This window comes from Natator depressus, chromosome 3, assembly GCF_965152275.1.
Source record: "Natator depressus isolate rNatDep1 chromosome 3, rNatDep2.hap1, whole genome shotgun sequence".
In the NCBI taxonomy this organism is placed as follows: domain Eukaryota; kingdom Metazoa; phylum Chordata; order Testudines; family Cheloniidae; genus Natator; species Natator depressus.
In genome coordinates, this window is record NC_134236.1 from 131361768 (window position 1) to 131433856 (window position 72089).

The following is a 72089-nucleotide window of genomic DNA, read 5'->3' on the forward strand; positions in this document are numbered from 1 at the left end:
GCCCCTCCCTAAGCAAGAGACTCCAGAACTCTCAGCCCAGCGATTGGGGACTAAAAGATGGCTCTAAGCAGAGCAGCTGGGAGAGGTTAGTTACCAGCCATCAGAGGTAGAGCTGAAGCCCAGCTAGACCTACGGGCACCTGCTGCAGCTCTGAAGACACACTCCTGAGAGATAATAGGGTGGGGGGGAGGAAGGACTGATACATTTACTGGGTGAAGAGAGAGAAGAATCAAATCAGAAGATAGTTGCCTAATTTGGGGAAAAGAGTTGATGAATTTGGGGGCATCAGAGAACTCATGTCAGGGCGAAGAGTAAGTGAATGGAGGGATGGCTGAGTTGGGGTGTGAAAAATGTGTAGGGACAAATGGGGTTGAGTACTGAATCTGAGTCGAGGGTTGGTGCACAAGACAGGTGTGAGAAAGACTGGCATGAAATGTGTGTGAATGAGTTTAGTATGAACTGTGAGTAAAAACAGGTCTCTCCACGAGAGGTGAGAACACACAGGGAGAAGGGCATGCACGTATGAGAGTCCAGATGTACACTTGTGTGAGTCCATCTGTCTGCACTGCGCATGTGTGCAAGAGAAAGTGTGAATGTGTTACAGAGACAACCAACCAGTCTATTTGTCCATGAATGTGTGTTTGAATGGGGAAAAGGAGATTGCTCTTTATGGTAAGGGTGCGCAAGTAGATTTTTGATTTTTTTTTTTTTTTTAGGATAGGTGGAAAGCAGCTATAAGTCCCTTTAACTTGGCTTTCTTGTACACATGAAATTATTTGGATCAGATACTTGCTTTTACTCCTACTTCAGGATTTTTGAAGATTGATTTATAGTGACTGCAAGTGTACAGGGATATTGATAAGTGCTTTGTAACCCTTCCAACGCAACATTGCTATTAACCATGATAATACTGCATACCAGATGACACTAATCTTAATGGTAGTCACAATACTCACTTTCCCATTGCATGGGCCTAGGGAAGCCAAGGTCACAGAAGGTTCAGCAGAACCCACTGCAGAGTGAGCAGAGCTCCCTTTACAGTGACTGACTATGCTGGTGCAGTAGCAGTTCACATTTAAAGTTTTCTTCACAACCACAAGGACTAGGAAAAAAAAATTTTGTAATCAAAGCTGAGATTCTGCAGTAGTTGATGGCACTGGTAAGTCTCTTGAAAATCTCCTACTGAGCTGGGAGACTGGAGTTTTGCAAGGCTGATCTATAAAGAAATGAAGACTTTACTATAAGATACACTTTAGTACAGTGGTAGGCAACCTGCAGCCCGTCAGGGTAATCCGCTGGCGGGCCGCAAGACAATTTGTTTACATTGACTGTCTGCAGGCACGGCCGCCTACAGCTCCCAGTGGCCGCGGTTTGCCGTTCCTGGCCAATAGGAGCTGTGGGAAGCGGCGGCCAGCACACTCCTATGGCCCACGCTGCTTCCCGCAGCTCCCACTGGCTAGGAACAGCGAACCACGGCCACGCCTACGGAGGTCAATGTAAACAAACTGTCTCATGGCCCGCCAGTGGATCACCCTGATGGGACACGTGGCCCACGGGCCACAGGTTGCCCGCCACTGCTTTAGAAGGTAAGCCAAGTCAATGTAAGCAAGACACACTGTTAGGTTATCTGGGCTCTTCACCCTCGGAGGTTCATGACCAACACACAGGACCAAGTGCAGATGGTAGGTGAAAGTCCCAATAATGTCTTAATTAACTTAATCAGATAAATGGCTACCTCATTTCTAACAGCTGTTTTTCTAACTGTTACTACTTTATAGCACTGAACTGCTTTTCCCTCACATGGATTCTTTGTATAGAAGTTGTTTTCATTATATGTCTTTTGGGTTAAGCAAGAGTGGTAGGAAGTAACCTATATTACCATGATATAAAAATAGGAATTTTAATACCAGCAAAAACTATGCAAATTTATAGAACTAAAGCCAGACCACAGATCCCAATCAGCACTACAATTCACTGGAAATACTAACACCATCAGAAAATTAGTTCAGACAAAAAATATTAGTGAATGCCTACCTACAAAACAAATTAACCACTCCCCCTGCCCAACTGACTAGTTTGTTTCATCGTGCAAACATAAGACAATTTTTTGTTTTGGTTCTGAGACTCCATTTTTGTATAATGTTACATGTTTATTTTCTATACAAATACAAAAAAGAATAATGTTTCATTGTTTGGTACATCAGAACAAGACCCCATGTGTCTTTTGAAGTTTTGGTCCTGAATTACTAACATTGTAGCTCACAATTCTAATATTGCAAAATACTAGTTAAGAGTCCTATGGGAACCTTCGGAAAATGGAAACTATGATTAATCCCCTAGGAAAGAGTGGTATAAAATACAGGGCAGTGTTAAGGTTGTCTGGTTGCCTCAGTGCCTGATTTGCTAGGGGAACTGACAATGCGTTTGTGAGTATCTGCAGCTGCGTATGTGTGAGAAGGCTATGTACACGGATATTGCTTTAAACCATACTGGCTGGGTTTTGTGGTTTTGAGGTTAGTATTATAGTCCATTAGCAATCTTTGCTGGTTTTTTGCAATTGTTTGTTTGAATAGATTGTTAAAATGCAATTTTTTTTTTAGCCTGGTTTCAAAACTCTAATGTGACTCTCAAGAGAGGTGTGTGCATGCAAACATGGTCATTTCACTTCCCAGTCCCTGGACTAAATTATGGTAACCTGAAGTCTTGACTGCCTCAGGCTTCTGTTTCTAGTATTTCTGCTTGAAAGCACTCTGCGCCAGCCTGCTACCAGGCTTACAGGTGTCTTCCTTCCAAGCATCCAGAGACACTTCTCACCATTCTTTACTCCACTGTGTGACACTGATGGCAAATCTGATAACCACTGCACATCACGGTCTACTGTACAATACATATATCAGTCCACCACAGACATGATCTGAAGCTGCCAAGAGGCCTTTTTCCTAATTAGACATATCTGATAGAAAGATCATACGAAGAGCGAGTTACCTGGCACTGAACTACTGAGCAGACCTCAAAGCACTGAGGTGGTCTGCTCAAAAAGTGCTTTAACGTAGCCATCAGCAAACTGATAAAAGAAAATGGAACCGGGCAAGATTGAGTCCAAGTGCCAGAAATGCCATGGATGTGCCAAAGTACCAAAAACCCCAGGCACTGAAGCAGTACAAACTGAACAGAGGCTGATAGTTCCCTAATTTTCTAGGCCTGTTACTGAACCAACTGCAAGGAAGACTAGTACATTTAAGAGACTTTATAAGAGATGGAGTGATGCAGAAGCACAGCAAAACAGAAACCTGTTCACCAAACAGTGGCCAGGAAAGGACCGACTAGAAGGCTTGGAGAACAGCATTTATAATCTGCATGGGTTCGTGAACGACATGCAGCGGGAAGCCTGGCTCACACTGTACCATGCTACTGCTGTCCTCAAGGGTCAAAATTCATGAAGACGCTGCAAAACCAACGGAACTCCCATTAAGGTGCTAACATCCTGTCTGTAAAGGGTTGGGCTTTTTGCACCAGTGTAGCTACACTAATACAAACCACCCACCCTATGTAGACTCATTGCACTGGTGTAAAACACGATTTGCATCAATACAGCTCATCCACGAAGTCTAAAAACTGACACCAATTTTTTCTTAACCTCCTCTCAATTAAAAAACAAACAACCACCACACATCCGGATAATTAAAAACAGAGTTTATCAAGGAAACAAATGGCAGACCCTTGACTGTAGCTGTAGTATCACTGAATGCTAAAAACAGACACACACACCCCTATTTTATCAGATTATAAATTAGCTGCTGCGGAGTAGGCTTTAAAAAGTTACATAATTACAAATAACCACCACGTTGTTTCCAAGAACCTTTATACATCTTTTTAATTAGATTAGCTTTACAAGCAACTTGAGAGCTCTTTATAACGAACACTGCTTTTCAAATTACATGACTTTATAAGCAATCTGTAAATGAATCCTGAATTTCTTTGCCTGTTATAGAAAAAGGTCTCGTGTGTTACAGCTGGCTAATGTCATGAATAAAAATAGTATTATGAAGCTTTATCTTTATTTAACCAGGACTAAACACATACAGGTCATAAGACAGTTTAAAAAATAGTTTTAAACAGGGACCTGCTTTGTGACGCTAAGATTGAAGATTTCAACTGACATGAAATGAACAGATTCTAAAAGGATACTGTTAAAGAAATGCCTGCTCTGATTTGTTGACCCTTTTGTAATGATTGACAAGAAATGATGAAGCAAAAAATTAAGCACTCTTTTTTTTTTTTTTTAACCTCTCTGGCAAGCAGAAACCTATACAGTGATTAGAATTTGATACTTTGCATACCTGCAGCAATAGACGTTTGAATTACAGAGGGACTGGAACAGAATTGAAAGGTTTATGCTGTACATTTCTGAAACAAAACCAATCAAATCTCCATCAAAATAATACAAAAGCAGATAAAATGAAAAGTGGTGGCTTTTGTGTGTGTGTTTGTTTGTTTTGTTAAAGCTGGCCTAATGCAATGCACTGCACTGTAGACCAGACAGTAATGAAGATTTGCACTCCTTGGTCAGGCTGGCAGAGGCACTTACAGTAGAGAGGTGTCTTGTCTGATTTTCTGGGAATGGAGGAAAGAGAAACTAAACTGTAAAGGGTGAGGACTAATTAAGGTCTGAACAAAATGAGAATTTTTCCTTAAGGTCTCCTCCAGTGTATCACAATACTGAATTTCGCCCACGCCCCATCCCACCCTCCACACACACACCAGTCAGTTTGTCACTAAATAAAATTAGGGTTGTTGGGTCTTTTTTTTCATGTTTTACATGAATAGTAATCTTTTTAATAAAAATTACTGAGCTTTCCATAGAAAAGGTCTCTGATTGAATACAAACTATACAGATGCTAAAATTGTCGTAAGCTGTAATATTATATACAGAAATATTTCTGTACACTCACATTGTTTTGGCTATGTAAGGAAATCAAGGACAGATAGAAAAATTGAAGGAGGTGAGCTCAAATACCAAAGACATTTGGATGCTGCCTTTTAGGATTTTCTTTGTTCTCTCAAACTTTAAAGCTCAAGACTAGAGCATCCATCTCTTAAGTAACAGAATTTCAAAGCTTTTGGATGTCTCATCTTTATTCTGTAAAGTCCATTTTTCCTTTACAAAAAATGAAAAATGTAAAAATAAAGTAATTTTTTCCCGCTAAATACTCAGGACTGATCAAAGGCCAGTGCCTTTTTGGGGAAATCCTTCAGCAGAGTGACAATCTGAAAATGTATTACACATGAAGCTTGTAGTGATGCACTTCAGCCTCAAGGTACTGAATGTTCCCTTGATACTATATAACAGACCAAGGTGCCAGCCTGCAGACCAGATGGGACACCAATATTCAGAAAGAACACAAAGTTTGCGAATTTCAACGTTCTATTAACTTATATACAGTAAAAGAACAACTTTCAGGAAGGAAGAAAAAGGTGGAATTCTCCTGTCAAATACATAGGGAGGAGGTTCTGGGTACCTCTAAAAGCCTAGGAAAGCCCTTATGTATCCTAGGAACTTGACGGTATTTACCAGGTCCCCAAAGCCACCTACAGCATGGATAGTGTCAAGTTCACTTAGTGCCAGTCACTTTAAAAAAAAAAAAAATACAGATTCCTTCCCCTCTGTGGATTCAACATACAACACCATGAATTAGAAGTTGCTGATAGTAAGATAGTGATTTGTTTCTGTTAACAAGTTTCATAAAGGACAGTCAAAAACAATACAGCAGCAATCTTTAAAAGTTCAAATTAGTGTGAGATATGAACGTAAAACAATCAGGTTTTTAGCTGGTAATTAAAGTGCTCCTTTTCTGACTTTAGATGTAAAGAAAATTAAAGTGATCATCAGTTACTGGCAATTCTTATATTAAATTAGGTATTTCATGGCAGAGAACAGTATGAACAGTTTTACAAAAATAGATCAATGATATTTTGGAGAATACTGTATTTTTACTCAATTTTGATAAATTGTACCTGGTCATACAAAAATTACCCCAAATCCAAACTTTACCGTATAAAAAAAGGGAGAGATGAATTGGATGACAGGTCTGGCAAAATATAAGAATGGAAAAATTCTATGTAGGGCACTTATTTCATGTCCATATGTGTACGCTATTTCTTACTGATTGCTTATCTTCTTTACATAAGCAGTCACAGGTCTGGAGTCACAATCACATAGCACAATGCTTCAGCAGTCAAAATCTTCTGTTTGATGCAACATTGAAACGCTGTGTTTGTTTCCTTATTAAAACGTTGATTTCTTGTCAATTTTTCTTTATCCCATTATTCACATTCAAAAGTTAATAGTTTACTGGGGGAAAGTAGCAAGGAGAGTTGGCTAGATGAAATGCTTTATAAAACGTCTTTCCCAATTGAGTCAGAAGGTTTATTGAGTTCAACCCTCACACCTTTTTCACCTGCAGAAAAATAAAAAAAATTCATCAGCATAATGTTTAAGCATGTGCTAAAGAGTGTGCTATAATAAAACTACTGTGCCACTTCTATGCCTTCCTGTTGAAAGTTTGGTACTATACAAAATACGTATTTTCAAAAGGTGTTTAACACGCTTCAGAAAATAAAATACAAATTCATATACTTATTAGCTCCTGATGAGCCAAATTCTGAGCAACTACTTTTATATTCAGGAGAAATTTTTTCAAACCTTGGTGCTTAAAGTTTGGATCGTAGGTGTCAATTGACTGAATTATGGCTGAAAACGGAGTCATTTACTTAACTGTTCAAATATGGAGTTAAGAGCCTAACTTCAGACAGTCCATTTCAAAAGTGTAGGGCTCAGTCCTTACACAGGTAAACTCGCAAAGAAGTCAAGTGAACCTCAGCATTTGGTCCATCATCATTTTACTTTTGTGAAGAGAATTACTGAAGAGAAGTTTGTTACATCTTTATCCTTTTTAATATACAACATCCTATTTGAGGTATACCCTAAATTGCCACCTCTCCTGCCCTTTACATTAGAAGTGAACAGAAATACTTTAAAGTAAAATTGAACTGTTTTTTAAGTCTCCAAATCATTAACAGAAATCAAGTATTTAGTTTTATCATTTTTAAATCTATACATATTAATGGTAAACCAAAAGAAGGACCTATCATCTACCAAGGCCAGAGCTGAAGTGCTCAGATTTCTGCATTCCCTGGAAAACTGACACCAAAAGCAGAGAAGGCGCTACATTCCTCACACTGCTTTAGGAGTCTGTGATGTCATCAACTGTACCAGGATAAATAGGAATCGTAAGCAGTGTGTGCATCTGCTCCCACATTTGGCTCCCATTTAAATCAGAGTCAAAATTTTCATTGACTCAGAGGAAGTCAGATTAGAACTAGATTCTCAAGGTGGTGAAAGTCACCATAGAGCCACTGACTTCAGTAGTGGTATTCTAATTCCCAGCAGCTGGGAATCTGGCCCTATAACTATATATGCAAAAATATTTAAATTGACCTTTACTGCCAATGCCATCAACTACTTCACATCAATTTCATGCATGGCAGCAGAGCTAAGCCGCTCATTCTGATAAAGCTTGCTTATTTGCACAGGAAAATTAAATCAACTTCCTCTTGAAGGGCAAACCACAAGAGGAAGGCAGATTTTAGCTAAGTGGGCTTAGGGCAGCCTTGCAGAAGCAGCAACTATCACAAAAATCAACAATTGTAAATGAATACATTCTCAATTCTTTTATTCCAGATATTCAGTTTTAGCTTTCTTTGCCTTTCAATACACACACTCCATTCAAGCGGATTTATCAAGTCCTGTCCAACTGTTAAAATTAACTTATATTTTAGGTACTTGGAAGGCCCCCATTACTCTCTAATGTATTTATCCTAGGTATTAGGGATGGGGAGAAGTAATATCCCAGTTTTACAGACCAGGAACAGACACACAGAGGCTAAGTGACTTGCCCAAAGTCATGCAGAAAGCATTTGGCAGAGCAGGGAACTGAATCTGGGTCTCCCAAGTTACAGGCTAGAGCAGAGGTTCTCAAACTGGGGCTCAGGACCCCTCAGAGGGTTGCGAGGTTATTACATGGGGGCGGTCGCGAGCTGGCAACCTCCACCCCAAACCCTGCTTTGCCTCCAACTTTTATAATGGTGTTAAAATAAAATAAATAAATTTTATTTATATATATTATATATATATATATATATAAAAAATAAAATGTGTTTTTAATTTATTGGGGGGGGGGGAAAATCGCACTCAGAGGCTTGCTATGTGAAAGGAGTCACGAGTAAAAAAGTTTGAGAACCACTGGGCTAGAGCCCTAACCACTGGACCACCGTTCTTCTAAAACATGACTACACAAGTCATGTTAACCCTCTCTTGGTGACTGGTGTTAAGAATATTTAGACGTTTTTTCCAGAAAACCAAGAATATATATAATATACAAAAGTGATTCATTACCAGTTAGATATTTTACTTTAGCTCGTGCTCTTTCATCTGCATCAAAATACCACACTGTTATTGCGTACCTATAAAATGGATGAAAATACAACAAATGAATTCCTAAACTCTGGAAAACAAACAGTGATGTTTATTTACATAATACAACCCGTTTAATTGTTAGTTTTTTTTCAGTACATTTGATAGAGTAGGATTATGGGGAATAGGGGGAGAAGATTTTCTGTTAATTTCTACTGTTTTAATATTATTTATATGAAGGAAATTGTCATTTGAAAAGACAAAGTGGGTTTGCTATTGATGTTATGAATCTGCATTTTTCCAGTAAATGCTATATAATTATTAACCAAATCACATTCAGAAATTGTATTGTATAGTCTGCAGCCAGACCATCTTAGGTTGTGGTCTCATATTTCATAAATTAAGCAGGTTCAAGGTAGTGTCATGCTGATCATTCACTGGGAGGGAGAAGTAATTATCCCTTCCAGACAGATCAACCAGCATTCTATAGCCCATGTATAGTGCATGATAGGCACTTCAGAAATAATTTTAGTAGTTCCAGTAAGTGGCACCCTTCCATCTGAATCAGTACTGAACCAATGCCCCAACATAGCTTCCAAGGGTATTGTGCCTTTGGAAATACAATCTTTCAAACAAGATAGAATAAAGAGGAGGTCCCGCACACATGTATTTAAAAATCCTATGGTACTTTTTGCAAAGGAGGTGGGGTGTTGAACTAAATAGGCTAGAGCATAAAGGTTATTACATTCTGCCTAATCAAAACCCCACAAATTTTCAACAAGCTGCCTGTCCTTCACGGTCATGTAGTGTTGCTGTACACTGTTAAACAATAACATGCTTCAACCCAGGAGCAGCTGATTTCTGTAAATTGAAATATGTAGATTGCTTTATGACTCAGATTAAAAGTGTTCCATAAATGGAAGCTATTTATGCTTCTAGTTTACATTCTTAACATGAAGGAGAAACATGAATTCTCTAATTCCTGTTGCTTGCATTAGTTAGTAAGGTTTTCTTTTAGACAAACAAAATACTGCCAGAATTTCTGCTTTGACTTGAAAATTTAATGTTTAAATATACATTGATTTATTTAAAGCATTAGAAGTAGCAAATCGCTTGAAGTCCAAAGTCTCAAAATGATGTAAAGCAGAATTCCCCTTTACTATGCACCACAGTTTAGTATAGTGGAAAATCAAAGTTAAAATCCAGTCCAGATAAATTATGAGCTAATTTTTTTTGTTAGAATTTTTTTCTACTCCACTCTTCACATAAAAATAGACATATCTGATTACATAACTTAAATTTTCCATATGATCCAGATACTTGGTTCTGGATGTGAAATTCTCCACAAAACAGACTTTTAGGGAGTAGCAGTAACATCATTAGACTTTCATCGTTCTTGTTCTAGTGTTGAAATACAGTAACCTCTGCTGCCACAAATAATTATGGGCAACATCGACCTTGATATTTCTTAACTTTTGAGTACTTAAACTTTCAGTCAGAATATTCACTCTCTTAAAAGGTTTAGACTTTTTTTTTTTTAATGGAATTTCCCCGTCCCCGTCCCTGTCCCCATCCCCCACCCCCCAAATAAAAGGAAAATTTCAGACTATGAAATTTCTATTTGGCTAGTTACCACCAGAATGCCCTGTTCTGTGCAAGGTGCTCAGTAAATCTGCCAAGGGCTCCTCTTCCTCCTCACGCACTTCACCTAATGTGCATCTTGCGCGAGTGCACACCTTAGAAGGTGCATACTGAGTGAGACGTTGGTCTTACGATGCAATTCATCCAATGTACTCACTTCCTACAAGATCAAACACATACACTGTGCACCCAAGTTAGTCTGACACACACATACCTATATTCCTTTGTGGTGTTGCTTTAAAAAGTGCTTTTGTTCTGATTAGGATTATCCCACTTTGGACGTGCAGTAAACGCTGCTAAACAGTGCATAATCATCATCATCTAGCTTTTATAAGGGGCTTTTCATCAGTAGAATCTCAAAGCACTTTACAAAGGCCAATATCATTACCCTATTTTGCAGATGAGGAAACTGATGCACAGAGCAAGGAAGTGATCTGTCCAAGGTCACCTAGCAGGCCAGTGGCAGAGCCAGGAATAGAACTGACATCTCCTGATTCCCAGCCCACTATCGTATCCCTTAGGCCACACTGCCTCACCAAATCAATGTAACCAAAACAGTCAACAGGCTCAATGAGGGCTATTTCATCTTTCCCCCCCCCTACCTAATTTCAACTTTCCATTCCCAGCAGTTTTGACTATAGCCACTCCTAAAAAGATAGCAAGAATTTAAAAACAGGAAAACACATTTTCTACCTATGATCTTTGTCCTCAAAAAAGCCTGAAACATACATTTTTGCTCAAATTAATTATCCTTTATGCAAAGAGCAAGGACTTAAAATTAAAATTCTGGGCAACATTAACTATGGGTTTCACTACTAGCATCCCAGCTTTTACATCTTGACCTATCAAAATGTTATGTGCAACACGGAATGTGGATTCTACAGAATTAATAATTACAATGATTTAGTAGTTAAAGTCCCCCCAGTGGATTGGCAGATAGCATCTGGTAATGCTACATTGGAGACACAGGTTTGGCAGTGACCGCAGATATGTTCACCACCATTACCACTCTGCTGTAGAATTAGTAGCACATTGGTGACAGTTAAGTTCTGTTTGCGATTCAGACAAGGAGCAACATAGTACTCCATGTAATAGAGAGAGCTGAGTACAGAGGAGCATCCCATCCTTTCCCCAGCCATGGCCACTTTTGTGGTGTAAAGCTGGCAGGAGAGAACGAAGGAAATTTTAAAATAAAAAAAGACAGTAACCGCCCCAAATTAAAAGAATGGCAAAGAAAATTGCTGTGACTAGCCAATCTCAGACACATGGTGTCTAACTAGGAGCAAGAAGGAAAATTAATACAATACAGGCCTAATAAAAAGTCAATTGTAATCAGTGAGAAGACATCACTTACTATGAGTAGGACCCTACCAAATTAACGGCCGTGAAAAACATATCACGGACTGTGAAATCTGGTTGTAGGGGAGGGGCGGGGCAGGGCTGGGGGCACCCCAGCTAGGGACTCCTATTGTGCACCAGCCTCCAGCTGCTAGTCCTGGCCTGGGCTAGAGAAGGAGGGGACTTCCTCTTCCCCTGCAGGGGCTGCTCCTGGAGCTGAGTCAGACCCACCTCCAGGAACCTCTTCCAGCTGCAGGAAGCTCTGTGGCTGCTGGCTGGGTGCCCAGCTCTGAAAGCAGCGCAGAAGTGAGGTTGGCTGTCAGCCCCTGACCCAAGCAGGAGGCTGCAGCTCCAGCTGCCTGCCCTGGGCACGAGATTGCCAGGAAAACCCAGACATATGGTAACCCACCCCCCCTACTCCGTGACCCTCACTTCTGCTGGCTTTTGAGCTGGGTGCCCAGCCAGCAGCTGCTGCTCTCCAGTTGCCCAGCTCTCAAGGCAGCACTCCTGCTAGCAGCAGCACAGAAGTAAGGGTGGCAATCCCATGACTCCCTACAATAGCCTTACAACACCCCCCCACGACACCCCATTTTGGGTCGGACCCACACAGTTACAACACATGAAAGTTCAGATGTAAACACCTGAAACCATGAAATTGACTATTTTTTAAATCTCATGACCATGAAACTGACTAAAATGGACAGTGAATTTAGCAGGGCCCTAACAATGTGCTCTGTATCAGCCCATTTATGAGACTGATATAGCTTTGTGAAATCAAAATTACCGGTGGTGTCCTGTTTTGAGTATTTATGTACAAAAAAGGATTTTCTGAATACTCAAAATTGTACCCAGAACTAGATTTTCTAGAAAGAGGAGAAAATGCATAGAAAGACAACAGCACGATGGCACTCTGTATGTTTGCAAAGGAGCCTCAAATTGTACAAGAAATGGGCTCTGTTTCAGGCCATACTATATTAAAATTTCCTCCTTGCTCTTAGTTTGTCATTATATGTTGTTCTTCCTCTAACAGAAGCTTTGTGAAGTAGATTCTTACATCTCATTCATCTTACCTTGTAGCAAATGCTGGTTGCACTTCATGAGGGTTGCGGCGGTCAGACCAGAAAAACAGCAGTCTATCAAATTTGGGTTCAATATCAGCAAATTGAGCTTTGCCTTCTGGGAATATTCGAAGAATACCTCCACTTACCTAAGTGATTTAAAAAAAACAGACAAACAAACCAACAAAAAAGTCGTAAATAAATATTTACTCTTCATCCAGTGATTTCAAGGTGCTTTACAAATAGCAACTCAACACCTGTTTTACACTAAAAAGGTTTTTTGTTTTTTAACCATTACCCATTTGAGGAAGCGAGACAGATGTTAAAGTGGTGACCGAAACCACAAAGCAAAATCAACACAGCCCAGAATAGCAGAGTTCTAATTCTGAGTCCCACTAGGTTTCGCTCTCTCCAAGGGCAATTATTGATTTGCTAATGATACATTTAAAAACTCACGAAGCTGTAATTTAAAATAAGAAAAAAGTTGACAACTCTTTTTTTAAGCTTTTGGGAATCATTGTTCTTTGGGTGCCATGTCACTGTCACTTATTTCACTTATGTCACTTATTTCAAGCTCTTCCAAACTTGGAGCTCTTAAATAGGTGGGTGAGTATGCATAGCTACAGAATACCAACATCAAAAAAAGGAGAGAGTTACTCACAATGAATATTTTTCTAAAGATCCTGGTTGTCTTTGGTCACATCATGCCTCCCTCCAGCCAGTTGCTCTGAGGGTATCATATCCCTAGTTTTTTAGCAATACATAACCATTCTAGTACTTTAGTATATACGCTATTGTGGCATCTCTAGAGCAACTCTGACATTGTTTTCAATGGGCCTTCATTTTCTCCAGAGGAAGACAGTAGTTTGGTGATTATGCGGAGGCTATGGTTCTTTTTCCCCCCCTCATTCTGTCCCTTCTCCACCCAATGATCCCTCCCTTCTACCTCACCAGAGCCTGCCTTTTCTTCATCCCTGTAATTCCTTCACCCCTCTCCTAGGAAGGCTGCTGCTACTGTCGAGGATATGGAGTGGACTGGCTCTATTCTGCTCCTCCACCAATTTGTGCTTCTCCTTGGGGCCAGAAATCATACTGGTAGTTCAGGCGAGGCAGGTCAGCTACAGATAGTTTAATCAGTGAACAGGAAAGAACTCACTACACCTAGTGAAAGCCTCCTCAAAGCCACGAACTGATCTTTGCACCTTCTCTGTTGCATAAAACTCCCCCAATAAAATCGAAGTAATTAGTGCTCCAAATGCCAGTCTGGGCGGCTGTTGCTAAGACCTTGAGTAATTTTTAAAGGAAAATCACCAAAATGTTTAACCCTACCAATCTCTTTACAGTCTGAAACCATGCCAAAATGGGCTAGTAACTTACTTTTTAAATGAAAGAGGTTTACCATTTTGCATAGGGTGGTCAGAGGTGCAGGCTTTGTGGGCTCCCCCTGACCTGGCTACTTACACTCACTCCAACTCAGATTTAAAATCTTCAAATTGTACACAAATATACCATCTCCCCACAGGGCTGCAGAGTGAAGTAGTGTGTGTCATGAAAACCGTTGAACATGAAAATTATCATCATTGAACTCAGCTGTGGCCAGTTAAGCACAGGGATTTGCATATCAGATCGGTTAATATTCCTCCTCCTATCAGTTCTCTCACTTTTAAGGCTAAGCAACAGAAATGTATTGATAAATCACATGACTTTTCAGACAATCATGAGTGAGCTTTTCTTCTGTACTTAACAATAGGGAATAATCTCTACATAATTTATTGCTCCTTAGTCCCTTGGCAATGCAATCTTTGTCAGGGTCTGAATTCATGTTATAGTTCTGCATCTCTTGTTCGGCTGTACTGAACCAGGATTAGCTACCAACATTTCCAAAGTGTTAACTGCATTTAGACATGTTGGTCAAGCCCCAAATCCTAGAGAGTAACTAGAAAACTACTGGCTAAAAGCCAAATGGAGATTTCTATTAGATCCTGCACACAGAATGATCAGAACAGTGATAGCTACAGCCATGGTACCCATCTAGTAGTCTATGGGCTAGTTTATATCACAAAGGCTTTGCCAGTATATCAACAATATAGTGAAGACATTATCTTATACCATCAACAAGATTCCAGGCAAGGGAGATATCCTTCAGAACCTGAATTTATTAATTCTGCCATAAAGTACATTAGACTTTTTGGGAGCTCATAAAAGATCTTTTCTAAGTCTTAGACCTGGTCTATAAGCGGTTTTTGTACTGGTATGACTATTTTGATTGACGGAGATTTAAAACAACCCAACACAATAGTTACACCGGTACAACCCCTAGGATGGTTGCAGTTATGCCGCTATAAAGGTGCTTTATACCAGTATAGCTTATTCCTCTTCCTGTATGAGTACAAGCTATATATATGGCATCTGAATGCTGGTATAATTGTGTCCACACTAGAGGGGGTTGTATTGCTTTGAACTATACTGATATAGTTAAAATGGTACAACTGGTGTTTTTAAAACAACTCCTTAACCTCCAGCTTCTCCCTTCAGACAGAATAGGTGTTGGCTACTGTTTAATGCCAGCTTGACTAAAAAAAATTTAAAAAATAAAAATTTAAAAACCCACATGCACTACAAAGTTGAAGCACATACAGTATCCTTCATTTATACTTTCATACTGAATCTCATTAATACATTCCCTCTTCAGTTACTTTTTGTTTAATATCAATTGGGAAAGAGAGGTTTGTTCTGTTTATATTACATTAATGTGTATTTATACATAAGCTTATCATAATTTTTAGGTATCTGGGGTGCTCAGATACTAGTGTAATTGGCTTATTTTTTAATCAAATAAGACGTACAAAAAGTATACCATATTAAGCTTATTAGTCCCTTCCAGCCTCCCACTCCAGGAGGTTCTATCAATATCCTTCAAAACCCTGAAGCAATAATGCTTAATATTTGGTACACCTCACCAAGGTTTACAAGGAATTCTCCTATTTTATTTAAATTAAAATATAAAGTAAGTGACATGGAGCTCAATGAAAAGCTTCAGGACCAGGAGCAAGAATCCTAAACACACACACACACACACAGTGCAAAAAATTTGTTAATAACTTCTCTTATATAGAAGAGAAACTACATACCTTGGCATCCCAGTCTTTATTAAGATAATATATACATGTGACACATCTTCCATCTCCATTTGGATTATCAACATGACGCACATATCCTGTTCCATTGCCTGGATAACAAGCCACCATTGCCTGCAATCAAAGAATCATCATATGAACCAAAGGGACATTTCTCCTACCTGTTAAAATGGATTTCTTCACTTCATCTATGTCAGTTCACACTTAAAGCTTTTACTCCAACTCACACCTGTTAATAGGCATCAGCATCCATTGAAAGCTCCCTGAACTGGTGTAGCTATGGAAACAATTTACAAAAATGAAAAACATTCTCTTTACTTTCAGCTCCACAAGACCTGACTCACTGAAAGACACTGAACAAAAATCCTAGCGACAGGAAATATCAAGTAGAACTTCTTACTCCCTACCTGTTTGAATGACTCCACAATGAAAGGCAGATCTGCAAATGAAAACTTAAAGCCTACATTATAAAAATCGTTCCTTCAAAATATTTTTATATATAAAACAAACCCGCCACAGAAGAACCCCTATGCTTTCTAATTGATAGTTCGTTAAGATGGGTATGGACAAGTGGCAGATTCCATTTTTTTTTGGTGAATTAAATCTATCTGAATTATTTCCCATGCTAAGCAATTTCACATGAAAAATTTAAGGATTTTATACTGCCACCCATCATCATAATACTTTGGTACCTATAATCATACACCATATTTTTTGTTTTTCTTTTAAACTACAATTATGACTTTTGAATTTTTGCAAAGGGTATGATGGCTTCCTCCCCACCCCGACAAACTAGACTTAATGAAGGTCCATTGTCTAGAGATCCTTTCTAAGCCAAGGCATCACTAACTGAGTTAAAGTTAGTCTAACAAATTTAGCTCAGAATTTCAAACCCTAACCCTAAATTTTCAAATGGCTGAGCAAAGTTTCAGTCATACTAATCTTACTATAAATCAACAAGAATTGTATAGCTTATGCCTTGCTTAACACATTAAAAACATGCCCCTCACAATTTGAAGCCTTTCAGTGCATGCTTTGCTGGCACTATGTTTTGATACTGTGGTTGGGAGAGATTACTGGTTCTGTGGATGAAGGGAAAGCAGTGGATGTATTGTTTCTTGACTTTAGCAAAGCTTTTGACACGGTCTCCCACAGTATTCTTGTCAGCAAGTTAAAGTAGTATGGGCTGGATGAATGCACTATAAGGTGGGTAGAAAGTTGGCTAGATTGTCGGGCTCAACGGGTCGTGATCAATGGCTCCATGTCTAGTTGGCAGCCGGTGTCAAGTGGAGTGCCCCAGGGGTCGGTCCTGGGGCCGGTTTTGTTCAATATCTTCATAAATGATCTGGAAGATGGTGTGGATTGCACTCTCAGCAAATTTGCGGACGATACTAAACTGGGAGGAGTGGTAGATACGCTGGAGGGCAGGGATAGGATACAGAGGCACCTAGACAAATTGGAGGATTGGGCCAAAAGAAATCTGATGAGGTTCAATAAGGATAAGTGCAGAGGTCTGCACTTAGGACGGAAGAACCCAATGCACAGCTACAGACTAGGGACCGAATGGCTAGGCAGCAGTTCTGTGGAAAAGGACCTAGGGGTGATAGTGGACAAGAAGCTGGATATGAGTCAGCAGTGTGCCCTTGTTGCCAAGAAGGCCAATGGCATTTTGGGATGTATAAGTAGGGGCATAGCAAGCACATCGAGGGACGTGATCGTTCCCCTCTATTCGACATTGGTGAGGCCTCATCTGGAGTACTGTGTCCAGTTTTGGGCCCCACACTACAAGAAGGATGTGGATAAACTGGAGAGAGTCCAGCGAAGGGCAACAAAAATGATTAGGGGTCTGGAACACATGACTTATGAGGAGAGGCTGAGGGAACTGGGATTGTTTAGTCTGCAGAAGAGAAGAATGAGGGGGGATTTGATAGCTGCTTTCAACTACCTGAGAGGTGGTTCCAGAGAGGATGGTTCTAGACTATTCTCAGTGGTAGAAGAGGACAGGACAAGGAGTAATGGTCTCAAGTTGCAGTGGGGGAGGTTTAGGTTGGATATTAGGAAAAAATTTTTCACTAGGAGGGTGGTGAAACACTGGAATGCGTTACCTAGGGAGGTGGTAGAATCTCCTTCCTTAGAGGTTTTTAAGGTCAGGCTTCACAAAGCCCTGGCTGGGATGATTTAATTGGGGATTGGTCCTGCTTTGAGCAGGGGGTTGGACTAGATGACCTCCTGAGGTCCCTTCCAACCCTGATATTCTATGATTCTATGATTTCTCGAGGCAAAGCTTTTTTAAAAATGTTTCTTTCTATAATATAGACCAACATAGGGTATTATAGAGTTTATTCCAAATGCAAGAAATTGCTGTTTGGCACACAGATCGGAGGGTATTTTAATAGCAGATTTTAAAAGCACTTAAGGTTCATTCAGTAAAGACTTATTACAGTCTGAAGTTTCCATGTGTTAATTATAAATGGAAAAGAAGATCTTGCTACAAGAGTAAAATCCAACCTACATATTTTAACATTTAAACACAAATATAGTCCTATGTAGAGAAATTAGAATATACTCTTTGTTAAAGATGGTGTCAGTAAATACAAGTTTAAAATTTGGTGAACCTTAACATAAAGTATGGACATATAGTCACGTTAATGCAAAAAGCTAAGTTAATATGACATTACAGCAGAAGTCTCAAAGCCACAAAACCCACAGAATTCAGAGTTTGCTTAATCCCTTAAATGCATTCACTGTTACAGGGCCTCACATTATGTAAACATATTACACAGAGTAATGTGACCTAATATTTGGCAAGGTCAACATTTATCACTGTTGCCACAGGAAGATTAATTCAGTATTGTTTAGATTTTGTGGGTTTATGGTACCAAACAATGTCATATTAGTGTTCTGTAACTTCCTGTTTTTTATAAACAGGAATTAACGAATGAAAAATGAAGCTAGTTTTGAAAAGGAAGACATTTGGCTTCCGTAGAAAGCCAACCTCTCTTTTGAAAAATGTCAGTCTACCACAGAACCAGTATCTGGTCCTCTAGAACTTGCACAGCTTTAAAAGCTGAGTAAAGTTTCTGCTGGATCCAGCCTCACCCACACCTATCCCCAGCTGTTATAATTTCATCTGCACCTCCATCCAAATGTTAAGGAATATTAAAATATATAAAATGGTAAGTTATTTGAGATATTTGGATGAGAAGTGCCACATAATTCCATTACAGATATTAAGCCTCAACACCCAGATGAAACAGTACTACTAAACGCATGTAACAGAACCTCTCTGTCTCAGTTTTCTCCTAATGTCTTGAAGATCATTCATTGAGTCAGTGAGAATCAAGAGTAAAACCTACAAATCCTGCTTCCCATACCAGTCCCTTCTAACCACCAGAAAATACTCCTTTTAAGACCCTTAAGTGCATCCAGGGAAGACAAGTTACTCAGAATAACATAGCTTCCACAAATTTGTAACTCTGGAAGGAAACCAAATGAGTAAGTTACAGGAAGATTCTCTTCATTTACTGTTTCTTGACGTGATCCAGGAGACTGGATTGTACAGTTTTAATTCTGCCTATTGAATTTAAAGGAGAGCCTTCAAAGCCATCTGAAGACGCAGACCTACGAGCCCTTTTTAAGATAGTATAATGAAGACCTAATTATCACCATTCAATCCTTTAATGTAGGATTTCCAATAAATATGTTTAAAGTCAGTTGTCAGTAATGCTTGAGTGTTTTCTATGATTCATGTGAATCTAAAATACTCTCAATGCTTAGAAACCAACTTTATTTTTACTTTACAGTCTATTAGTAGCAGAAGCAAATACTAAAAGAAAATAGTTTTGCTGTGACACTTTATCTAGCTAATATATATTGGTCATATCAGTAACACAGCATTTAGGAGCAAAATGGAAAGCAAACTGCAATAAACTGATATCACATACTATATTTACATATATTGCCTCATTATTCATTCTCCTGCTCTTCCCCCCAACTGAATTACTCTAAAGGAAAACTAGAAAGCTTACAGTTTCCATAGTGTCTGTGAAATGTATTTTTTTCTTTGCCCAAACAATATAAATATGTTCTCACGTACTTCAAAGTTATTCATATTTAAGAGAGTTTTCATTTTGCTACTTAAGGATACAGCAGTTATATATATGTACAATGAAATCACACTGTGTTCATATGATATAGGTGTGTGTGTATGTATACATATATAAAATTAAGGTGTAATACCTTTATTTTTATTTCTAGCTAACCCTTTGGAAGGCAATACTGAAAATAATGCAGAAGTAAACTTGTAGCCGAAAGACGTACCATTTAACAGAATATTTTCCATTTGGTTAGAAGTTGTGTCCAAAGACTTAGCCTGAATTGATGCCCCTTTTACTGGATGTTTTTGGCAACAGGAGACAGAAGTCTCCAATAAGAAACATCAGAAACTGGGAAAAAACTCCTACTAATCCTGCCCTAAGACTGAAAAAAGCTGCAAGAGAAAAGATAGTAATGATCCTCTGGGTCGCTGGCCAGATCAAACATTTCAATGAGATTACTTCAAGATTCAGAATGTTTTAGGTGGGTAGAAAGACAGTCACTTCTACAGATATTCTCTACTGACCGAGTACATGATTACCTTGAAGGGACAGAGAAGTGTCCGTCGCCAAGGTAGAGACTGAAGTTGTAGGTGTCTAGAAAGGCTGGACAGGAGCACTGATATCTGGGAAGCTTCTCTTATTCTAAAATGCAATGTGCAGACTGGTGCTGATTCAGTGGCTTTACAATTACACTGCATTTGTGGCCCTTTTCTCCTCGAAGAGCAATCTCTCTTTATAGGATTACAGCCATTTGATCTGTCCAGAGGCAAGACAGAATGAGCTACTAAACCACTATCCACTGCACTGCTCTGCAGACAACTGCTGGCAGGCCGAACAAGATGGAGGTGTTGGTTGGCAGGTCTGGAGTGAACACGGATGGAGGAATGAGGAAGGACAGAAGCCTAGGCTTATCTTTCCCTGAAGATTCCAGCTATTTGGATTATCTGCTAGTTGAAGTAGGTATGGGTTAGATTGCTCTGCTGATGAAAGCCACCAGGAAGTGGGGGCTAGGTTGAACTTGGCCACCGTCTCTCTCTCTCTCTCTCACACACTCTCACACACACACACACACGTGTGCATATACATATACACAGAAATATTGTGGGAATTGATCTCCTGGATCAGGCAGGTTGGTGTAATGGGACAGACTGCTCCACTGTGTTTCTGAAGATGGCCACTGAAAAAGAGTGTGGTGAGATAGTGGGCTAGGCTAGGCTGCACTGAAACACACAGTGAGGGAGCAAGAAGGAATGAGGATTCAGCACAGAGGATCTCCACTGCAGCTTGCCCTTAAATGAAGGTCAACAAATTTCAATTACTGAAAACAGAATTCTATTTGATGTTCTCTGCAATCTGCAAGATGGAGAACAGTGATCCTAAAGCCGCCCTCTCAGGTGGAAGCAAAATAAACTGGTGTCAAATGGTATGATGTGGTAGTCTGACCTCTGAGGAAGGAAGGGAAAAAACCAAAAGTGGAAACAGCCTCTACAGTGGTGGAATGACCAATGGATGCCTATATATGAGCAGTAGTTTATATTCTCTTAGGGAGCTTTCATGCAGTCCATGAATGAATGACTGTCCCACATTGTGTCAGTCAAAACAAGATTTCTTCTGAGAGCTATTTTCTAATACTAGTCTACCATAGGATACCTAGCAAAATAAGTGAAGTAACATATGTACCCTAGAAAGTTTGACAGCTCAGGATCTGCTTTTCCACTCTCCTTTCCCCCTAAATGATGCATGGGATTTTGGTTCTAATTAATTTAATCCAAGAGATTAACATGTTTTAATCTATCCAAAAGCAGGTAAAGCATAGACAGTGCAAGATTTGACATATTGCACACAAGCTTAATTAGCAGTGTGAGGATTGCTGAATTTCTTTCACTTCCCTTCTGGGCCACCAATTAATTCCAATCGGAATGGCAGTTTAAAGAAAATAGACATGTCCATTAAAATAAATTAAAAATCAATGCATTTCATAATTGCTCGGTCAGAAAGTGGAAAATTTAAGGTTACTAAAATAGTCTAAATATGACCCAGCAACCAAGAGCTGAGATTCCATATCACATTACCAAGCCTTAAACTATCCGGGCACACACTATACATAACTGGTGTATCATTTAGCAGAGAAGAGTTCAGACACTGTCATTGTGTCTCCACAAAGCTCTCCTAACTGCCTCTTTAAAATGGAATTCTCTTGTATTCAACAATACACGGTTATGCAATAGGGAGCTCCAGATGGTGCATATGATAATGATAGGTGATCTACACAGTAATCTCTTCCATATTATATGCATATACACATACACAGAAATCTTGATGGGCTTTTAAATGAGATCCGGGAAATCTAGTCCTAATACATTATATACATACATATTATATTACACACAAACAAAACCTGGTTCCCTCAAGGGCTGAAAACAAGAATGTCAAAGTATCATGAAAAGGAACAGGCCTTTTCACAGTATTTTTACATTCTTGTTTTCAGACCTTGATGGAACCAGGAAGCGTAGATGCACACATTTAAAGTCTAATTATGTTAGCCAGATATTTTTTAACTTGAATTCAAAAAACAGAGGCTTGGGTTTAGTTTAAATATTGGTCAAGTATGTTCTCTTTATCGAAACTGGTTCATCCATCTCTGATTTCCTAAAGTAATCCAACTTTTACTTTGGTTAGAAGTTAGTAAGAGGAGTTTGATCTCATTGTTTTTGGTCTATAGCTCTGGACCCAGTCTCAAATTACTTACTAGTATACCATGTTTTATTGCTTCTCTCTTTACCTACTGCTTGGAGTGAGCGAGCACCCAAACACTGATATATCTATCTATCTATCTATGTTTGGGTGCTCACTCACTCCAAGCAAATCTCCAAGCCTTCTGCGGGTACACCTTCTTTGTCAAAATTGGCGGATGTTAAAAGCTTTTTAAAGAGAATGACTACCAGTGTGTCCCTATGTTTTTATTATTTATTTATATCGTTGATGTAGGAAGTTTATGTCTATTTCTTATTTTGGACTTTCCCTCTCCTTCCCCTTACAGCTAGGACACAGACACAAATTTCTATTTATTTATTTACAGTACCTCAAAAATTTGTAATTACCAGAAATAAGGTACCATAACAGTCACAAACGTAGTTTGTATGAACAGCAACACCAGTAATCTTTAAAAAAAAACCACAATAAATAACATGAGCATAGGGCATTTGTTAAATGTTCGCCTATAATCTGTAACTAACATTTTAGTGTTTCACTTTGTACTAGAAAAACTGGAAACATTTTCCACAAAAAAATAGACCCCGCTCCTAAACCTATTCCTGCATTAATTAATTTACAGCTTTTCCCCACCCAAGATTTTGAAACAGAATTTACAGTATAGATTTCTGGAGACTAAGTTAAGTACTTTGTATAAATACAAAGTGTATAAAAGTGTTCCACTTCCCTCAAAACCCACATCTGGTACCAATGTCCCCTTTATGTCCAAATAAGCATGTTTCCTTCCCTGTAATTTAGAATTGCAAGGCCTTTTCCTGACAAACAATCTTTGATAATACAGAGTAGATGTTTAAAATTTAATCAAATTTAGTCTCTCTGCAATAATTAACAGTGTGTGGCTGACATACTAGCACTGTCAAGTCATGCATTTCAAATCTATACTAGACCCCGTATGAGTACCATCCTTGAATAAGATATTACAAGTTTAATATAGGGAGTTGTGTGTAAAATTAATGATTTCCCCCTCCCCACTCAATGTTATAAAAGATTAGCAGGCTAATTCACTATTTCCTAGTACCGGGAGACACTTCACGAATAAAAGGAATCACTAACACTTGCTTTAGCCATGGGATTGCCAATTTTTGTTGAATGTATTCCTGGAGATTTCATCACATGACAATCCTGGAAACTCCAGGCCAATCCTGGAGGGTTGGCAACCCTGTTTAGCCAGCTGCTTCATGTTTTGTTTAAAACTTATCTTATTTCTAATTAAAGGCACAACAGGAACTCTAATACTGGAATTTAGCTTACAAGTAAGCTTTCTTGACCAAAATAAAAGTTCTGTGCAAGGAGGGTTAGTAGAATTGGACCCACTTTAATAAGAAGGTTAACATATTAGTATATGTTTGTTTTAACACTGTTGAGGTACACAGTATATGTCTGAAAACAGACTAAGATTACACAATCTATGTTTAGTGTCCAAGTCAAAGCCTCAGAGACTAACTAAAAGTCTTAATGAACAGAAAGGCTTGCTGCTATAATCACACCTCTTTAAAACAGATATTCAGCACAAAAGTGTAAAAAGCACATTTAAAAGTGGACAATTTGTATATATTGTATATCATTTAATGCTACCAATTGTGCTCCAGTCTAGGCATGACATACTACCCAATATTTATTCTGATTATATGGGTAGCATCTTGGTACTTACACAATTTTTGAATGAAAACTTGATAAAAATGTAAACAGTAGCCGATTACGTGGAAAGGTCAATGTAAAAACCAATGTTTGTTAAAAATCTCAAAAAATCATTTAAAAAAATATTTAAATGAAACACAAGTTATTTTTTTTAAATGAGCCTATTTGAAATTATGACCACCTATGTTAAGCCCTAAACTTACTATAATTAAAATAATTTAGATTAAATAATGTAATATTAAGCAGTACAAGTTGCTGCCAAGTTTTAAAGAAAGTCAGCCACTGAATTGGTGGAACTCACCGACTAAGCACCTGGAATCAGTATTTGCTGAAGGGCTAAACCAGCTTATGATAGCAGTAGCCTCTTCTGCAGAAGCAGAGAATATCTTCTTCATTTCAGTATTTTCATCTAATTTAGTTTGGTTTTCCCTCTTCCGATCGATTAATAAAAGCTACGTGAGAGAGGTGGTCTACTCATAGGCATCAACACTGTGGCACGGGGAAAAAAAATGGTGGGTACTGAGCACTCACCTGTAGCTCCCCTATTAGCTCCCCCCCACTCCCCTAGTGCCTCTCACCTGCCAGCAGACCCAGCAGATCAGCGCCTCCCCATCCCTCCCCACGCTTCCCTCCCGCTGCAATCAGCTGTTTTGTGGTATGCAGGAGGCTGGGAGGGACAGCGAAGATGCAGTGCACTGGGAGGATGGGGTGGAACAGGGCAAGAAGAGGTGGGGCGGGGGTGGGGCCTTGGGGGAAGGGGTGGAGTGGGGGCAGGGCCTGGGGCAGAGCCAGGAGTTAAGTGCCCCTCGTCACTTTGGAAAGTCAGCGCCTGTGGGTCTACTGGTTCTAAAATTTTGAAGGATATGACGACTAGAAACAATTAGCTCAATTCACAAACTACTGATAACATTGCCTTTAATAATTCAATTAGTTCAATGCAACACATTTTTATAAACTTTCTTATGCATCCTGCTTATTTAAGGTAATTTTATTTAACCAATAAACATTTTAAAATGCTGTTTTTATGTATTTCAAATTGAATTTGAACTTCCATCCAAACTGAGCTTCGTCACAAATCACAAGTAAAAAAAACCCCAAACATCCGGTAAATAAAAAAATGTATCATTCTCCATTTATAACAATCAAAAATGCAAAAATTAAGGAACTGAATAGATGTAGATAATCTTTATAATTGCTTAAATAAATGTGCAAGACAGTGTATCAAATTTAGTGTAAAGGCTATATTATACACACCCATTTAAATCGTTACCAGCCAATGAGAATCAGCTGCTCTTTAGAAAAATTAAAAGTACAAATGCAAGACAAGATTAATAGAAATTATTTAAATCAAAGTTTCCTGCTTGCTGATTTATATCATGATTAAAATCAGTAATTTACATTAATCCACCCTGAGGACGGTAATACCAAAAAAGAGAAACTACTGCATTAAAATAATTTTCAACTGTATTTAAATCTGATAAAATAATGTTTGTGACCAAAGACAAACATATAGCCTAATGGTGATGACATTCGGCTTTATAAGTTTTAACCTACAAAATGTGTCTACACAACTTTTCTTTACTTTCTTATCATTACATGTGCAACCCCACTAATGGTAGAGACAATGGGAGTTTCGAGAATAGATAAGTGGTTTTTCTACTATATTATCTCAACCTACTCGGAGCAAAGACAAGCCAAAATGTTGGTCACTGCACATGCTGTTACCATAAGTCTTGATATTACCATTCAAAAGTAGCTTCCCTCTGAAATTATTTTTTGCTTCTTAAAACCAGAGTTTCGAAGGTAAACATTTTAACCAGTTCAGACATTCACCATTGAACACTTAACAACAATTCAAATCCTGGTTTAAAAGGAACAAAGAACAGCATGTATCATTGCCTGGAAACCATCAATCCAAGCAATAGCATAAGCCCAGTGGGCAAGAGACCGCATAAGGGGCACCTTACACCTTTGTTCCCCACAACTTCAGCACCCACATCTGACCCATGTGCCACAGCCACACATGCAGAAGAGTGAGGCTTTTCTTTTGTAGTTCTGTTTTACTGACAGATCAACATTAACAAGAGTGAGTGTCTGAGGGAAAAAATAATAAATAACCATAGAATGGCTTTGTGCCAAGGCCAGCTCAGAATGTTTACCATTTTAAGAACATTGTGCGTTTTACAAAGCACATGTTCATGTGGCTGTGGTGGGGAAATCAGATTTAGAATCCCTTGTTCCTCTCTCAGGCAATGGAAAATGGGAGTACTTCAATGACAGCACCTTCAGGCCTGGTCTATACTAGATTAAAAAAAAAATGAAAAATGAAAAACGATCAGTTCTACCACAGATTCAACTGAATCAGTTTGTAAGAATTTTTATTTGTTAGGATTCCCTAGTGTAGACACCACTTCAGAGTGCAGAAGCTCAAGTAATGCACTCTGGCCAACAGATAAGTACTGACTAGTTAAGAGGGAGCAGCATCCATTTCTCCTTGGGAGGGTCACTTGCAATCAGGGATGTCAACGGGAAGAGAACAAAGGAATTCTGGAAGAAACACCTACTTCCCCCTGCCACATACACGCACCACAAAAAGTCAATCAGTTGTACCACCAGATGTCAGCAATCTAATAAGGGACTTGGCTAGATCTGTTCCAAATTTGTTTATACCAAACTTTGAAAAACCATCATGAAAGGTTACCAAAACCAGACACAAAGTCTACTAGGCTGACCTTTACCATTATAGTGACTAATGAAAAGAGAAAGGATATACCCCTCAAAAAGATTTGTTCTTCCTATACCAATGGGGGATAGGATTCCACAAGACTGACTTAATCTTTCACAGCAAGTAATCATTAATTTTGTTGACTAGAGTTATGTCACAAGAGTCAATCATAATTGCTGTGGACGACACTGGGTAAGTGCTACCATAGGAGGGACAAAAGTGAGAAAACAAGTCAAGGAAAGGGAGACAAATAGACACCATTCAAGAACAGAATGAACCAAGGAGAAAGACTAGTTAGCAGGAACTGAAAGTTAAAAGATTCCGCTGAAATAAAATGTGACTAAAAACAGTTTTTCTCCTCTTCCACCCGTTTGAAAGAATAGAAAGGGGAATCCCGCACCAGACAAAGAACAAGGAGGCCGAGTACTTGGCAGCCTTACAAAACAGTAAATGCTCATTCTTAAGCCGTCTTACATTTGGAAGAAAGAGCAACACAATGATCTGGACCCAAGAATGATTTCAAGACAGCAAATATGCACCTCCATCCTCTCAGACGTATTCCTTCAAGATGAGAGTTCTTACATACATGACACCACAAGTCCAATTAGCAGCAACCTTCTCAGCAAACTGGAGGATAGACAGGCTTTTCAATATACCATACTTCCTAGAGAAAGACTACAAAGGACTAGATATAATACTTCAGATCAAAGGTGTCATACTCACACCCCATGGATAGGATCTGGCCCATACAATATATTTGTAAACAACATGGGAGATTCAGAATTTGCAGAATCTAAGTCTTCATTTAAAAAAGCGTTTCCAGTGGCTGTAAAACAAGTATTCCAAATGTCAGACTATAAACCAATGCAGTGTCAGCCCAAGTCTGCAGAAACCTTGAAACAATGGCTCAAAAGGTGTGAACTCCCCACTCCACTAATTTCACTAGGGTATTCATTCTAAAACCTAATGATATTTCAAAGTGTAAACTATCTATCTATCTCACTACTTAGTTTAAAAAGTGAATGAGGAAGAGTTGGGAGTTGCTGCAAGGAAGGAAATGCAAAAAGGACAAGACACAGGGAAGCAAAAAAGAAGGGGAAAGGAGGATGGGGAAAGGAAGAGAAACAAAGGCCAGAAATAGAAGTGTTTCTAAAGGTTAGCAAATTTTCCCCATTCAGTAATAATAATGAATGCAACGATAAAGCATTGAACAAATTAAATAATAGATCAGTTTAGTTACTACATACCATGCTTGATCTCTGGGCAAACCTCCCATTGAAATTAATAGAAGATATGCTATGGATTGAGGAGAGTAGTCCCAAATTTTTACTGCAACTCAAGGACTATAATTTAAAAATGGAAATTAGCCCTCTACAGAGAATGGCCACACACAGTCTTTCACATGCCTTGAAGAAGTACATGTCACTGATGTGTCATCCCCCACACTGTGAATGCTAGTCTCTTAATGGCAGATGACACTTCAGAAACACTACCCCTGTTGGTCAGCAAATTGAGACACTGAAGTAGTATTTTTTAATTGATGGGTCTTTTAGACTAGTACAATTAAGAACATACTGATCCCAAAACTTAAACTCTAGTACCATTCATAAGCCTTCACTGACTTTAGATATCCAACAAACAAGACAAAAAATGTTGAAACAAGAATCTGACTGAAGGGAGATGGGGGGAAAAAAATAGAAGACTTACAGCATGATCCAAAGCTTGCCAAACACAGGCTTTGATGATTGAGGGAACAAGTTCCAAAAGCATGTTTTTTAATTGTGAATGCCCTGCTACTGACCCCATGAAACCAAGTGCCAAGCATTAAACAACTGAAGCACTCCACTGTGCCTTCACTATAACTGCATGACATAGGAAAGAAGGCAATCTTTTAAACAAATGAATTGCAAAACATCTCAGATTTGGGAATGTATCAGTAGCACCTAGAAATGCTCCTGAAACTAAACAGGAAACCAGTAGAGAGCATACAGCTGAAGTATTGAGTGCTCATGCCTATCCATAACACTCAGAAGGCAGGCCATGGAGTTCTGCACCAGCTAATGTCTACAGAGATTTCTCAAAGGCCACACCACATAGAGCACAGGACAATAATCCAGTCTGGAAGTGACAAAGGCATGGATAACTCTGGTCAGATCCAGATCAAAGAATAATCAAGAAGTTGCAGTCTGTTACAGATGGAAAAAGTACTATGAGCTACTGCTGGTAACTCCACATTAAGATACAGCCAAGGATCCAAAAGCACCCTTAGTTTGCAAACCACACTAGAAAAGGGCAACCCTATACCTTCAATTGAAGCTGATGACAGTTTCCCTCTAAATGAATCCTGTAACCCACCAGCATTATTTCCATCTTGTACAGCATTTGTCACAGCTAGTTGGTTCCTATCCAGGTTCAACTTCAATAACCAAAGGCACAAATTCCAAGTTCTATTAAGAGAAGCAGCATCTACTTCCTAGTGAAGCTTTAGTCTTATCTCAGTATCCCACTATTTGCTTTAAAATTTTGAAAATTTAAATTTAATAATCTAAAAAATGCAGAATCCCTTGTTAAATAATAGCTTCTCTTTAAAGCTGTGTTACCGGCTTATTTTCAATATTTACTTAAATTTTTCATATTTTATTTTTCAAGTCCGTTAGGTGAGATTAGACTGCTAAACACAGATAAAATAATGGGACATCAATTTCTTCACCTGTAGGTCACCAGTTCAAATCTGGCCCAGGTGAGCAGCACTTAAGAGCAGGTACTATCTGATCATCATTCAATGGCCTAGATGAATGGGGTATCCACAGATCAGCTCCAAGTGGAAAGCTCACCATAATTAGCACCTTTGTTAGCAGTCTCCGGATAATGTAACAATGACAGAATGGGCATGGACAATGCTCCTCCAAAACACGCTCCCCCTAAACACAGCTGAAACACAATGTCAGAAGAGCAGGGGAAGCGCACATTGGTACTGCTTGAAAAGGCTCTATTCTATGGCTAAAAGGATTGCTTCAGTTTCTGTGCTGTAAGTCTGGCACAGAGGTGGGCAAACTGTGGCCTGCGTGCCACATCCAGCCTGCGGGACCGTCCTGCCTGGCCCTTGAGCTCCCCGCCAGGGAGGCTAGCCCCTGGTGCTTCCCCTGCTGTCCCTCCTCCCCTGCAGCCATGCCGCCGCGTGGGCAGCGCTCTAGGCGGCAGGGCTGCGCGCTCCTGCAGGGCAGCGCAGCAGCGTGTCTGGCTCCAGCCAGGCGGCACGGCTGCCAGACATGCTGCTCTGAGTGGCATGGTAAGGGGGCCAGGGAGTCCCAGGGGACAGTTAGGGGACAGGGGGCGGTTGGATAGGTGTGGGACTCCTGGGGGTCCTGTCAGGGGATGGTTGGATGGGGCAGAGGTTGTGGGGGGGGGGGAAATCAGGGGATGGGGAATGGGGGGGGGGGGGGCTGGAAAGGCGTGAAAGTCCCAGGGGGTCTGTCAGGGGACAGGGAGGGTTGGATAGGGACGGGGGGTTCTGAGGGGAGCAGTCAGGGGGTGGGAAGTGGGAGGGGTTGGATGGGGGTGGGGCCAAGCTATTTGGGGAGGCACAACCTTCCCTACAGTTTTGCAACCCCAATGTGGCCCTCGGGCCAAAAAGTTTACCCCTCCCTGGTCTGGAACCTCTTAAAAGCACAAATTTAAATTTACCACACACACCTCTTTAATTTACACTGACCTTTTTCTAATTTAACAGCAACAGCAAAGAACAGAAAGCTATCTCCAGAACTATTTTAAGTTAGGACCTCACTTACATTACTTACCTAGACTGTAAGCTTTTCAGACCAGAGACTGTTTTTGTTATGTTTGTACTTGCCTAGCAAAACGGGCTTGGACCTCTAGACAGTACCACAATGTAAATAACAATGGTCTCAAAAAAATAATGCTTTCCAGTTACATTCACAGATTTGAAACAAAGCAAACCATTTGCCTTAAAGAGTCATTGACAAGCTTTTGAAAGGGTATTTAAAAAAATGAAATGTTAAAGAGAAGTGAGAACAGAGTACTTGACCCTGTTCCTTCCACTACAGAATCGAAGAGGAGTTACACATTGTTTCATGCAGTGCAGGGGGAAAAAAAATTGAAGTTGCCTAAATTTAAGTGAAATAAAAACATTTTTGGAGAAGAAACAGTCCCTTTTGTATCCTATTTAAAGAAGCCCTGATTCAACTTTTCCTTTGGAGCTAATCTCCAGACTCTAGAGTGTACCTACACTGCAAAAATTTGTGGTTTTCTGCAACAGTACAGAAAAAGCTTATTAGTGGGGACAAGACCCAGTAATGTTTTGGCTGGTCATTTTCAAAGGGATACCATCAACTTGAAACATGGTCAATTTATAAAGCAAGTTAAATGCATCTTCAAGTACTACCCCTACTCCCAAGTTCCCTCTGCCAATTTTGTAGTTTTACTTCACTTTTTCCTATATTAAGTATTAACTATATCTCTTCCTTGCTGATGTGTGAAAGATTCAAAACAGGAGATTGAATGATTAGATAACACAATTGAGGAAACCGTTGATACACAGAGAGCTGTCAAATGCACAAAGAAAACTGAAAAGAAAAGTATGTATTTTCTCTTATCTTAAGCATAACTAATCTTATGCATTACAACAGTAGGTCAAACTTAGTCAGAAAAATGTGTTTTAACTTTGTGTCCTTTTAACACAAGACCTTTGAATTGCCGAATCATCCCACATTTAGATACTAATACTTACGTTAAAATAAAAAAGTATTATGAATAAAACTAAGCATATCCTATGCAGCTAATTCTAAATCAAAAACTACTGTAACTAATTGGTAAAATTACTCAGTTATGATAGGTTCTTCTATTTTTCCCCAGGTACACTAAATGGAATGGAAAGCTAACATGTTGTTCTACCTCCAGAAACAGTTACCATTTGTGCTTGTATAAGTTGTTATAGCAGACTGTTACAATACTGGCTCACTTTGACAGAATTGCAATATTATGACCAAATGGTGATCTGCTGCTCAAAGATAAGTGCAGAAACAATTTGAGTGTGCATTTGCTAAAAATAGGCATAAAATTAAATTTATATTTTTCAAGTACCAGGCTAACAATATTTCATTCCCATAAGTTCATTACTATTATAGGAAATAAAGTAATTAACACCAAGCCCACCAAGTGGACTGAGGCCTGTTATCAGGCTCCAACATTCTAAAAAGAGTAATTTTCTAGCCTTTGATTACTAAGAAAGCCTTCTGAATGCAACATAGCCTTCATCAGTCTGTAGACATACGAACTGAAACAACAGCTCTAATGGCCAGATTATCCATTCCAGTGGTAAAAGCCACAAGAGGAGACTTGTTGAGAAGGAATTTCTGAGAGAATCTCTTCAGATTCCCATGCATCATCCCATCAGAGGCAGGGTCTGCTCTCCAACCAGACAGTTCCTCTGGGAAATTCCACTTCCTTCCTGCTGTACGCAGACAACTTAGATCAGTTGGGATACTCACCCCCGCCTTCCTAAACCACCAGTTTCGTACAGAGTCCTCCACTGTAGAGTTTGCTCATCCCATTGGTATCATGGAGCACATAAGAGACCTATCCACTTTCATTGTATTTTCTCCATTTAAGCCTATTTGAACATATCAGTTTTTACTTAAGTTCCTTCTCATCCCTATCCTTTTGCTTTGGATTTCAATAAATAGGAGTGATTAGAAACCGGCATGCTTTGGGAAAGTAATGTGAAAACTTCCCCACATTATTCAATCCTAACCTGAAACATTCCTCTGGTTCCATTCCTGGCTTCTCTCAAAGTAAGGCTGCCAAATGATAGCTATGTAATGAGGACAAATGTCTACTGAAGTTTAAAGTGATTCAATGATGCTCACTCGCATGGAATGTAAACCAAGGATCCAAAAGTGACAGTGAATTAATGTACAGAGTGCCACCTTTCCTTATATAGGGGTACACTATCAAGTTACTAACTGTATTTCCCTATGTTGCCTATACCCAAAATTTAAAAATATTTTAAATAAATTCTTTTTCCACTACTAATACTAGTCTATTTTTTAAATTTCTCTCAGCTCAAGCAAGATAAATGAAGTCAGTTTTAGTCTTGTTTATAATCAGTTTCAAGCTCTCAATGCTGCAGTGTTTGAGGTGCAAATAATGCAGATAAATGTTTAACAAGAACCATTTTTTACTTAAATATTAATTGAAACACTTCAGTTTATTGTGGGCTTTGAAAGAGCTTGATTTTGTAAATTATAAGGTATAAGTCTTTGAGGGGGGGAGGGAGAGAGACTGGGGGGGAAAACACTCCTATGTGAAGATATTTTACCTACTCTTATAAGTAATACCTAAGTTTACTGTAAAAAAAATAAACTAGAGATTTGGGGAGATTGGGCCATCCTCCCCCCACATTTTGTTTTGTGTATTTGAAAGTTTGGGAGGTTTTGTATCATTTGACTGTAGTCACCTTTCCCTGTTCAGTGTGTCTTTCACACACCAATAGAAAAGGAATAATTTTTTTAAAAAAATCGGAAAAAAAAAATACAGCTTTACAACCACAAAAACTGGCAAAAGTACTCATGGCAGGTTTAATACTGGAGACTAACTCTTTTTAAATTAATCAGATTTCAAGTTGACAGCACACCTTTAAAAGGCAAGTAGTAATCAGACTTCCGGCCAACTTACTCTGGCAGCATTGTAGTACAGCAACAAATACTCACTGTACCTTTACTGAAAAGATGCATACTGACTTGGCATAAGATTTGCTTCTTCTGTTTCCATCAATCAAAACAACAGTACTTAAAAAAAAAAAAAAAAAAAGGATGGATTTACTTTTATGAATAAGAGGGTTTCAAAACTGGCTCAGGCTCCACCCCCCCTTCAGACCATAAATAAGGTTAAGCCATCCAACAGTATGACTGACCATTTATTTCACTGGGCATAATATAACATGCCAGCTGAAATTTAATTAGCTCAAGATTCCCTTATCAACTGGCCACAGTTTCCTTTCTCACAATGCCATGGCTATGTGCCAGCTATCTTAACAGCAATGGAACAACTTCAACCTAAATGAATAAAAGCCTGATACCCTTTACTAAAAACAGATCAAATGTTCTAATGAAGCACAAGCTGTTTGTTGAGTTTCACTATTGTGAATGTTAGCTGAATGGATGTTTAAAATGAGAGTGTAAAAAATTAACTCAGGATTTAGTAAAACTGACCAGGAACAGCTCTGAAAACTTTTCTTGCCACTACATCTTCTCCTCTTTCCACATCTACAGGATCTTTAAGAATGCAGAGACATCTATTGGAATTTTAGTGGAGGATACTTGTCAGTATGGGGGTACGGAGAGTTTTAAGACCTACAGAAATTAAAGTTCTACATTACATAACTTCCAAGCACATTCAACTCCTGAATACTATCAACTTAAATTACTCATAGTTATACCAATTAAAAAGCTGATCTAGCCAAAAATATCTGCAGCCTCCTGAACTGCAGAAGTACTGCAAGGTCACAGATCTTGGCTCCACAACAGGTCAACATAGTATTCACAGGAAAGGCACGTCAATACAGAAATCTCCATCCCCTTGCTAAGAACCCCAAACTATTAACCGGACAATTGAAAATGACAAGTGGAGGGCTGTGGGGTGGGATCCCTCAGTAACTGGGTTTAAAATATATTGAAATTGAAATCTTCGGTCCATGTATTGCCCATTAGAAACTCTACTCCAGCTAACTACCCACTCCCTGTAAAACATAGTAGGGGTCCCTAAAACGGGCATTGCACTCATCTGAAATTGTTTTCAAAATCCTGACTGACATTTACTGAAATGCAGGATAGCATCAGTCTCTGGTCTTGGGAAAGAAATGGTGCAGACATTCTGTGGGTCCTCAAAATTCTGAATAGCCTCTACTGTAGAGATCAGAGCTATTGTAGGTCAGTCACCATAAAAAGTAGCTTTTAGCTCAATCACGCCCTAATTGTGTTTGGACTATATTAACTGAACTATAAAAATAATCGCCAGTCTTAAAGAGTTGTTGTTACTGCCCACTAGAAATTTGAGATGTTACGCTGTAGAGTTTTGTAATAAAAGGGATTTTGTATTATTTATAGTCAAATTCCTATAAAAATATTAATTTTGAGTTAAAATTGCTCAAGTATTTACTCCCAATGCAAACAACGAAAAGTAATGAAATCCTAAATTAAAACAACACTGTTAAGCACATAATGGCTACCGAGTTCGTCTGCAGTCACTGCACTTGAGTGTCCAGTTCAGGAGCTTTCAACCTGAGATTATGACCCCAATTTGCCAGCAGTTTTTGCAGGGTCATGGGCCAACTAATTCTGATCTTCTACTGAGGATTTGCTCAGTAAAATGCAACCAGTCATCCTCAGAATCCAGGAGGGGTATCTTAAATGACTAAGCAATAAGCACTACAGTGCCTCCTTTAAAGAGCTATGAAAAACTATGCAAAAAGGAATGGGATTTGAAAAGGTCCATTGAGAGTGAATATGGAGTCCCTGAAAAGGGGGGGGAAGGCTGTTAAATTCATATACTATTTATACCATCAAAAGGAAATCTATATTCTAATAATTTGGCATTCTGCATTACCAAAACCCATCCAATTATAGGAATAAATATTCTCTACATCTCTCCCCCACTTCCAAAATGGACCTTATTTCATCCTCTAGTTTGTTCACATGCAAATGAAAAATAGTAGCCAAAGAAACAACGTTAACAAGAGGCATCCAGAATTATTATGGATAATATATTATAATAGAATATCCAGTATATTCATATAAGTAGCAGAAGCTGGGGAATTCACATAACTTTCTTGTCCATTCATTGAAAAGGTCTGTTCATTTGCTTGTCTGTTAATTTAATATATTACTTTATTAGCATTAATATATGGTCTAATCTGTAAGTCTCTTTCTGGTATTACCAAGCGCTTCCAATCATGGTTTCAGAAACTCCAAGAACCGTTCATCTGCTTACATATTAGTTATTTCCCAAACAGCAGAAGAGGTAGAGGAGCCTTGATTAGAGTATTGAGGAACATGGGTTAGATCAGTGGTTCTCAACCAGGGGTACACGTACCCCTGGGGGTACACACAGATTTTGCAGAGGATACATCAGCTCATCTAGATATTTGCCTAGTTTTATAACAGGCTACATAAAAAGCACTAGCGAAGTTAGTACAAACTAAAATTCCATACAAACAATGACTTGTTTAGACTGCTTTATCTACTATACACTGAAATGTAAGTACAATATTTATATTCCAGTTGATTTATTTTATAATTATATGGTAAAAATGAGAAAGTCAGCAATTTTTCAGTAATAGCGTGTTGTGACACTTTGGTATTTGTATGTCTGATATTTTAAGCAAGTAGTTTTTATGTGAGGTGAAACTTGGGGGTACACAAGACAAATCAGACTCCTGAAAGGGGTACAGTAGTCTGGAGAGGTTGAGAGCCAAGGGGTTAGGTTACAAAACCTACTTAAAGCCTTCTTTTCAGTCAGAGTTTTCTGAAGTGTTATTCTTTGTGGATAAAATATGTTTGGCCTTCACCCTAAGGAGAGATTTTCCAAATAGTTTATTTTCCGAATAGTTTTAAGAAAGCTTATTTAGCTGGTTTTTGAATTATTAGTGAGAGAAGAAATAACCATTCACCTGAAATGTTGCTTCTCTAAAGGTATGTTTGCTTAGATTCCTACTCTTGGATATGGACTCCTGGCCTTCATAACAATAAGAACAACCTTAGCGCTCAAAATTTCTGGCCCTCTGAGGCACAGCCAAAGAGAAATTACTTATCTGCACAGTAACTCAAGTTTGAGATGTGTTGTACACACACACCATGCTTGGATAGATTGGAATCTTTTGGCCAGCAGTGTCCAGTAGGGCCAAGCATGCACTGAGTGTCTTTGTGCTTTGTACTGAAGGCATAAAGGTAGGTCTGGCCCAACCACCCTTCAGTTCCCTCTCCACCGCAAAATACAGATGCTATAGAACTCCATAACTGAAGGGATCGAGGGTGGGTCCTGGAATATATATTTATATGGAGAACAAATAGCTAAAAACTCCAGTTACAAACGTTTACAAAAGTTTAGGCTGGAAATTAGAAGGTTTCTAAGTATCAAAAAGAGGAGTGATGTTCTAGAACAGCCTTCCATTATGAGTAGTGGGGGCAACCAACCTAACTAGTTTTAAGATGGAGCTTAATAAATTTAAAGACAGGATTACATGACTAGGTTGCCTGCAATAGCAGGAGGCTGGACTTTCTGATCCAGGAGGTCCCTTCCAGATCAGGAGTTATCAATTCTTTTTTGTCAAGGTCCAAATTTCTTGTTCAAGTATAGTCAAGGTCCAGACTCCAGAGAAAAATAATACAAAGAACAATAATAATGATGATAATAATAAGTAAATAAAAAGATTTCATGGTCCGTTCAAAAGCTTCTGGCAGTCCAGATTTGGCCCACGGTCCACCTATTGACTACCCTTGCTTCCAGTCCTGCGTTCCTATACAGGTAAGCAATTGCTTTTTCTTCAGGTGCTATATATAGTCCACTCTTAGTGATTCGGAAGCCACGACCCAATCTAACAAGGTGAATATGGACTTCATCCAACCCTCCATGCAACATAGGCGTAGTCTGGCATGCAACATAACAGAAATGCAATAAACCATGTGGTCCAGTACACTGTGACAAGTCCTTCCCGTTGTTTGAGGAACTGTCTGAAGTCGAGTGATGAGCATGGACATGGTCTCCAATTTCCCCTGAGGCAGGCAAGCTCTGACTACACTGCAATTAAACAGCTGTGGCTGACCCATGCCAGCTGACTCAGGCTAATGACCTGTTTAACTGTGGTGCAGACTTTCAATCTTAGACCCTTCCACTGAACATTCATGCTGAGCATTCTGAGGTCCAGAATAATTCCCCAACTGCCATTCTTCTTAGATATGAAGTAGTATTCGAAACAGAAATATTTTCTTCTGTATTGTGGAGGAACCTCTTCAGCTCAGAGAGGAGAGAGAGCTCAGCCAAGAGATGACTAGTCTCATGTGAGGGGGTGCCTGAATAAGGACTGGGAAGGTGGGCTGTGGGTAGATGTAGTACAGAACTGAACTGTATAATCAGAAGTAATGATCTCTCAGACCCTGGTCTGTTATAAGTAAGGCTAAGATTTTGTCACGATTATTTTTAGTAAAAGTCACTGACAGGTTACGGGCAACAAACAAAAATTCACGGAGACTGTGACTTTAACTAAAAATAACCATACAAGCTGCAGGGCAGGAGCACATGGCCCCGGCAGCGGCCCCTGCCGCGTGGCTATGTGGGGAGCATAGCCTCGGCTCCAGCCCCAGCCCCAGCTTCTGCCATGGTTTCAGCTGCTGATAGCTGAAGAAGTCACAGAGGTCTGGTAAAGTCACTGAATCCGTGACTGCCATGATTAAAATGTAGCCTTAGGTATAATGTTCCATAACCCCCAAAATAGGAAGAGGAGGTTTCCAAGAATTTTAGAGAAGGAGGAAGAGGAGTCAGAGTCATGGTCAGTTTGTAGCTCTCACCCAACAAATCAGAAGGACTGTTTACTGGAAAATTTTGACTGTGAAGTGATAGTAGTTGCTGTTGATCTTTTCCCCCTACCTCTCTAGATCTGTGCCACTTCCTAAGAAGCTCTGAGAGTTTCTGGTAACAGAAGGAGCTTGGGGGGTTGTTCTCTGCCTTGAGTAAGTCTGGGACATATCTGCAGTGAAAAGGAAGCATGCTGTGTATGCACCCAAAGGTAGTGCAGAAATTCTTAAAGAGCATGGAGGGCATCATCTGTCTTCCTAATGAATAAACTGGGGCCCTCAAGCAGAAGATCCTCTACCATGGACTGGACCTCTCTTGGGATTACTGATGTCTGGAGCCAGGATGAGCGCTGCATCACCACTGGTACTGCCATAGAGAATGAAGTAGCATCTGCAGCAGCCACAGATGCGCATAAAGACACTTGCTATTAACTGACCTTCAGTAATTACAGAAACTGTTCTCTATGATCTTGTGGCAATTTCTCAATAAAGTCTGCAAATCCAATGTAGTTGAGAAAAAAAAAATACCATTCTACGAGTGCTCGATAATTACAGATTCTCAACTGCAAACTTGGAGATAAATAATTTTTATGAGCAAATGGATCCAAAATGTTTGGACCTCTCTCAGTTAGGGCTATTTTAGAGTGATGCTGTCTGCTCTTTTTGTTTGCAGCTGCTACTACATGAAAGCCTTACTACAAGATCAGAATACAGATATACAGCTCCCCCAGAAGACACAAAATACCTTTTGTCAGCTTTCTTGGCTGTTGGGGCTATAGTAGCTGGCATCTGCCAGTTTTTTCAGGTTCTAAAGGGACCTCATTTATTGGGACAGTAACCGATCCTGGCACAGACTGATGTCCTCCTCCTCTTGACGTTGTTCCTCCTCAGAGGGTTCTTCAGGATGCTGAATCTCAAGAGGGGTTTCTTAAGGCTGAGCAGTTTTCTGCCTCCAAATAAACACTCTCTCTCTGGGATGGTGTATGTGAAGTGTGTTTCCAATAAGGAACCCCGGGGCTCCACTATGGCTATGAAAGGGCATTATAAAGGAATGAGATAGGACCTCAGTGGGATGGATACCAAGGCACATGGAGGAAGTAGACTCTTACGATGTGTAGAATAGGACGACACTCTGGAATCACTCTCCGAGTCAAAATCTGGAGGAGGCCTCTAGGAAAATAGGTGGGCGACTCACCTTCACTGTTGGGAGTCTGAAGTAAGAAAGATATTCCCATCACCAAAGGAGAAGCTGCAGAGGAAGCAGTGGTTGGTCATAACCCTCGCAGTCCTTCAGAACCATGAACCTCATTGGTCCCCCTCAGCATCAGTACCAATGTAAAACAGCTTGTTTTAAAGACAAGCTGAGACACTGGCAGTTGGTCTCAAAAGGAGGCGGGCCCATTTGTGCCTCAAAGTGAAAGGACCAAAAATCTTTTCAGACCTAAAGGAATTCTGGCCTGATTCAAGCCACGAGCAAAGACCTAGTCAATATGCCATCTTTAAGAGAGGAAAAATAAGTTTTCATCTAAAAGAAGTTTATAAAATTTTTCTCCACCAATAATTCAAACATGAACTAGACGCCAGAAGGGGGCTGCACATCACAACCTTTGTGGGAAGGAGCAGGGTTCTTTCTGAAGGAGCAGGCAAAGAACAGCAGAAAGTAGGTCATACTTCGAACGTTAAACAAAGCATGGACTGAGAAGAGGGGACAAGATGCCAAGAAAAAGAAGAGGGCAAGGAGAGGCTGAGAAAGGATACAATGGGACTGAGACGTAGTGTCTCTGTTCATTCTACATTAAAGTTACAAAAGTTAAAAACAATGAAGTAAGGCTATGCAAAAGTATATGTTCTTATAACTAACCCACATTGCCTCTATTGTATGTTAAAGTACACATTATCAATTTAACTACTTACAAAAATATTACACAGATATACAATGTGGTTATGTCAGTACTCAGTTTACACAGTAAAATGCAGTTTTTAATTGCTAAACCATTGTTCACAAAAATGAGGACAAGCAAATGGCCAAACATTCTTTTTCTAAAGAACTGGGCAGCAAGCACACATGCAATGAAGAGAGGGTCATTTGAGGACCCTATTTTTAAAAATAAAAAAGTTCTTTACCTATATAACCACTTTCGTAAAAGCGAGGATCAGGGTGAATAAAAAGTGAGTGAAAGATAGACTAAAACATTCACTTTAATGCTGAATTAGCACGGTTTTTGTGCTTAACATATAAACCAGCCTCCTCCCCCACTGTAATTCAACCACTGAAGGTGGAAGTAGACACTATGGTAGAAGTGGACACTATGAGAACCTATAAGTTTAGGTCACATCTATGCCTTGGGGACTACACTAGCATAGCTACGGTGCTGTAGCTATGCTAGCATAACCCTGTGCATACACAGCCTATAGTAATGAAAGGGATTTTTCATTCTCTGTAAGAACACCACCTTCCCAAGCAATGGTAGCTAGGTTGACAGAAGCAGTCTCCCATCAACCTAGCTACACCTATAGCAGGAGTTTAGATTGGCATAGCTACATCACTCAGGGATGTGGATTTTTCTTACCCTTGAGCATCAGAACTATGTCAACCTAAATTTTATGTGTAAACCAAGATTTAGCCATCTGTGATAGGATGAAATAACTGTGGCGGTTGTGTCCAACCCCTTGCCTTACCAAAAGGAAGAAGAGAGTGAAGATCCAGCTAGTCCAGCCACATCACATTCTGGAATATGAAATGTGCTTTCAATGAACTACCACACAAGGAAAAAGATTTCTCCATAGCTTTGGATAAGTAAAATTTTACCAGAAAGGACTACTAGCAGACTGACAGCAGGAGATTAAATTATGACTGAGTAGACAATATAAAAGAGGAGTATAGTAGGGATAGATTTGGGGGCATATGTACTGTAAAAGTTAGGATATAGATGCTGGAGTTTTCGTAAGATTAGATTGGATTTACTAACTTTCTAGAAATAATTTTGATTTCGTAGAAACTAACTTTCCAAAAGTAGTAATATGATGTAATCCTACTAATGTAAGCAAGTTCTACAGACTGGGAACAGAAAAGACCTTTTATGCAAAGCCTGCTCTGTGTAATGGTTGGAAAAGATCAGAATCACAGCCGAAATTATACTGCCAAAAAAAGAAAATCCCCAACTTGCCAGGAATACCAATACCAGGAAAAACAGTGAGGATAGTACTCTGACACATAATTAGATTCTCATATGGTGTAATTTAGAGAGAAAAAATATGAGGAGGAGTCCAAAACAGCATTTTGTCCAGAATGCAACTTGGCTACAGACTCAGAATTAAATCCAGTGGTACGTGCTGTATCACTGGATTTAATTCCCCATAATACTTAACAATTTAGCAAGATAATGGTAATTTTAGAAATCAGTACATTGTTACACTTAAGGGTTCATAACCAATAGTCCAGAATCTCCAGTCCACAAAGTTCACTTTCCACTATTTTTGTGGTGAAAAGTGAATGTATATAGTGCGAAGGACCCAGGAGATTGTCTCTAGAGAATGCCCCCTGTGTAAGGGGAATCTCCACCACCAGCTTAGGAGCCTTCTCTGCCAATTCTACTGCACCATGTGTTGGAGTTTTACCCTAGTGTAAAGAGAAGGAGGAGGCACTTGGGCAGGCAAGGGGCATGTCAGAGTGGGGCTCTAACACACCCAATTCTCCACTGGACTAAGGACCCTGAGAGACCTTACATCAACAGTGTAAATTAAACTTGCTCACCTTGCAGCTTTAACGTAAACGAGGACAAAATAGCTGAGACCCCACCTTTTCGTTCTGTGTTTGTATAGGGCCTAGCATAATGTGGTCCTGCTCTCTGAGTAGGGCCCTAAGTGCAGCAGAAATACAAATATTAAGTAATAATAGGCAACCAGGAAGCTACAGATGATTCCCTCCCTGTCTCCCCTCCCCATTGCTTCTAAGCAGAACTCAAGTGCAGTGGAGAATCAAGCACAATTTGTTTTAAATGTGCTACCCACTTTTTAGTCACTGCTCTAGGAATACATCCTTTCTGATTTTAAAAAGGGCATGCTTTGAAAAGAATGGTTTCAGAGTAACAGCCGTGTTAGTCTGTATTTGCAAAAAGAAAAAGGAGTACTTGTGGCACCTTAGAGACTAACCAATTTATTTGAGCATAAGCTTTCGTGAGCTACAGCTCACTTCATCGGATGCATATGCTGTAGCTCACGAAAGCTTATGCTCAAATAAATTGGTTAGTCTCTAAGGTGCCACAAGTACTCCTTTTCTTTTTGAAAAGAATGGTCACATTTGTACCTTATCTTTGCAAAAGAGTATACTGTGAAGTTCTGACTACCTGAAGGTCATCTGAGAAACCTGAAACTTTCACACTGTGATGTTAAATGTGATCAGGAATGCAAATACAGCAGATGGTTTGAGGAAGTTGATTTTAAATTGATCTACTTAAACCAGCCAAGCCCCTAATGTAAATAAACTCTTGTTTAAGTTTAAGTCATTTTAGTTTGCACAGCTAACTATCAAATTAAGGCAAACAAGTGCATCTGTTAGGCATCTGCACTGGTTTAAAGTAGATTTTAAAATAAATTTAAACTGACTTAATTAAACTAAGCCTACTAACTAGTGTAAGAAATATTTTTGAGGTCATGTCCACAAAGCCACACTCCCTGCAATGTAAAAAAAGTACAACAGATGAGTACTGCATTTAATTGTAACACATTATCACTTATATTAAATAAAACTTTAAAAACTTAAACTTACTACACCTCTTGATTTTGTTCTACAGTCTTTTCGCTTCCTGGGCTGCACCTCCCTTTTTTTATTTTCCCTGTAATAGATCATAAATCTCTCTCTTCCTGCGTCAATGTCCGTCTCTTTTTCTCTGTCCCTCCACCTGCTTATGTTCTCTACCACCTCTATATTTCCTTTCTTCTCCTCTCTCCCCCAAAATATCAGTCTACCCTCCCTAACAGACCCGACCTCTCATTCCTCAGGCTAGTAGATGTTGGGTAAACATTTCAAGGCCCAGCTACTACTCCTTTTCTTACACTTAAGGCTTGTCTACACTGGCAATTTACAGCACTGCAACTTTCTCGCTCAGGGATGTGAAAAAACACCCCCTTGAGCACAAGTTTCAGTGCTGTAAAGCACCAGTGTAGACAGTGCACCAGTGCTAGAAGCCATGCTCCCACTGCTGGTAGCTATGCCTCTCATGGAGATGGATTTTTTAAGAGCACTGCAAGAGCTCTCTCCCAGCGCTGTGCCATGACCACACAAGCCACGTTAAAGCGCTGCCACAGCAGCGCTTTAGCATTGCCAGTGTAGACTAGCCCTTACTAAATAGCCTCCTAGTGGTAATGCCCCCCCGCCCCCAACCACTATATAAGCCTTGACTGAATCTGAACTGATGATCTTGTGAATGGTCATGTCAACTGCTTAGTGAGGAAAAACTTTCAGTACGGAAATCAATTACTTAAATGTTTGGATGTTTTTCAATAGTATTAGCCATTAAAATGGCATTTTGTCCTTTCATCAGCAATCCACTCACTTCTGTAAAGGTACCCAGCTATTAGCTAAAGCAGAGAGTTTTTGCTTTTGCATCTCTAGAAAAAAGAAGGTAGAAGACTGAGAAAGGTGTAAAATATTACAGCTGTTTTCAACCAATGAAACATTTATGAAACTCAGCATAATTCCTACCCTTTTATTACAGCAGGCTATGGACTGGAGTCATTTATGATTCATTCCTTCTCCTAACAGAACAAGTTTGTTTACAGGGCTTGGACCAGTGCTGGTCAAAGATTCAATAAAAATGCTGTGGTGACTTCTGTGCCAATATTCACCTTCTCCACACCCTCAACAACAACAAAAATCATCAGTTTTCTAGACGCAAGTACAAAAGGCCAGACGAGATTTTACTGAATCAGGTTATAAGGACTGTTTTGACTAGGTGTCTAAACATCAAGGTTAGAGTCAGAAAAATGTAAAGAAAACTGCTGAAAGACAAGTACATGCATGCTTTTTTTTTTTACCAACATAAAAAATACCTTCACTATTGAAGAGACAATTCTGAAGGCCAACTTTTAGTTTTGTATTTCAAAATTTTTTACAAAAATCCTATTTAGGGACATCACTTAATAGATCTACTTAGAGTACTTGTGCTACGGGAGTATACTGCACCAGACCTTGCCGGTAAAGCAGAGCATTCTTGTCCTGCCAGAGCAAAGCCCAACTCTAAAATGATCCCTGTAGCCCAGGGTATTTTATGCTGATTTACCTACTATGCTGTTAAAGTACTTCGTTATGATGAACATTATAAGGCTTCTTTTATGTTCTCCATACACCCATACTAAGCAATCCAAAATATTACAGACATAAATATAAAAAAACAGAATGTTTGGAAGGCAAGACTGCAACTGTCCCTATAACAAGCGAAGTGTACTTAATACAGTAAAAAAATATGCAAGCTATAGCATGGCAAAGTGCATTATACCAGATACCCATGTATGTTGGGGCTTACACAAAGCTGGATCAGTAGGTATAGCTGGGAATCAAGCATAATCACACTTCTAGTGTGCCATTGTTTGTTTAAAAAAAGAAAAGCAGTTTTTGCTACCCAAAAAAGCACACTTTTGGTGTAAGGACTGTTCAGAACAGGGCTTGAAAATTTACTAGACTACAGAGTACCCAGAACTAAGCCTGGTAACCAGAGGTCAAAATGAAAGGTGCCCCACCAACAAGGCCAAATGGCAGTTCCCCACCCCTTAGCTCTCTGATCTGCCAGGAATGTGGATGCTCAGATTCTTACCATATTGCAATTTCCTCAACCCTGGGACAAAAAGAAGGGGGGAGGAAGAAGAGACTCATTTTTCATAACAGTTTTATGTAACAGTTGTATAATAAATGTGGAGCCTTCTTTCCCTCCTCCTATCAAGCAGCCAGTGGTTGGAATTGTGTAAGAAGTCTCCACTACTCTACCCCTCCCTCACGCTCTACTTTTTGGGTTCTCCTCTGCATTTATTACACTGCTGCTGGCTCTGTATTTATTACATTGCTGCTGGCGCACAGCCAGTCCCCCTGCTGTTCATGGGTCTCAATCATCCTCACACCTTCTCCTCTTTGTCTCTGCCCTATCACCTTGTGCGTGTTCCATCTCTACTATTTCCCTCCCCAGAACTGTACTACTCACTCAGGTGATCCAGATTAGCATAGTGAAACTACTCTTGCCAGACAGAGAAAGCACTCTGAAGGAGTGGCACAAGTGCAATTCTGTACAGTTCATGGAGGCTGAGGTACGAAGAAATAAATATTAGTTTTCATAGCACGCCTAGTCCCTGTTAGCTGTGGGAGTAAGTGAATAAACTTGGTTCAGAAATATACACTAGACCAAATACCTTGGCAATTTTAACCTTCCTTTTGAGACTTTTTCCTCTTCTCTCCTTTTGTCTATCCCCTAACCCACTCAAGAGAATGATTCTTGTCAATTCACTGACTTCCACTTTGTCCCTGCTGAAGTTGCTGAGGGAGTAAGTTTACCCCCAGCAGCACAAGCATTAGCCTCTACTATAAGGAGAGCAAGGGAAAAAGAGGGGAGAGAAAAGCAACCTCTCTCTAATCCCTATATCTCTTGGAGGGATCTTGTCCATAATACATCCCCAGAGATTTCAGAAGGTATAGACTGCATCCAAGTAGGACTAACCACATTCCATCAGTCTTATTCTTACTCCATTTAGAACTAACTGCAGGAAGGAATTCTCTCCTGCCCATGTACATCATTTCACAATGAGCCAGGTGGTTTCTGCCGTGGAGGTGTAACCACCTCTGAAGCAATAGGTATTGGCCACTGCCAGAAGCTGGTAGGATACCAGGCTAAATGAACCAATAGTTTGATGCTGCATGGAAACTCCAATAGTCCTTCCTCTAAGCCCCAGTCTTGCTATTTACAACACACTACCCATCTACCGTAAATTGCAGGATTGGGGTCTGAATTACAAAAAGGCAGAGGCTATGGATAATGCAGGATTACCATTCAAATATTATTACTCCAATTTCAAATCTAACTGCGACAGATTTTAGGAGGCTGTTTTGTAATATCTTAACTTTGAGGATTGTTTGAGGGGAATACTTACTTGAAGGATGAATTGGCTAACAAATCCCACACTATGGAGTTACACAAGAAACCCACATAATCACAGTATGTCAGCCAGCAGTTTCCAATGTAATAGCCTTTCAAATTAAGTGTGAGGACACCAAGGTACAAAAACAAAATTCCACACATAATTTCCCTGCTGATGGAGAGTATTTAATTTACTAAATCCAAAAGAAGTCTGGGGCTACCCCACTTCCAGTTTCTCCCTCTCCCCCATAGCTTCCTACTAGCTGATGCTCTGCAGCAACAAGAGTCTGTCACAGTGCAACAAGACACACATTGCTTTTTAGCAGTTCACACTAACATTCTTATGTTGCAACAGAAGTAGCAAGTTGTCAGAGATTTAGGTGAAAATGATGTTTCAACTTTTTTGCAAATGTTTAAAATGTTTGATATTTTTTCTTATTACTAGTCCTTTATTAAACTTAGAGATGTCTTATACAGTATCCTGTAAAGGCTGTGATTTTTTTTCCTTTAAGAACCCAAAGAAAACAGTTGCAAGTCAAGATGACTATGACAAGAAACTTTGAATTCCATGTTAAGAGGGCTAGTGTCTCAACCAAAACAAACAAACAAAAAAAAAAACACTAAGGAAAATATGAATGTACTCATTTTTGGCAAAACTGGCAAGGAAAACGTCTCAAACAATCACACCTTTCCCCTCCTTACCACTTACATTTTACAGTAGATTATAAAAACAGCACTTCCTGATGACTCCACTACAGGTGAACAAGTTACAAATTTTTTTAAAAAAAACCTGGATACTTACCCAATAATTTCTATTTTGTTGTATTCCTACGTGTGCCATATATTGTAACCTGACATATTATAGTCACTCTAAGCCATAGTCTCATATCTGGCAGTTTTATGCAAACGCTTATCTACAGCACTTTTTGTATTACTACACCAATCCAACTCATGGTAATTTAATAACTAATTTACATACATGCTAAAACCTCCACTGCCAAGAGCATATTCATAAGCAAACACCCAGTAAGTAATGCTAGAAGTATTCATAACAAGAATTACTATTTCAGAATTTATAATTGCTTCAGTTTATGAGAAACTGATCAAACACTGCTGTAACATGAGATCTCCAAAGTGATCAAATTACTTAATATCTAAGGGGAGCACTACAGACAGTGACCATCACATTCCAAATTTTCAGGGGCCACCAGTTCAAACAAAATTTAAAGGAGGATCATTTTCACCCTTGTGTAGAGTGTGCAGCAGATACAGTATAACTTCAGACTTGTCTTTTACTCATGAAGAAAAGGAAAAAACTCAAGTCAGTCAAATTAAAACTGCATCATTTTCAAAACTATTTTCCCACCTGTACTATATGAGTTTTCTACCACATTCAGAACAAAAAACTGCCCTGCATATAAGAGGATAGAGAAGAGGAAAATTAGAACTAACAAGTCCTGTAGCAACCTTGACATTCATGTATAATTAAAGACCTGCCTCATCTCTCTCATGCGAAGAGAGAGCTCTATTTGAAGCTGTGTTTCTGAAGCAGTGTTTCACAAACAAGGATTGTGCTGCATGAGTTTAGACATTTAATACTGTATTAGTTTTGCAACGGGAGGTAGCATTCATGAAAGCATGCCCACTGACTGTCCTAGAAATGGAAGTCAGCCACAGAACAGGTACAGCACTGACAGCAGCAATCACTGTTGTATGCAGCATAGTTTTAGCCATGTGGGTCCCAGGATATTAGACTCACAAGTTGTGTGAGGTATCTTTTTTTTTTTTTTTTTTTTTTAAATTTCAAGCCACACAAAGCTCTTCTTCAGGTCTGATTTTTCCCAGAGCTCTGTGTGGCTCAAAAGCTTCTCTCTCTAACCAACACAAATTGGTCCAATAAAAAATATTACCTCACTCACCAGCAATACACATTACTCCACCCTGACTTTAGGGACAACTCTCTAGGAATGAGAAGCTATTTGGTTTCCAGGACTATCCAATCCTTGGCCCCTGCCAAGCCTATGCTTACACTTAAAATGAGAATCTGAGAGAGTTTTAAACAGGGTTAGACAACACAGCAGTTAAAACGCTGTCCATGCAATCCTACTGTTGCTATTTCCAGCACAGTTTCTTTGGTGCTGCACAGGGACAAAATTGACTAAGATGCTCAATACTGGTATCAGTGGCGGTCGCCTGTCAGTGGCGTTTTTGACAAGAGGAAACAGACTACACTATTTTATTTTTCAGCTCTCACTTGAATTGCCCCTTCAGCGTGTGACAGAAGGGCCGCGAGAGGCGATGATCTAACGCATTAACCAGGGCGCTGCTTGGCCCCAGAGGAGCTGCTAGAAAGGGGGATGCGCGCAAGAGGAGGAAATGGGCGAGGAGAGAAGCCCCAGGTACTGGGGAGCTGGGGGTCGAGGCCGAGCTGCAAGTGTGTGAGCGTGAGAGGGGGAGGGAGGGAAGGAGGGTCACTCACTTTCGTCCTGCCGTTGATTTTGTAGTTGCCCAGCTTGCCATTGCAGTGGCGGATGAGATCGTCCATGCTGTTCATGAGGCGCCCGATGGTCTGGCAGCCGGGCTCCTTGCCCTCCACCCAGGTGATCTTGTCCCCGCGGATGTCCTTGGAGGAGTCGCTCTTCTGGCTGACCAGCTGCCCGTCGGTGAAGCGGCCGGTGTGGTGCAGGGCCCGCACCTCCCGGGCGATGCGCCCACCCACCTCCTTGCCCAGGAACTCATCCACCACGCAGATGCCGTGCTTGTTCATGCAGGGCACGATGTACTCCAGGGCCAGCCGCTGCGGCACCAGCGACTTGGTCTGCCCGTTCGGCCGCAGCGCGCCCCCGCCGGCCCCGGCCTGGCCCCCGCCCGGGTACAGGTTGGATTTGTCCCGGTAGACGAGCCCCGCCTCCCCGGCCGGAGGCGCCGCCTCCTCCTCGGCGGGGGCCGCCGCCTCAGACAGCGCAGCAGCGGCAGCGGGAACATGGTTGTTGGTCAGAGGCGCCGCAGCTTCCTCCTCAGCGCCGGGGCCCGCGCCCAGCGGCACCTTCTTAGCCCCGGCTCCCTCCTCCCTGCAGCTGCCGCTGCTGCTGCCGCCGCCGCCTGCTCCCGCGGCAGCCCCAGCGTGGTGCTCGGCAGCGCCCCCTGCCGCCGCCGCGCCGCTACCGCTGCGGCAGATGAGCTTGTGCTTCTTCCAGTCCTGGCGCTGGTGCTCCTTGCTGCAGTAGAAGGAGCTGCGGCAGCGGCCGCACCGCAGCAGGTTCTCCATCTTCCCGCACAGCTCGCAGTACTGCCGGTCCCGCTCGCTGCCGCCGCCGCCACCTTGGCCGGCCCCGCTGCCCACGCCGCTGTCATTGGCCATGGCGCCGCCCGCCCCTGGTGCTCCGGGGGCTTGTGGCGGGCAGCAGCGCTCAGGCGGACCGCGCTGGGAGGGAGCCTGGGAGGGCGGGTAGGTCTTACTGCATCATGGCCGTCCCTGCTCCGCGGCGGCCTCCGCTCGCCTGCCTGCCTGCCTCCCTCCCGCGACGAAGCCCGGGCCTCCTCCTGGGTGGGGAGCGGGCACCCGCGGGAGCCGAGGCCGCTCTGATCTCCCCAAGGGGGCTCAGGCTCGCCACCGCCTCATCGCTGCCCCGGCGAGGGAAGCAGCTGGGAGTGCCGGGGCCGCGGCCTCTCCCCTCTGCGCCGGGAACTAGGGTCTCCTCCTCTTCCCGGTGCGGGTCGGCGTCTCCTCCCTTCGCCTCGCCGCTGCCTGAGTCGGAGGGGGGGGGGGTGCAGGGACAAGGAGGAGGCGCCACTATCTCTGCCCGCTTTGCACGTACGCCACTTCCAGCCAGCTAGCGCGGCTGGGGCGGGGCCGCAGAGGAGGGGGGAGTGCGGGCCAGCTCAGCACTGCTGCAGCGTTGGGGGTGGGGCTGTGACACCCCTCCTGAGGGGTGGTTTTAGTTCGTCAGCCACCTAAAGGCCGTGATTTGTTTGTATTAGGGCAGATGGGGTGGATTTTGCCCTCAGTCACTTTAAGCAGCCCTGCCAGGACATGAGTAGACGCCCCTTTGCTCTCTCTCCCAAGCCGAGTTGGAGCTGAGGCCAAACCAAAACCTTGGAACCAAGCACCCACATTTTACAAAATTATGTTCTGATCTCAGTTACCCCTCCCCACTCCTCTGTGCTTTGCGCTGCTGTTTGCTAAATGAACTGCAGTTATTTATCTAATAGCAGCCATGTGCTCAGTGCTGTACAAACATAAGAAGTGGTATGTCTGGTACATAGTAGGACACGATTTGTAGTCCCAAATTCTGCCACTGATCTACTGAGTGGCCTTGGACAAGTCACTTAAAGGGAAACTGAGCTTTAGTTCACACTTTTGTCTGAAAATTATTTCCTTACTATAGTTATAAGACCTAACGTTACTATAATGGAAAGGTTAGCAAAACTGTTTGTGCATTTGACAACAATTTCTGAATAGTCAATTACACTATGGTTTCTCATGTACATAGTTCCCCCTCTTGTTTGTTTGTCTAGTTATTCATTTATTTTGGGTGGAGGGGGGTGTTTTGCAGAGCAACAGTGGAGAGAACCCCCCCCCTTTTTTTTTCTCAAAAGAAAGACAATTTGGTTGTTAAATGACAACAGCTACCGGGGATAGAAACTACTTTTTAAAAAATTAGATTACAGATTAATGGCATCCCTTTAATTTCTTGGTGTCTCAGTAGCCTCATCCGTAAGAGAGAGCTAATAATACATATCCACATTAATAAAGTGCACCAGACTCCTGCACTGAAAAGCGATAAACATAAATAGGGTCCTACCAAATTCAGGGTCCATTTTGGTCAATTTCATGGTCATAGGATTTTAAAAATTGTAAATTTCATTATTTCAGCTATTTAAATCTGAAATGTCATGGTGTAACTGTAGGGGTCCTGACCCCAAAAGGAGTTGTCCGAGGGTTGCAAGGTTACTGTAGGGGGGGGGTTGCAATCCTGGTACCCTTATTTCTGTGCCGCTGCTGGTGGCGGTGCTGCCTTCAGAGCTGGGCAGCTGGAAGGTGGCAGCTGCTGGCCAGGAGCCCAGTTCTGAAGGCAGAGCCACCGCCAGCAGCAGTGCAGACGTAAGGATGGCATGGCAAGATATTGCCACCCTTACTTGTATGATGCTGCCTGGAGAGCTGGGCCCTCAGTCAGCAGTCATCACTCTCTGGCCGCCCAGCTCTGAAGGCAGCGCAGAAGTAAGGATGGCAATACCCCCACTAAATTAACCTTGTGACCCCTCTGCAACTCACTTTTGGGTCAGGATCCCCAATTTAAGAAATGCTGGTCTCCCCCGTGAAATCTGTATAGCATTGGGTAAAAGCACACAGAAGACCAGATTTCATGGGGGGAGACCAGACTTCACGATCCATGATGTGTTTTTCATGGCCATGAATTTGGTAGGGCCCTACACATAAGTACAAAATATTATAAAATGACACCCCCAAGAAAAGGCAAGATTTAGATCAACAGCATAGATGTTTTCAGATAGGGAGAGCAAATCAAAGATGACATTTGCATTCTGGGCTTTAGTGACAGGGATGATTCCTAGTGGTGTTATTGACACTGATGGAGAAAGGAGGAAGTGGAGAGGGCAGACCAGGAGGTCAATTTTTGCCATTTCAAGCTGATGTTGTAAAAGTCAAAAGATGTCAGCTAAATGGACCAAGATGTAGGTATGGTTGGAGATAGGCCAGCCAGGGCGGCTGATCTAGTAAGTAGCCTAGGACTTGAGAGACCTGGGTTTGAGTCTCTGCTGTGCAGAGCTGTCCCATCCATAGGACAGACTGGGGCAACCGCCCTGCGCTTTGGGGGGCCCTGCGCTTCGGGACACTGGGTCCAGGGCTGCCTGGAGAGTTAGCAGGGGGTCTGGCACCGGCAGCAGCAAGCAACCTGGCCCCACCCTGCCCTGCTGGCTCCCGGCATCACTCAGGGGAGGGGACAGAATCCAGAAAGAGGCGGGGCTGGGGTTTGGGGAAAGGGGTAGAATGGGGGCAGGGAGGGGGCAGAGCAGGGGTGGGGGGTTGGGTGAGGGGTTGGAGTGGGGGCAGGGGCAGAGCAAGGTGGGAAGAGGCGGGGCGGAGGTTTGGAAGAAGGGATGGAGTGGGGGCAGGGCCTGTGGCGGAACGGGAGTTGTCCTGGGCCCTGCACCCCACTAGGGATGGCCCTGCTGCTGTGCCATTAACCTTAAGCAAGTCATTTAGGGTGGGATTCACAAAGATATTTAGGCACCTAACTCCCACTGATTTCAATGGTAGTTAGGTGCCTGAATACTTTTGTGAATCCCACCTTTATCCTCTCTGTGCCTCCATTCCCTATCTGTAAATTGGAGATAATAGTACTTCCCTACTTCAAAGGGGCGCTATGAGGATTAAGATTATGAGGCAGTCAGATACTATGGTAATGCAGGCCATATAGGTAACTAATACAGATAGGAAAGGTAGCTCTGAGAGTTATTGGCTTAGAAATGGTGGTTAGAGGAATGTTAGCAGATGGAGTCACCTAAATAAAGGATGTAAAGAGAGGAGAGAAGTGTGCCAAGTGTGGGATACTCCCAGAAAGTGGGAGGAGGGAGCTTTGAATAAAGTAGTAGAAGATCAGAAGGAGAATTAAAAGAGGACAGGATCATGAAAGCACAAAGGACAAGATTTCAAGGGGAGTATGACCAGTGGTGTCTAAGACAGCAAATAGAGTAAAGGCCCTGAGATTTGGCCACGAGGTTATTGAAGCTCTTGGTGTTTGAGAGGGGTGGGAACCAGATTGGAGGAAATCAAGAACACAGTTGTAGGAGAAGAACTTGAGGCAATGCTTGGGTATAGGACTTTTCATCGGTTTAAAGATGAAGGGAGATGAGGAGGTAGTTGGGAAGGGAGGTGGGTCAAAGTGGGTTTTTTAAGACCATCATATAAAGTGGGAAGATGTTATAACCTGGGTTTTCATACTTCACCCGCCACTGAGAGATGTTCTTTAACTATAAGCAGAGAAAACTGAATTTCTGAAAGTTGGATCTGATTCTCCCCTCATTGGATTTAAGTCAAGAATGACTCAGTTGAATTCAGTGGCTTTACAATGTTGTAAAACTGGCACAAGTGACAGGAGTATCAGGCCCATTAGTTTCTGAACTTTAAGAAATGATTGTAATGATGCTATATTCTGCCAGAGAAAAACTCTAGTGCTAAAGGCGAATGCAGTTGTTGCCTTCTGCTTCAACAAATATAACTCACTTTATCTAGGAATGAAGCTGAAGGCCACAGAAACTACAATTCTTGCAATGCGCAACAGCTCATCTCTTAAGCAAGAAAAAGCACCACATTTATCTCTGGGGTAACTAGTAATACTCATTAAGCCAGGGACTAATTTGGCTCTAAGAGGCCACCAGTGCCTCACACAGTCCGCTGGCTCCACCACATTTGTTAAGGGATACAGTTCAAGGTCCTGGTCCTAATTTTTAAGGTTCTTAATTTTCTACAACTCCCCCCAAAACGACAGTACTACAAAGAAACACTAAAGCTGACAGAGTCAAGCTTCATACTTGTAAAGGCTCAGGTATTTTTCACGACTATGCAACTCATTACAAGGGGAAATTACTTGAGCACAAGCCCTAATGTGTTTAGAACACAAAACAAAACTGCTTAATAAAAATCTTCCTGCAATTACAAAAGCTGAAGAAAGAATGTGAGAGAACTGAATGAAAATAAATGTATTATTTATATTGCTATAATGCCCCCAATGTGCTAAGCGCTTTCCCAACTTATAAAAAGAAAAGGAGTACTTGTGGCACCTTAGAGACTAACCAATTTATTTCCTTTTCTTTTTGCGAATACAGACTAACACAGCTGCTACTCTGAAACTTCCCAACTTATAAAGACCCTGTTTTTGCCCCAACGAGCTTGTCGTCTGAAACAATGGATGGAAACGATGGGGGAAAGGGATACAATATACAAGCATAGTGTCCAAGGTGATGGTTGGCACAAATTAAAAATTCAGCATTTTTGTGGAGGGTTTAGTTTAGTTTTTGTTTTTCATAAATTATTCCCCCACTACTCTGTTACCTAACAACTATTAGGTGGCTAATTTCTTGTAGCTATCACAACAGAAGTCAGTCTTGAAAAGAGATTTGAAAGATGATAGGATAGTAGTCAGATGTATCATCTTGGGGGAAATACAAACAAAAGATAAAAAACAAGTAAACAACTTGTCGTGGGAAGGGTCTTTTAGCATACATTTAATGCAAGTTAATAATTTTTGTAATACTTTAGATTCTAATGTGATGGGATCATTAGAAATACCTAAAATGGGTAGATGGTTGGGCCATCGGGGTCCAGGGCAGGTTCAGGATCTAGTAATAATAAGTTAGCATTTATATAGTGCTGCATACATTTAACACTGTGAAGACACTATAAAATGCTACTGGATGTAGAGGCTACATAGGTATCCAGAAAGAAAGTTCAAAGCCTCTGGGAGGTAGATCAATAAGTATTATTCCTATTTTATAGATGGGGAAGTGGAGACAAAGGTTACGTCACTGTTCAAGAAAAAACATGGAACAAATCAACCTTTTAAAAAATTAATAAAAGATCCCAAAACCCTACTCCAAGCATAATTTTTACCCAGAATATGTCTACACTGAAAATGCTACAGTAGCAAAGCTGCTGCTGTAGCGCTTCCGTGTGGACGCTACGTACTCCGACAGGAGTGGTTCTACCATCAGCATAAGTAATCCACCTCCCCTAGAAGCAGTAGCTAGGTTGATGGAAAAACTCTTCCTATTGTCCTAGCACTGTATACATGCGGGGTTAGGTCAGCACAGCTATGTCTCTCAGGGGTGCTGATTTTTCATGCTCCGGAGAGGCATAGCTATTGTGATGTAAGTAAGTTCCCAGTGTAGACCAGGCCCCAGAAAAGGCAGAAGTGTTAAAGACGCCATGAAGTCCAGTAGGAGTTTTGCTATTGGTTTTACACAGAAGATGCTCAGATACTATGGGGAGGGGAGGCAATATAAAATCCTAACATAAATTAGATAGATAAATGACACAGGTCATTGACAAAGCCAAGATTAGAATTCAGGATTCCCTGATTCCAAGACTTGTTCTCATTCCTCCAGACTGCACTGACTTCTATCTCTCAGTTAGACTGGTTTCATTCTGTTAAAAGAGTTAAATCACTGACATAAACAGTGGCAATTTTCAAGCTTGCTTTTTATCCTAATGAGTGAACTGCAGTGAGTTTGCAGCTCTTCCAGGTAAAATTAAAGGATTGTTTGTCTGAGTTTCATTCTCTGTTAAGCTTACATCCTTTCTAATCAGGACATAATGTACAAAGTACAACCACAAGTCTATGCAAGTGCTCTTTTGATGACTGCATGTTGTTGTCCTCAGGTATTCAAAGGGTTTAGTGCAGTTTGTTCATTCAGTAATACCTACTCCTTCCTTTCTGCAAAGCTAGAAAATGTTCTTACACAGGAGTTTATCAACAACACTTTGGGTTGCTTTTTTAAAATTAAGAAAAGTCAGCTTAATAATCATAATGCTCTTATGTCTTCTTACTTTGTACAGAAAATCATAGAGAATCTTATTCAGTGAGTTTCTGAGATGCTTCAATTCCCTTTGAGGTGAATAGGAATTCATGGAGCTCAGCAACTTTCAGGATCAGGTTCATAGTTCTCAAAAATACAGAGGGTCTGCTTCTCCACTATCTTGCACCTTATGTGTGCAAGGAGTGTGCAAAATGGTACCAAATCAGAATGATAGCATTTCATAACCACTTTTTACAGGTGTAAATTACTACACAAGATTCAAGATAATGGAGAATCAGACACAAAATCTAGTTAAGAATTCAAAATGCCTTGGGCCAAATTCTGCCCTTGAGGGCATGATACATAGGTTTTGAACTTGGTTCTGTAAGATTCATGGGTGCATCTACACTCCAACCCCCTATGCAGCAGTCTGCTAACATGGGTTTACCTAGGACCCATGATGCCCAGCTCCAGTTTGAGGCTCTGTCCCAGTCCTATTGGGAGAGTCCCATTAGCTCTACTTAAGCCAGTAGCAGGAACAGGAAGCTGTCTGAATCACTGGGCCTCTCCCTGTTCTGGACTGTGTGCCTTGTGCATCCCACTCCCATGGCTTGATTTCCTGGTATTTTGACCCAGTGTGACTTTTGGTATCTGATTTATGGTTCTGATCTCCTGCCTCTGACCCCCTGGTATCCTGACCCGGCTTGACTCCAGTTCCTGACTCATGGTTCTCATCTCAAGTGTATCTCCTGCTTCTGATCTCCTGGTACCTGACCAGGGATTTCCCTACACCCCCCATCCCCTAGTGGGGGTGTATACCCCCCCTGAATTTCCCCAACACCCCCCCAAGTGGTTAACTGGTTACATGCAGTGTTGCCAATTTAGTCATTGGTTGGAAATTTGAATTGAAATTGAAACATTAATACACACCTTAGAAGCAGATACAGTGTATGATAAAATACTTGTACCTGAAAAAGTATAATAGGTTTGAAAAGTATGAACAAAGACTAGCTTCTTCACACAGGTATTGTTTTTTCTGACAATGTTGACGCATTCGTTTCGGCAATGTTGGCCAACCTTATAATTTCAAATAATGATTTTTCAGCAAGGTCTGAATGAGCTCTCTGCTGCCAGCTAGTGATGAGCCAGGGGTTGGAGGAAGGCTTCAGGACCAGGCTGTATTTAAATCAACTTACCTACTCTGCCTAGGTATCCAGCAGACAGAGCTGTGCTGCCCAAGTGATCAATTTTGGCTGGTGTTGGGTTATAAATCACTTTAGTATTGAATGTGGCGGTCATGAAATGTTATCCTTATTGTATGAGTAAAGGGCAGCAGAACTATACTTAGCCTACCTGATTGAGGGGGTCACCCTCAGTGCTTAATTTTTGCCAGGGCTGAGCCCCGGCACCTCTAGACTTGGCAGTTCATAGCCCTGGGACCTCTGGGCTTGCCACATCACTTATGAAAGTAAAAAACTTTCTTGAGCCCCAACACCTCTTTCATTACAAATTAAGTACTGGTCACTCTCAACTGAACTGCACTCGCTAAGTCAGGGGTTTGGATGGCAGATCCCAGTGGATGGGGAGGGTGACAGGGGTTTCACTTGGTGGTGTGGGCTGTGCTGACCCAGCTGACTCTTGACTCCTGTCTTATGAGTGTGGATTCTGGCTCTCACTACTAAGTCTGGCTGCCCATGACCTGGCCATGACTGCTCGTTTGGACTACAATAACCCTGCAGGACAGAGCCCAGTGTAAGAAGGATGGACCCAGCAGCATCACTACAGCCACCATAACCATTGGATTCACTCAAATGGGCCCTCTTCCTCCAGGCAGATAATCAAGTGCTGTAGGCCAAGTTGTGCAGCTGATTGGGAAAACCAGCAGCTGCAGGAACAAGTGAGGCAGCTCAGTGCTGAGAATACAATCCTGTGAACACAGGCTACAGTGCCTTGCCCCAAACAGGGGTCTGCAATATCCTTGCCTGAAGAGTTTGACAGGAAGTACAGGCACTTCTGGGGCTTCATGAACCAACACCGCCTTCAGTTTCTGATGTGTCTCAAAATCTGTGCCTCTGATCAGTTCAAGGTGGCCTTGGTAGTTAGCCTGCTGACGGTCAATACATTAGACTAAGTCTCACCCCAGCTGGAAGGCCATAGCCCAGTACTGTAGAACTGAGATGCCTTTCTCCAGTCAATATTAACCATCTTTGATGACCTGCACTGAGCCTGAATGGCCAATGCCACCCTGAGGAGACAGGCACAGTGGCCTCCTATAGGCACACTTCTGCTGCTGGCCCACATAGAGATGCCTACGGGCCTAGACACACTTGTGGATCTTGCTGCTCTGATCGACTGCGAGAACAAAGAGAGGAGAAAATAGGTTCCATGCAGTCCTTCTACCATGACCTCACCTTCTGTATCACCTGCTCCTATACAAGCCAATCTGGTTTATCAGTGGCTCACTCCTGAAGAAAAAGAACAGTGCCATCAGCACCCTTGTGCTTCTACTGCAGCAAACCTGGCCAGGCTGTTTTGGCCTACCTAATATGAACACCAAAGACCTTCGAGAAACAATCTGGTCCAGACATGGTGGGGGGGAACCAACTTGATGCTTGAGAAAATAGAATTTCCCCGTACTGTAGTCCTCATTGAGACATACCCTGAGCCCCACCTAGGAGCTGGTGTCCATCCTGGTGACATTTGCAGGTGTCTATCCAGCAGTGCATCTCGGGGGGGGCCCTGACAGATTCCCCACCAACAAACCCACATCAATTCAGGAACAGTGGACAATTTTATGGATGCAGCTAAAGCTCAGGCCCTACAGATTCCCCTGCAACACAAGGCCAAGATTGACATGGTTGAAACTATTGATGGCTCCTCATTGTCTTTGGGTCTGGTTATGGAGGAGACTGTCTCCCTGGTGGTCATTATTCAGGGACACAGGAATAATACAATTTGGTGTGATCCATTCCCTGCATTTTCTCTGGATCCTTGGCATCTCCTGGCTAGCCCTTCATGATCCCCTCATTTATTGAGAAGAACAGAAGGCCACTTGCCCATCAGAATTATGCCAACCTCTAGAAACCCCATCTCAGTCCTAGAAGGCCATTTCCCTAGTCTTTATGGTGGACCTACCAGAATCCCCACAGTGAAAACTGCCCAGGTCTGGATAAATAATGTGATCCACCTTTATGGCTTTCTAGATCATGCAACCTCTGACTAGGGGCCCCAGTTTACTGCCCACTTCAGGTATGACACCCTACATCTATTAGGGTTCCATGCACACCTGTCTTCTGCCTACCATCCTCAGTCAAATGGCCAAATGGAAAGAATCAGCCAGATCCTAGAAAAAATTTTATGGTGATACACTAACCATCACCGGGATGGCTGGTCTTCACTTCACTGAGTTCTCATATACTAATGCAGACCATGCATCCACAGGCCACAGTCCGTTCTTTGTCAACTATGGGTACTATCCCCCCGATTTCACTCACAACTATCCAACCTCCTTCCCTCCAACCCATTGGCCTCAGATCTAGTACAATACATCCATCACATCCAAGAGGAGGTGAAGGGACACCCTGAGAAGGCAAAAGAGGACTACAAAAAGCATGCAGATAAACATAGACAATAAGGCCCCACCTACACCGCAGGACAAAAGATATAGCTTTCTACAGAACACCTCCACATGGACAGACCTTCTTGGAAACTAGACCACCATTTCCTTGGCTTGTACCAGATTCAGCAACAAATCAACCTGGTCACCTTTGAGCTCCAGGTCCCTTGATCCCTTAGAGTCCACCCCAGACTCCATGTCTCACTTCTAAAACCCTATGCTGAGAACACATTTCCCCATAAAGTCCAATCACCACCACTACCAGTGCAAGTACAAGGTCAGGATGAATATATTATCCAAAAAGTCCTCAGTTCTAAGATCAAGCAGGGCAAATTACAGTACCTAATTGACTGGGAACGTCCCAGACGAACACACTTGGGAGCCAGCTGAAAACATTCACACTCTCACTACTATGAGAAACCTGGATCTACATGACCCAGAAGGCACTAGTAGGGGAGTAAGGGTGCTGTCATGACCCATGAGTCTCAAAATTGGGACCATAGGAACAGCCACACTCCAATCCTCCATATGGCAGCCTGCTGACAACTGCTTATCTAGGACCCATGAAGCTGAGCCCCAGTTTGAGGCTCTGCACCCTGAGGTCCTATTGGTGGTGACCCAGAACAGCTGATTGGCCCACTGGCCATACTTAAGCCAGCAGCAGGAACAGGAAGCTGTCTGAACAACAGGGCTCCTTCCTGTTCTGGAGTGAGTGTCTTCCGGCTCCGGCTCGATTTCCTGGCATCCTGATCAGGTGTGATTCCTGGCATCTGATTCATGGTTCTAATCTTTAGTTTGTCTCCTGCCTCTGATTTCCCAGTATCCTGACCCAGCTGCTTCTTGACTCCTGTGTCATGAGTGTTGACTCTGGCTCAGACCACTAGATCTGACTGCCCATGACCCAGTTCTAACACGTGCGTATTCTGAGTTTACACTAGTCTAAAGTCAATTCAGTTTCTTCAGATTTACACCCATGTAACAGAAGAATTTGGCTGCTAATCACTGAATTTCATAAAATTGACCAACTATGAATTTTAAAGGAAAAACTGTCATAATCTCACTCATTTAGTCCAACCCTTCTGACAAGTGAGAAAGGTTCTACAATATTCTCTCCATAAACTCATCTAGCCTTGCCTTAAATATTGCAGGATTCCTTCAGGCTCTTCAATTAAAATTGCCCCACCCTCTGTGAACTTTAATGCGTTGCCCTTCCCAGAATACAAGTTGATCTTGTACTGAAAATGTAGTGTCCTGGTCTAGGGGAGGGGTTGATTTATATGGAGCTTTATTAAAATGCATTTATAGCCACTGTAAGAAATTGTTCACTCAGTATGTTTAGATTTTGATATGGAAGAATAGATTGTATGTTTCAGAACAACATGTTTCTGAATCTGGGGATACTGCTGACAGTGATCCATAGCTGTCAGTCTATGAAAATGTAACCAAATTTTACAAGAAGTTCAAGACCATCTCATTCTGTTTTTTATCTTCATTTTAAACTTTGTACTGTGAAAAGTCAAAGGCATGTTCCACGCTGCTTGGGCAGATTCTCTAGAGAAGTGGTTCTCAACCTATGTACCATAGGGGGCCACATATGCAGCTCTCTGTGTTATGTGGGCCACATCCACACAATATATATATACACACATGGGCTGCAGCTGTGCTGATTTGACTGCAAGCAGCCTGTGGCCTGCGAGTTGAGAACCACTGCTCTAGAGGGAGGGTCACTAACCATTGCTTTTTCTAGAAAAAGAACTCCCTCTCTAACAGTCATACATATTTTTTACCCTCTGGTTCAAGCAAGCCTTCAAGCTTTGAGGGTGCTTAAAGTCTGATTATAGCCAGAAAAAATACCTTTTAAAAATATTTTCCTGAAATTTACTGTTTGAAATGAATGTGTTTATCAGCATATTTAACAAATAACCAGCTCTGTAAACAAAAGTCCTTTTGTATAAAAACAGGTCAGCAGAGGCAGCATCAATGCAAGCTTCTATACACTGGCCCCAGCAATGTTCCTCAAATTTGCTGTCAAGGGGACACTTAGAATTAGAGCAGTAACACAAATCTAAAATGAGTCCTTTCAGCATTGAATGGAGTTACAGAGTGCCACAAAGTAATCATAACACGACCTTTTTACTTTGCATTGTGATGTTTGTTTCATGTCCTTGTGTCAGCATGACTCAGCATCATCATATACTGAGAAAACATCAAGGTGAGAACAATTCGAAGTAATGCTAGGATGCCACGCCAGGCTATAATTATTTTGCATTTATCTTTAATCTATTTGATGCTATCTTCCCATTCCTCCTCTTTCAGCTACTGGGGGACCATCTCTCTCTCTCTCTCATTTATCTCTCTCTCTTGCTTTTCCTGCTACTCAGAGGGGATAGGAGGGGTCCTGGTTACTCTGGTGATTGGCACTTCCCCTACAACCTCACAAGAAAATGTATAGTAGAGGGGTTTTGATCCTACCCAGGGAATCCTTGAGAGCCGCATGCAGGGCCTCAAAGAAACACGTGTGGCTTTATAGCTGTGAGTTGTATCTCACTGAATTACAGGGTAGTGCAGTCACTATGCTCATTCAGTCCTTGATCTTTCAAACATTGCCAACAAATAATGACAGGTTTCAGAGTAACAGCCGTGTTAGTCTGTATTCGCAAAAAGAAAAGGAGTATTTGTGGCACCTTAGAGACTAACCAATTTATTTGAGCATAAGCTTTTCATGATGCACAAGTACTCCTTTTCTTATTGCCAACAAAGGAAGCCAGGCAATCATAGTGCTAGTCTTCATCTCGTAGACATTGGATGGAGCCCAGTCACCAACTTCATAAAGACAGCCAAAGAGCAATCAGTTAGCAATGGCTTTCAGTCACTACCAGACTGGGACAGATTCTAACCAGTGAACTGAAGGTGAAAGGCTCTGTATCTTAAGACCAACTTCTTCTTTGGGCTTGTCTACACTGGGAAGTTTTTTTTTAATTAAACTGCCTTGCATTCACACGCAGAAATTCTTTTTTCAAATTATCTGGTGACAATGTGAATTGGAGAATCCATTTTTAAAGTGAATTCATTTCAGGATGAGTTATTTCAGAAAAAGGTTCATTTGGGCACATCTATACTTTGGATTAACTTTTCTGCCCCTGGCAGTCCTCCCACTGCTATCCCACAGTGCATTGCGTCCCACCTGGTTCAACCTGTCTGTGAGACCAGCAGCGCTACGGGGGTTGAAAAAATTGTAATGCAGGCATGTTTATGGAAACAGCATGTACAGAAAGAGGAAAAACAATATAGAAAAATACTTTGCTTCCCAGTATGAGCAATGCCCTGGGATTTTAGCTTTCTTAGCATTTAACAAGGTATATTTCCAACATGAGACATTTAACAATGCATAGAGATTATAAGGCACTCATGGCTATTATTAAGAAGCCTCTCATAATTGTTAATCCCTTGGGTTCAGAACTACTGTATGTGTCTATTTTGAAGGGCGCTTTGTGCTGATCTGTGGGTGTTATAAAAGGTAATTTAAGTCAGAGATAGTGCTCTATTTTGGCACAAACATTGCAAGGTGGTGCAGCTTTCTCGGGGCTGCCCGTACAAGCAGCACTGCCTTTCCAGTCCTGGATCTCCTTCTGGTGAATAACATCACTGAACCTCTTGCTGGTTTGCCCACGGCCATTTCAAACAAGAGCCGCCTTCTCTGCCTCTTGGTGACCCCCTCAGCGTAACATCCTCCAAAGTAAGGGCAGCCTGAAGAGGTGCACTTGCAATTACTAACTTGTCCCTGCTTTCCCAAACCCTTCCAGCCCACCACAAACTCAGGCTTGGCACACGGGTCCTATACAAAAGGGAGGTAAGCAGTAAAGTACCTCCAAGTTCACCCAAGAATTGCAAGAAGCTTCTCATTTCTTTCTTTCTGAAGCAACATTTTGTCCTTGTCTCTATGACAACAATGATTGGTATAATTACTTCTGTTTCTCACCTTCCCCAGTTCCTGCACCTGAAGCATTGGTGCATGATCATCAAAGATTGGTGCATGATCATCCTCTGGAAGTTTGACAAACCTGTGGGTGAAGAAAAAGAGGACAAGGGAGGAACTGTTTTCATGTCTGTATTCCAGAAGAAGACAGAAGAGTGAAGGGGAAGCTCTTTTTGCACAGAGAGACCACAGAAAATTGACAAGGGAGAGTATGGAGAAAGATAGCAACATGCAGTAACAGCTGCTGAAGTTGATACAGAAGCAGACAGTCCTGCTGCAGAACATTTTGGTACAATGTTACCATCACACCCTCATGCCAAGCCCAACCCTGCCATCACCTCCTAAAAAACTGGAGCCACCTTCACTCCTATAACTATGAGTGCTTGTTTCTTCCCTCACCATTTGTAATGGGGTGCATAGACCCCCACACTTCAGCTGCCAGGAAAGATTTAATAGCTGGATCTATTACTTCTCCAGCTGCGACCAAGTGACCAATTAGCAACAGTTGGCATAAAAGGCTGCAGGTCTGGCAGAAGGATGGTCACAACCTCGCAGGGTCCTAGAGTTCAGGCGGCAGCCTGAGCCAAAATGTCCACACTACAATTAAACAGCCCCTTAGCCTGATTCCTGAGAGCCTGAGCCAGCTGGCATGGGCTAATCATGGATTTTTAATTGCACTGTAGACATACCCTAAGTGACCTGGCCGGATGGCTGAGTCACAAGAAGGCACAGACCACTCTTTGGTCCAAGGTGCTGTTGGCAGAACATAATTGAGATAGAGGAGGTCTACACTATGTCCAGCCATGAGGAGGCACACCGACCACTGACTGAAGTTCTGACACCCTCCTACATCCCAAGCCTAGAGCAGCAATCAGAAGCCCTGCACCTACACGCATTTGTGACCAGGACAGCACAAATGTGTGCACTTAGCACTTTAGGCATGTGTGCCACATCTGCACTATGTTCCATAAAGGTTGCACTATTCTTTGAGATGATTTATATTCCGCAAGTCTAACTTTGTGTTATGTTCAGTGAAAGTTTTAACTGCACGACTTTACATTCACTATATTATTGATAGAGGTTCAATACAATTTCATCCAATCACATGTGCTAGACACATAACAAAATGTCCTTTCATTAAATCACTGTGCAAAGCATAACTAAATTGCATTTCATCACATTTTACAGACACACTAATGAAATCCTTACATAATGCATAATAAAATTTCATTTTAGCTTCTAGCTTCCAAGTGGAAGCACAGGGCATTCCTGATGGTTTGCTGCAGTCTGCAGAGGCAGCCTCTCTGCTGGCTGCTCATAACATTCCCAAAGACTGCACCTCTGCTTCCCACCCATCAGGGAGGCTCTCTCCCTTACTCTCATATTTGTTGTGCAAAATACAACAAGCAGCTGTTGCTCAACAGCCTCCAGTCTTGCCATCAGGCACCTCTGTCTTTTTTCAGCCTTCCAAATGGACTTACTACTGTCACTCTGCCACTCCTCAGGGTATAGTTAAACAGTTCCTGTCTAAGTGGCCAGTAAAAGGCTTTGTAAGCCAAAACAGAGAATAAACTGCATCTCCAAGAATGACTGGGTTAATCACAACACCCTTAATGCCCATAATAGTCCTGGAAGAAAAAGTTCCCTTTTTCACTGGAGAAAACAGGCCCAAGTTGCTAAAGATCACTCCATATTAATATTGGTGAACCTGCCATGGTATCAACCAGGCCTTGGAGCTCCATGTAGAAATACCCTTTTCTGTCGATGAACCCCAAGGCCTGGTTTGGGGGGGCAAAGAATAGGTATGTGAGTCCCATCAGTGGCCACAGTACAACTTGAGAATCCAAACCATGCAAATTCATCAGTAACCTCCTGTGCATTGCCAACCTTTGTGATCTGAGGCAGCAGCACTCTCTTGATAGCAGCGTGCACCCACATGACAACAGCCCAACATTTGATCTGCTTGGCTATTGATCAGTAGCACTTTGGGGTGGCAAGCTTGCAGATGGTGATAACCACATGCTTCTCCACTCGAAGGGGAATTTTCATGTTGGTGTGCAGCTCTGCGGTGAGCTCTGCACAGATTTCTAGGAAAGTGCCCTTTGTCATCATGAAATTCAGCTGCCATTGCTGATCATCCCAGGTCTGCATCTCTCTCCTTTTCCCACCAGTTACTGCTAATTTCCTGAGCCCAGAAATTGCACTTCACCAAGTGAAGCTGCTCCAGAAAAAGTTCATCCACCAGTAGCTGGATAACTTCATCCTCATCCTCCATCCAAATCAGCATGGCAGCTGACTCCCACACCTAAACCCATCCAGCTCTGTGACTGCAAATATAAGTACAGCAGGGTCTATATATTAACAATGGTAAGATCACGGCTTGCAGTAATGTGTTCTCTCTCTGCTGTCTGACAGCAGTTTGAAAATGGCACAGGTTTGCAAGAGACAGATGAATGGGAATCTGCTCGTTTGACCCCAAATCCCAGAACTCTGGGCTTCTGGTAGGTATCCCACAATGACCAGCAAGAAAAAAATCCCAGAATGCACAGAGCCCAGCAACAGGACATTGCACCATGGATATCTGCCCCGTATGTGGTGTGCTTATTTTGAAAAAAAAAAAAAAGTGTTGTGTGGATGCACTGATTTGAGGGGAAGTAGGTTAAAGCCAGCCCTGCATGTATTTCATAGAATCATAGAAGATTAGGGTTGGAAGAGACCTCAGGAGGTCATCTAGTCCAACCCCCTGCTCAAAGCAGGACCAATCCCCAATTTTTGCCCCAGATCCCTAAATGGCACCCTCAAGGTAGTAGTGAGGACCTCATAGAAGAAATGGTTGTAGGGGATAATCTTGGCTCAAGTGATCATGAGCTAATTCCGTTCAAACTGAACAGAAGAATTAACAAAAATAAATCTGCAACTAGGGTTTTTGTTGCTAAAATACCTGTAGAAACCCTTCTTGTTACCCTTTACATCCCTTGCTAGCTGCAACTTCAATTTTGCTTTGGCCTTTCTGCTTATACCCCTGCATGCTCAAGCAATATTTTTATACTTCTCCTTAGTCATCTGTCCAAGTTTCCACTTCTTGTAGGCTTCCTTTCTGTGTTTAAGCTCACCGAAGATTTCTCTGTTAAGCCAAGCTGGTCACCTGCCATATTTGCTATTCTTTCTGCACATTGGGATAGTTTGTTCCTGAACACTCAATAAGGCTTCTTTAAAATACAGCCTGCTCTCCTGGACTCCTTTCCCCCTCATATTAGCCTCACAGGAGATCCTCCCCATCAGGTCCCTGAGGGAGTCAAAGTCTGCTTTTCTGAAGTCCAGGGTCTGCATTCTGCTGCTCTCCTTTCTTCCTTTTGTCAGGATCCTGAACTTGACCATCTCATGGTCACTGCTTCCTTGGTTGCCACCCACTTCTACTTCCCCTACCAATTCTTCCATGTTCGTGAGCAGCAGGTCAAGAGGAGCACAGCCCCTAATTGGTTCCTCCAGCACTTGCACCAGGAAGTTGTCCCCAACACTCTCCAAAAACTTCCTGATTATCTGAGCACTGCTTTATTGCTCTCCCAGCAGATGTCAGGGTGATTGAAGTCCCCTATTTGAAGGGAGGTAGGTTAAAAACCGGAATTGAGGTTCACTTATTTCTGATTAGTAAATTCACAAATGTTTATACGCAAAAACATATTCCAAAAAAATTTCCCCATGTAGACAAACCCTTAGCGTTCCATATTCTTCCTCAATAGTTTTCATACCACTTTTAGGGCCTAATCTTGCTCCCATCAGAGAAAGTGGGAGTTCTTCCATGGGGTGCATAACCAGGTCTTTAATTAGTAATCCTGCCAGGTGCTGATCATCTCCTGTGAAATAGCAAACCTTCAGTTCCCAGGAAGTCAATGAGAGAGGAACATGCTCAGCACCATCCCGAAGACTGATGCAGAAGCTCCTTGAGAGTATATAATGTACAAACAGAAGTCAGTGGGAACTGAGAGCTTCTCTAAGAAGGCACTTGGCAACCTGCGGAATTGAGCGTTTGATGAGGACTTGATTTTGTAGCATTTTATGCAGACATCTCAAGTTGCTGTACACAATAATTTAATTAATGCTGTTTCAAAGACACAGTCTCTTTTTAAACCTTGGCAGTCTATAAGACGGTTAGAGGGTTAATTCCCAAATGATTTTTTTTCAATGTCAGATCATAATGATGACTTTTATCGTGAACAATACTGCAAGAGCAGGGGGTTCCCACTCCACCCCATCCAAAGCTCTGGAGAGGAATTAAAAAGCAATTAAGGAAATGGTGGAGACTCTCCTCTGCTAGAGGAGCTAGAATCTTTGGAAGAATGCACAGTTCTTTTCTCTTTTTTTCTGTTGGTCAACTAATCAATTGTAATTTATCTCCTTTTACATTCTTCACATCTAGTGAGGACAGTCTTCTACCATAAGTAATATAAATTCCAAGACAAGAAAGATCTTAACACTTATGGCTATGAAAGGGGAAACTTGTCTGTGTGTTTCAGTAATCTAGGAGAGGAAGGAAAAGACGATAGTCAGAGTTTTTGTACTGATAAACCTAACTAAGGAATTTGTTATTTCTCAGTAAATGTAGGTCTCATGATGGGCCAACTTCTCGACAAGAATGGGAGTGAACTTAGTTTTGCTTGTTTGTTGGGTGAGCAGTGGTCTTTCCCTTCTTTCTTGGAAAATGGAATTACAATATCATTTATGTAATGCTGCAAGTGTGTACAATGCTTTGTAAAAACAAACCAGACACAATATTTACCCTTAAGAGCTTACAAATGAAAATAGAGAACCCTTGCCACAGTACTTCTTGTTGTTTTATTTATAGGAAATTTAAAGTGTTTTTTAAAGCCCAGTTGACACTAGGTATTAAGTCTTAGGGTTTGGCTATATAGGAAAGTTTTACCACTTATATTAGAGGGTTGCACACTTTGTTGCTTCTGTTGGCCAAGCTCATTGCACACTCCAGGGGCTCCATATGTTTCTCCATTCTCTCCCCCACCCTCGCCGACAAGCTCCCTATGTGCTGCCCTTCCATCCCCCTCCACTGTAAGGACTCCCTTCAGCCCCTCCACATGCTCACCAATGTCAGGGGATCTGTGTGGCCCTCCATTCTCCCTTTCCCCACTCCAGGATCCCCCATTCTTCCCCCCTTACCAGGTGTTCTGAGTCCCCCTATTTCCCCCACAAGCCAGAGGTCTGTGTATGCCCCACGTCCTCCTACCCCCTACCATTGTCCTCAATTTTCCCGTTCATGTCAGGGGCCTGTGTGCTCCCCCTTTCCCTATACCCCCCATGCAAGGGTCCCTTATTCCCCCCACCATGCCAGTGTCTCTGTGTGTGCCCCCATTCCCTTACACCACCTTCTCATTTCTTTCATTCTGACTGGGAGAGAATCTTTCAGGTTGTCAACATTTTAAACTGTACTGGGCTGGGAAGATCAGCAGTATAGCTAAAATGCGGGGGGGGGGGGTGTTATGCTGGAATGTGATAATGGCTGCCTGCCATCAACTGGTTCTTTGATCTATAGTTAATTACAGAGGTGGTAGAAACTGCTGGCTCTGCTAGCCAAATGCAAGTGGCTTTGTGTGTCCTCCATTTACCCCTCCTGTTTTTTTCAATGTAGTGCACCAAAATCAATAAGGTTCTGGCAATTGATGCCTATAACATTTCCTGAAATTTTGGAATTGATTGGATGAGGTGTTCAAAAGTTATTACATTACAGACAGAGAAATGCATTGAATTAAGTGTAAGTACTCACTTCTCTCAGCCGACCAGTATAACCCCTGTGTGGACACTCTTATTCCAGTATAAAAGTGACTGTGATGGGGTGGATCAGCCCTGAACTGGTATGGCGGGGGTTAATCCTTCCCTCCTAGCAAAGGAATCCCCACCCCTGGGACTCTGCCGAGCATGGTCCACCTGGAAGTCAGGTATAAAAGCCTGCAGAGCTGCTCAGTCAAGGGGAACCACTGGAGGGGAAGGAGGCTTGTTGCTCTGTCCAGCAGAAGAGAGACCTGCACCCCAGGATGCAGAGGCCAGACATGCCCAGATGTGCTGCAGAGGGGAAGCAGAGGATGCCGCAGATCTGGCTGAATCTGAGGAATGGGTAGGAAGTGACCCAGGAAGGCCTTAAAGGGGAAAGGTGTTGAGACCGTTCTGGCCAGCGTGTTTCGGGAGGATTCCCGGCGGACCACTGGTGAGGAGAACTCGCCACCAATAGGGCCCTGGGTTGGGACCAGGTGGAGGGGGTGGGCCCAGGTCCCCCTACCTCAGCCACTCACCTTTGAGAGGGGGTGGCCCATCCAGTGAGTTAGTTGGACTCTGGCCGCTAGGCCACATTATCCCATCAGGGGAGGGGAACTAGATGGACTCTGGCCATTGGGCTGTACCACCCTAGTGGTGCATTGTATGGACCCTGGCCACTAGGCCGCATTACCCCACTAGGGAAGTGGAAGTAGAAGGACTCTGGCCATTGGGTCACACTGTGCTAATTACAGAGGGATTTAGAACACAGACTTGGGAGTTGAGAGGCGGTGTTACCCCCCGTCCCCTTGACTGACAGGGCCAACCAGGTACCAACACTGCCACAGTGACTTTTTTGAGTTTAGTTTAAGCCTGTTCCTAAGCTAAATTTTTAAAAAAAGACGCTCACTTTAATAAGTGTCCACATGGGGGTTATACCAGTATAACTATAGTGATTAAAATTCATACCTTAAGTTTCACAGAAATCCCTTTCCTATATCTACACAAGGCTTAAATCCACATTAGCAGTTTCATTTTTTTCATCAGATGTTCAGAAAGATCCAATGCTGACACTGGTTGTCAGCAACTGGTCAGTTTCCCAGTGCATATGGGGTTTAAATGAAGGCGAGTGTGCTCTTGAAGAAACCTAATAACATTGTTCAGGTAAAACAGTATGCCATCAGAAAGGTTCCAGCACAAGAGAGGAGCACTTCTAAAGTGGTGCCTAAATGTTAGGCCCCCGAAAGAGGAGACTGGAAAGGGAAGCTTGCAAATATATACACATTAAATGGCAAAAACGTCATTAATGCAGAGTTAAGGTTTCCCTGTGAGGGCTCATGCCCTTCCGGAATGCCGAATGCAGCAAAACTCAAACTTGTGAAAAACAGAGTTAAGATCTGTCTCTCTCCTTCCCCAGCCCCCACCCCACAATTCCCCACTTTAATAACCTTCCCACCAAAATTTCAGCTCCCACATCATTAACTGGTATATTAACAGGGAAGGAGTTGCTTGCTGTTTCCTGCCCTATGATGGTGCAAACACATATCACAGGTTACTAGAGGGCCACACGCTACCTTGGTTATGTAGCCCAAGCTGTACACTGACTGAACTGGGTCCTCCCTATGACGACTGCTGATCTAACCCCAACTGAGCCTGGGCTTCTTCCCTTAGTAGCCTGCTTCAGCCCAGCTTCCTTCCCGCCTCCTCCCAGCCATGCCCCAGGTCCACCCCGTCCCATCCCTGAATCCCTCCTCTAAACCAGCAAATATTCTGCTGTACTCAATTACACTTCTCCAAAATTAATAAACACTGACAGAGGCAAATATTTCCCAAATGTTTACAGTACATTGTCAGATTTCTGCTCAGAGGGGTTTCAAACTTCAAAGCTGCAAGCTCAGAGAAATGTTAAGTGGCCCACTCATCTCAATGAGATGTCCTCGGCTGAAAGAGAATACCTCATGGAGATGACTATAACCTGAAACATCAGCTCTGGGGCATTAGCCTGAATACAGCCTGAAACATCAACTTTGTTCCATTCACAGCCCTGTGTGTTCCTTCCCACCCTGCCCAGTGCTGAAAAGTTTCTGATATGTGTCAAGCATACCTATTCTCAGCTCCTTACCCCTTAGCATCCCTCCCCCTCACATAAGCTCCACAGCCCCTCTCATGTCTCCGATAACTAGGTGTCTACCAAATTCTCGGCCATGAAAAATGCATCACAGACCATGAAATCTGGTCTCCCTCCGTGAAAACTGGTCTTTTATGTGCTTTTACCCTATCCTATACAGATTTAATGGGGGAGACCAGCGTTTCTCAAACTGAGATTCCTGACCCAAAAGGGATTTTCAGGGGGGTTGCAAGGTTATTTTAGGGGGGTCACCGTATTGCCACCCTTACTTCTGGATGGCAATATCGTACCATGCCACCCTTACTTCTGCACTTCTGTCTTCAGAGCTGGGCGGCCGGAGGGGGGTGGCTGCTGACTGAGGGCCCAGCTCTGAAGGCAGCAGCGCAGAAGTAAGGGTGGCAATACCATACAATGCCATCCTTATTTCTGTGCTACTGCTGGCAGTGGCTCTGCCTTCAGAGCTGGGCTCCCGGCTACTAGCCGCTGCC

General features: G+C 41.8%; 1 protein-coding gene across 1 annotated transcript; it reads right to left on the bottom strand.

Moving 5' to 3' along the window:
• Positions 1 to 3845: 3845 nt before the first annotated feature.
• Positions 3846 to 50339, bottom strand: EGLN1 (egl-9 family hypoxia inducible factor 1). The gene is made up of 5 exons (XM_074948835.1): positions 49064 to 50339; positions 15642 to 15761; positions 12523 to 12659; positions 8456 to 8523; positions 3846 to 6458 (listed from the first exon to the last, which is right to left on the bottom strand). The coding sequence occupies exons 1-5, from the start codon at positions 49943 to 49945 to the stop codon at positions 6394 to 6396; spliced, it is 1272 nt and encodes a 423-aa protein (XP_074804936.1). The 5' UTR covers positions 49946 to 50339; the 3' UTR covers positions 3846 to 6393.
• Positions 50340 to 72089: the final 21750 nt, after the last annotated feature.

Excerpts from the sequence above, each read along its gene's own strand:
- EGLN1 (XM_074948835.1), bottom strand. The coding sequence starts at position 49,945 with ATGGCCAATGACAGCGGCGTGGGCAGCGGGGCCGGCCAAGGTGGCGGC. Across the intron at positions 15,762-49,063 it reads AAATCAACGGCAGGACGAAA|GCAATGGTGGCTTGTTATCC; the intron begins GTGAGTGACCCT and ends CTTTGATTGCAG. Across the intron at positions 6,459-8,455 it reads TAAAGTAAAATATCTAACTG|GTGAAAAAGGTGTGAGGGTT; the intron begins GTAATGAATCAC and ends ATTTTTCTGCAG.